General features: G+C 38.7%; 1 long non-coding RNA gene and 2 pseudogenes across 2 annotated transcripts; all 3 read left to right on the top strand.

The window, feature by feature from the left end:
- Window positions 1-43,130: 43,130 nt before the first annotated feature.
- On the top strand, window positions 43,131-45,422 carry LOC147606339 (3-ketoacyl-CoA synthase 11 pseudogene; annotated as a pseudogene). The gene has a single exon (XR_015264942.1). The product of XR_015264942.1 is annotated as a 3-ketoacyl-CoA synthase 11 pseudogene (transcript).
- A 918-nt stretch (window positions 45,423-46,340) lies between these two features.
- Window positions 46,341-63,096, top strand: LOC147606338 (uncharacterized; annotated as a pseudogene).
- A 303-nt stretch (window positions 63,097-63,399) lies between these two features.
- LOC147606337 (uncharacterized) lies at window positions 63,400-71,254 on the top strand. Its single transcript, XR_015264930.1, has 3 exons — window positions 63,400-63,606; window positions 63,688-63,741; window positions 70,805-71,254. It is a non-coding gene; the product is annotated as an uncharacterized LOC147606337 (long non-coding RNA).
- The last annotated feature ends 835 nt before the right edge of the window (window positions 71,255-72,089 follow it).

Raw genomic sequence — 72,089 nt, 5'->3', positions numbered from 1 at the left:
TTGTTATCTTTAAAGAGTGCAAGTTTTTCTTGGCTTCGACGCTAACTCGTTCCGTGCTTGTGTAGCCGGACGGCGTCGTTAGCAAAGCCCGAGAATGGCCCAAGGTATCCCTCATACCATTGGGAGAATAAGATTCGCCGCCGATTGAGGCGAGAGATTATGATGCTGTCTAGTTCTGAGGGCCCATGCTAGTGTGGTGAATAAGCCCACCCTAGTGTGCAGACATCCCTCTAAGGGGCGGGAGGATCGAGCGATGGAGCCTGAGAGGGCAACAGGCCGGCTTGAGTGCTCGCCACTAGCGGTGAGGTGTATGGTCCCATAGGGTTTTGCCTAGCATGTAGAGGCTGGAAGGCCGAATTCTAGATCATCGGCAGTATAAAGCAAAAGAATAAGAGAGCCAGTTTGGCTTGTAAGGAATTGATTCATGTATAAACTTTTTTTATAAATCTTATCTTTGGCATTATTGTATTGTGAAAAAAGACTGTTTTAACAAACCTTGTGAAAAGGGCCTTAATTAAGGAACATATTTATTTATGTCAAACAGTGTGGTAGGATTAATTAGAAAACAAATTGACGCATTAGTAGGGTAGAAAGTGGGAGGATGGAATGCCCCAATGGTACCATCCTACGGACGGGTGGACTCGATTAGTCGGGTAGCTTTCCAACAAATTAAGTGAAAGTCCTACGCTAGATAAATAGGTTCTTGGGCAACTCTATTCTAGAAGACTAGGCCAGCGAGCGGCTGTGCCTTACATGGATGAGGAAAAAAGCATTGCCTCTAGAAATCAAGTCTTGTAGTTGCCCAATTTATGATCAATTACCCTATGGGTGATTTGATTTTTAGAAGATCACGCTGCCCCTATGCGGGATAGGACTAGGTCTTACCTATGAATCGTATCCTTGAATCTCTACTTGGTCAAGGTGTTGATGAATAGGAAATTTTCTCCAAGTTAAGACTTAGTGGACTATCTTAAGTGTTTCCCCTATTTTAGAAGGGGGAAACCTTACAATTGGTGTATCAGAGCCGATCTTAGCTCCTAGGAATTGCCATTTAAGGACTGTTTTGCAATGAATGTTTTACCTAACATAATGCTAATTAATAAAAACATCCTACTTAAAAAAACAAGTTGAATTGATATTTGAATGATTGTAAGAAGAGAAAGATGCCTACTCAAAGTTTCTAGTTTTCCAATGCATCTTCGAGACTGCTAGTCACTCCTCAAATTTCGAGTTCCGTGACACCATGGTGCAGATACTAGAGAAGATGTCCCTTCCTCATTTCTCTCGTATTGAAAGAGGATGGGGTAGAGATTTATGGAGTCATGGGCCGAGATATTTCTTCATCTGAGCTGATCGAATTGGGAACCTTACCACCGACCTAAAGCGGATTCGTTGGATTGAAAAGTTGAAGATGATCCGTTTATTTTGGTTCATCGGTACCCCTAGGGCCGACACCTCTGTGACTATAGATGGGATTCGCATACCTCAGGATCGTTGGGTGTATGACCAAGTGATACAGGTCTTACCTACTGACAGAGTAGCTGTGTTGGGATCTACCCCAATCCAGAGTCTACCACCCTTACCATCAGTTTTTAGAGTCTTAGAAACTACAGCGGAACCCCCATATTTCACCTATGACCGCTCTACCCTTATGTCATAGTCAAGCTTCAGAATTTCCCTTGATGGCAAATAAGACTAATTATATTAGTCTCAAATCTTTGTAATAAAACTCATCCTTGTAAATATTTGGAAATAAAATGATTTCAATGTTTTACTCTCCAAAATAAGCATTGTGCAAGTATGAATCTTGTAATCTTAAAATTGTTTTTACAATGATGGCCAGGACGATCACCCTCAATGCGCTTTACATTGATATCCAGGAGAAGAAGCTCTTGCTCAAGCAAATGCAACCTCCCTCCTTTAAAGGAGAAGGTTCAAAGATTGAGAAGGATGCTGAAGTCTGGATTGAAGCGATGGACGATTATTTCTCTGCTGCCGGTACTGGAGTAGCAAAACTGTCTATGCTTGCACGGTTTTGCCTCATCGGAGATGCTAAACTCTGGTGGAAACAGTGGTGCCATGACAAGGGAGTCACCGAGCATTCTCAAACGTGGGAAGACATCAAGCAGGCCGTGAAGGAAAGATATCTTTCCCCATCCCATGAATCCATAAAGATGAATGAGTTTTTTTGTCTTAGGCAGTGTAGCTTAACTCTTGAGGACTACTATTCCAAATTTATCACTCTTCGGAAGTATGTCCTACCTATGACTACTTCCCAGCAAGTGGCTCGTTTCTGCCAAGGGTAAAATGAACCCTTAGATTCTTGCCTTGAAGTAATGAGGCCAAGCTCATTACAGGATGCTCTCATACGAGCAAAGCCCCTTGTGAAAGAATTGAGGACTGACAAACCTAAGCCTCAAAAGAGATCTTACCCTGAGGAAAATCCTAAAGATCAACCCTACAAGAAACCCCAACAAAATTTCCCCTACTACAATAGAGGGCGACAAAGCAAATCTTTTATCCCCCGCTCGTATGCTACTTCTTCCAGAGAAGGCCCTCTGTGTTTTGAGTGCAATGAGCCGGGACACTTTAGGGCCAACTGTCCCAAGATGGTAACATCATTTCCCTAAGGTGGCAGAGAAAATCAAGGTCGTGGAACCCCTATCCACCAAGGTGCAAGAGGCGGTGGACATGGCAGAGGCTGCGGAGGAGCAGTTTCTAGGACCACCTGTATTATAAGTGAAGAACCGACCTTGGAAATGGCTGAAGAAGAGCGCGCCACCGTCCATGCGGCAGTAGAACACCAAGGTCCGAATAAACAATTTGGTGTAATCCAAACCCTAGCCACTTATCACGGTAAGACATTTCAGCTTTTGATTGATTGTGGCAGTACCCATTCATTTCTTTCTCCTAGGTGTTTGTAGAAATTAAACATGGGTCAAAAAAATAACTAGAAGAATGACTGTAGAGTTAGCCAGTGGGAAAGAAGTAATATCTCGCCACTCTATAGGAAACCTTGATTTTGAGCTGGGTAATGAGCAAACTCATGGCCACTTTAGAGTCTTGCCATTAGGAATTTATGATGGAATCCTTGGGATGGATTGGTTAATTGCAAACAAAGCTAGCATTCATTATAACTAGGGGAGTATCACTTTTGAAAATGAGCATGGCCAAGTAATATCCGTCCAGGGGATAACAGGAAAACCTAAATCTAGTGTAGTCAAGGCAAAACATCTTCTCAAGGGAACACGTAAGGGTTAGAAAGTTTTCTTAGTCAAGCTCAACAAAGCCATTGAACCTAGTAAGGAGACAGAACCCTCTCGGCTCCAAGAATTCTCTGACATCTTCCCTGATGAGCTTACAGGGCTACCGCCTCCTCGAGAAGTCGATCATGAAATCGAGGTGATCCCTGGAGCTCAACCCGTCTCAAAAATGCCCCATAAAATGTCCCTTCTTGAAGCCATTGAACTTAAAGAGCAACTTTCCCAACTCATTGAGCAAGGATTTGTACGCCCCAGTAGCTCTCCTTGGGGGACACCTGTTCTTTTCCAAAAAAAGAAGGACGAAACTCTCCGCCTCTACATAGATTATCGAGGGCTAAATCAAGTCACTATCAAGAATAAGTATCCTATACCTCGCATCGACGAACTTCTTGACAGGCTTCATGGGCCCAAAGTCTTCTCAAAAATAGATTTGAGGTCTGGTTACTATCAGATCAAAGTCAAGGAAGCAGATATACCCAAGACAGCCTTCAATACCCGTTATGGCCACTATGAGTTTACTGTAATGTCATTCGGGTTAACCAATGCTCCTGTAACCTTCAACCGCCTAATGCAACCTTCAACTATCTAATGCTCCTACAACCTTCAACCACCTAATGCAAGATATATTCCGTCCTTACTTGGATGAATTTGTGCTTGTTTTTTTTATGACATCTTAATCTACTCCAAATCAATGGAAGAGCATGAAGAGCATGTGCGTAGAGTTCTGCAATTGTTGCGCAGACACAAACTCTATGCCAAGAAGAGCAAATGTACCTTCTTTACTTATCAAATTGAGTATCTTGGGTTCATCGTCTCCAAAGATGGCATTTCAGTAGACCCCGCCAAGGTCAAATATATTCTGGAGTGGCCACCCCCTAAATCAGTTCGTGAAGTTTGTGGGTTTTTGGGAATCACGGGATGGTATACGATTTTTATCAAAGATTATGCCTTGGTAGCTACACCTTTGACGGATCTTCTTAAAAAGGATTGCAAAATAGTGTGGCTGCCAATCCATCAAAATAGTTTTGATCAGCTCAAGGTCATTATTACTTCTGTCCTAGTCCTGAAACTTCTTGATTTCACCAAGGAATTTGAAGTGGTTATTGATGCCAGTAGTCTAGCACTTGGTGGTGTCTTAGGCCAAGAAGGAAGACCAGTCGCTTATACTTCCCGCAAGCTGAAGCAATATGAAGCAAATTATGCCACCCATGATTTGTAGCTCTTAGCAGTTGTTCATTGCCTCAAATTATGGGACATTATCTCTTGGGGAGCAAATTCCAGCTTGTAACTGACCACAAAAGTCTAAAGTGGATTCTTCACCCAGCCTAACCTCAACATGCGGCAAAGGAGATGGATTGAAATTCTACAAGAATATGACTTTGACATCAAATTTCACCTTGGGAAAGATAATGTGGTAGCAGATGCACTTAGCTGCAAATCTTTCTTAAGTGCAATTTCAATGCCAAATAATCCCATACTGGTCAAGGTGGAAGAAGTCTCATCTCATGATCCGGATTATCAAAGGATGATGAAGTTAATAGAAGAAGGGAGAAATTCAGAGAAAGAGAAGAATCTAATCAAGGGATACTCCACGCTTTAAAGAAACTAATCCTCCATGAAGCTCATGATAGTCCTACTGCTGCAGGACACCTAAGCTATGCAAAAACATTAAATGCCATAAGAAGGAGTTTCATTGGGCAAGCGTGAAAAATGATGTCCTTCGGTACTTCAAGCAATGTCTCTCATGCCAAAGTATCAAAGCTAAAAGGGTCAAGATGCCTGGGAAACTTCAACCCTTGGATATTCCCCAAATGAAGTGGGAGTGCATTAGTATAGATTTTGTCACACGTCTCCCCACTGTTCAAGGAGGATATGACTCCATTCTGGTAGTAGTGGACTTACTTACCAAAGTAGCTCACCTTATACCAGCAAAGAAGACCTTTAAAGCTTCTAATGTTGCTCGAATATTCATCAAGCAAGTCCTCAAACTTCATGGTCTCCCAAAAAGGATAGTAAGTGACCGGGATTCTCACTTCACTTCAAAGTTCTGGTAGTCCTTATTTCAAGCCCTGGGAACTCAATTTTGCTTTAGCACAACTTATCATCCCAGAGACCGATGGCCAAACTGAGAGAGTCAATCAAGTAATTGAAGACATTCTCAGAGCATATTGTGGACGACGGGAACCAAGAAGGTGGATCCAATACCTTCCTCTGGTAGAATTTGCCTACAATGCATCTTATCATCAGAGCATAGGAATGTCACCATTCAAAGCACTCTATGGGGGCAAGAATGCTTGTCTCCTCTAAATTCCTCTGATCCGACCATAAGAGTTGAGGCATCCAAGAAAATGAGTGAAGAGATGGAGGAACAAACCAAGGCAATCAAAAAGGATATTAAAGCTGCCCAAGATCGACAAAAGCATTATGCTGACACCAAGAGGTCACCAAGAGGTCTGAAAGGATCTTCAAGGAAGGAGAAAAAGTTCTTCTACGAGTGCGACCCAAACGAAGTTCTCTATCACTTGGGAAATATAAGAAGCTCAGCCCTAGGTATTGTGGTCCCTATACAGTTATCAAGTGTCTAGGTAAAAGTGCCTATAAACTCCAACTCCCAGCCCATATCAAAGTCCACAATGTATTTCATGTAAGTTTGTTAAAACCTTATGTACCCAGTCTCGATCATATTCTTGATGATGAACAAGTTGTAATCCCTACTCAAGGAGTCCTTGAATTATAGCCCAGTAGCATCATAGATTCTAGAGAGAGGCATCCAAAACAGACACCGGATCAAGCTTATACGCAAATTTCAGTCATTTTTTGTTAAAAAGCGATGACCTTTAAACCTTAATAAATGCACGACCAGGCGTCCAATTGACGAACAGAACATCTCGAACAAAAATTTCAGTCATTTTTAGTTAAAAAGCGACGACCTTTAAACCTTAATAAATGCACGACTGGGCGTCCGATTGACGAACAGTCTACACCCCAATGACTAGGAGAACATCCCGGACAAAAAAAAACCCCCCGGTTCGGCACGCAAATCGAGGTCGATGCTCCAAATTTGGGAACCCTGTCCCAAATTTTGGACCGTGTACACTTACCAGGGTGCCCATACGATGGCCGCACAAGAACCAAAGGACGACCGCCCACTGTGTGGTCCACACGTACCGCTACGTATGCTGCCCCTGACCGGATAAGGTACATGCATACCATTCCTTTCCCTGTTAACCGACACCGTACCTTTCTCCCTAAGCCATGTAGGCCACTGATCCACAGCCTTTGCTAGTACATCGTCCTTTCGTCCTTGCTTTGTGCGGCACCCGTACCCGTACCCCACAGTTATATAAACCCCCGAGGTGCTCCATGGGCAACACACATTTCTGCGTAGCTTATGCTCTACTGTGCCGCTGTCCATACCGACGTCTATCCCAGTGCAGTGTACTTGCTGTAGTACAGCCACCCCTCTCCACACCCCCTCGTCGTTTTCCACTTTTCAGATAAGGCAATTTTCCTCTATCCCCCTCTTGCAAGGCAATTTTCCTCTATCCCCCTCTTGCACAAGGAGGCAGTGTCCTTAACTCTTCTGCCCCCTGCACCCGTGTGAAGAGACTTACAGCAGCCCTTCTCCCCTTCAGCAAAACGTTTTTGTGTTAAGGACATCTCACAATCCCCCCCCATTTGTGTGGACTTTAGTAAGAGGTTTTAGCCTTAAGAGAGGGTTCATGCGCTGTGGTCTTTTGCTCATACGGTGAGCAAACGATCTCAGAATTGAGATCTGAGTGGAGAGTTTCGACGGCGACAGTGAGCCCTACAAGACGACATCCAAGATGGCCCCTTCCTGGAAACGTCAGAATATTGCCTCGAGATGAGGAGCGCGCAACAACGAGATTAGAGAAGATGCTCCCGATGCGGCCAACCCTCCCTTTACAAACACGCTCCTCAAGGAAATGGTGTCCAGGTTAGCTTGGTTATCTTTTAAAGAAGAGTTTTTTTTAAATATTAGTTTTAATAAATATGTATCTTTTCCTTTTAAAATAATGACATAAAATTGTATGAAGTTACGAATTGAGTGATGCTGTATTCAATGAATTGCATTGAAATTGTTATCTTTAAAGAGTGCAAGTTTTTCTTGGCTTCGACGCTAACTCCGTTCCATGCTTGTGTAGTCGAGCGGCGTCGTTAGCAAAGCCCGAGAATAGCCCAAGGTATCCCTCATACTATTGGGAGAATAAGATTTGCCGATTGAGGCGAGAGATTATGATGCTGTCTAGTTCTGAGGGCCCAGGCTAGTGCGGTGAATAAGCCCACCCTAGTGTGCAGACATCCCTCTGAGGGGCGGGAGGATCGAGCGATGGAGCCTAAGAGGGTGATAGGCCGGCTTGAGTTCTCACCAACGGCCGACGATGAGGTGTATGGTCTTGTAGGGTTTTGCCCATCATGTAGAGGCTGGAAGGCCGAATTCTAGATCATCGGTAGTATAAAGGAAAAGAATAAGAGCGCTGGTTTGGCTTGTATGGAATTGATTCATGTATAAACTTTTTTTATAAATCTTGTCTTTGGCATTATTGTATTGTGGAAAAAGACTGTTTTAACAAACCTTGTGAAAGGGCCTTAATTAAGGAACATGTTTATTTATGTCAAACAGTGTGGTAGGATTAATTAGAAAACAAATTGTCGCGTGAGTAGGGTGGAAAGTGGGAGGATGGAATGCCCCAATGGCACCATCCTATACGGACGGGTGCACCCGATTAGTCAGGTAGCTTTTCAATAGATTAAGTGAAAGCCCTACGCTAGATAAATAGGTTCTTGGGCAACTCTATTCCTTCTCGATTTTGAGAAGGCATACGATAGAGTTGATTGGGGATTCTGAGAGGGCACTATGCTGCGCCTGGGTTTTGAGCCAGGATGGATTAGAGGGGTGGCAGCTTTGTATTCCACAGCTCGCAGCCAGGTGCTGATTGCAGGAGGTCGGGGGCCGAATTTTGAGCTGACTAGATCAGTCCGTCAGGGGTGTCCTCTCGCCCCTTTCCTTTTTCTCTTCTTTGCGGAGGCTATGAGTATGTATTTGACGGCAGAGGAGGTTGGTTTGAGAGGACTTCAGCTCCCAGTCCGGGGGGAGGATTTGCTAGAAGAATAGGCCAGCGGCGGCTGTGCCTTGCATGGATGAGGAAAAAATCGTTGCCTCTAGAAATCAAGTCTTATAGTTGCCCAATTTATGATCAATTACCCTATGGGTGATTTGATTTTTAGAAGATCACGCTCCCCCTATGGGATAGGACTAGGTCTTACCTATGAATCGTATCCTTGAATCTCTATTTGGTCAAGGTGTCGATGAATAGGAAATTTTCTCCAAGTTAAGACTTAGTGGACTATCTTAAGCGTTTTTCCTATTTTAGAAGGGGGGGACCTTACACATCACATCTCATCCATTCACATCTACCCATATCCACATCACATCCATCTCATCCATTCACATCTACCCATATCCACATCTACCCATATCCACATCACATCACATCTCATCCATTCACATCTACCTGGATCCACATCACATCACATTCATCCACCTTACATCTCATCCATCCATTCACATTACATCACATCCATTTATATTCATTCAGATCCACATCTCATCACATCACATCCATCCACATCACATCTCCTCACATCATATTCACATCCATTTACATCTCATCATATCATATTCACATCACATCACATCCATTCACACCTGCCCACATCCACATCACATCCATTCTCATCTCATTATGTCACATTCACATCTCATCACACCCATTCACATCTCATCACTCCAATTCACATCCCATCACACCCATCACTTTCATTACATCCACATCACATCACATACATTCCATCCATATCACATCACATTCATTCCATCCACATTACATCACATCCACATCTATCCATATCACACCACATCCATTCACAGCTCATTACATTCATCCACATCCATTCATTCATTCACATGCACATTTATCACATTATATCTCATTCTCATTTAATTTCATCACATCACATCCTTTCACATATCATCACATCTTATCACATTCACATCCACATCCATTTACATTACATCACATCTCATCCACATCTCCTCACATTCACATCCACATCCATTTACATCACATCTCATCTAATCACATCGCATCCATTTACATCCCCATCACATTCATTCAGATCCATTCACATCCACATCCATTTACATCACATCTTATCTAATCACATCGCATCCATTTACATCCCATCACATCCATTTACATCCCATCACATTCATTCAAATCTGCATCACATCTTATCACATCCACTTTTAGTACCGTTTTCTACTTTCAATACTGATAGGACTTTTCTAAGTTTCAGCCAATTGTTTGGCCTGGTTAAAGGTACTTTTTCTCGATCCCATTGAATCTACGTATCAGAGTTTTGTTGAAGGTTTAAAAAGGGAAAATAAACCTTATCAGAATTGAATAGTAAAAATTCACAAAGAGCATTTAAGTATTGTATTTTCATTCCTGAAGCTTCATTAATGAGAATTAATTCTAAACTTTCGTTTACTCATTGGATCCTCGATCCTCCCAGGGATTCTAGATTCTCTTTTCTAAATAAGAATTATCCAAGTTTTCTCAATGAATATTATCATATTCTTTCTCAAATTTCTCAAGTAAACTATATTCAATATTCTTCTTTTCGAGTAAAAGATTCATGGAATTTACAAAAATCAATTCTACCCATATTTCCCAATAAAGTTAATAATGCTCAAAATTCCACGTTTGATAAATACTCATAATTTGAATTATGCCAAATAAATTCTCTTTTACCATTTAATTACTTGGATCTCAAATATCATGGGAATTCCTCTTTTTGTATAAAAATAAATTTACAAAAAATTTCTCTTTTACCATAATCAATTAATTATGCATAATTACAAAAAAATTTATTTCTCATGAATATGATGAAAATCATTCTTTTTGCATAGGATATCCAATCCTAGAATATGGTAGGAAGTCCTCTTTTAGCATTATGCATAAAAATAAGATATGTATTATTTTCTAAAAATTTTGCCATAGCTTCGCTCTATTATTGATAATTCTCAATTTTTTTCTAAACAATAAAAGCTTGTAATGAAAATATGATAGTAGTTCCTCTTTTATGCTCTTTTATGCTTAAAATCAAACTATGAATTTAAATCATAATTTTAACTATAAAATTAAACATAACAGATTAAGCTAATTTCAACATTCCTCTTTTCCCAAATTGTTAGGATAATCCATTTCGCATTTAGAATGAATTAGAATAGTTTTCAACTACCTAAAAGAATTTACCATTATTTTAATAGCACAAAATCATGAAAATATCATTTTCTCAATCTCTAGCTTATCAAACCTAGAGTTTAGCTTTGAATTAAGAGACTATCATTGAGAAGAATCCTTTTTCAGTCAACTCTTCATCTTATGTGAGCATTTACTCATTTTTGGGTATTTTCTTTTATTCTTTTGGATTTATCTCATCCCAACACTTGGATTAATCCAATTGGCCCAGTGGAACCTTAATTGGACCATAATCCAAAAATTTCTGAAAATGTAGACCCTTAGGCTAAGGTCCCTTATACCATTTTCAATTAATTTCTAATGCACATTGGAAAGTTCATTTAGAACTTCTGTTTCAGGGGAATCCATTTTAGGGGAATCCATTTAGAACTTCTGTTTCAGGGGAATCCATTTTAGACACTAGGAGGATTTTTATATCCAAAGATATTTCAATTTTGAATTACCTCTCTTTAGACATTTTCTCTCTCTAGGCCAAAACAGGGTAAAACAAGATCTTTCTTCTATTTCAGAGAGGGGAATAATTACAATAACAGAAGGGGAGATTCTTACACCTTTACACCTCAAAAGCTAGAGGGAGGGATCTTACATGTTTGAATCCACATTTTTATTACATGTGCCTTCATATGGAATCACATTGCGGTTTGGCACTAGATTTGGGAATGGAGTTGGGACACTAGGTGTGATGGTTCTATGAGGACACTTCACAACACTGTGCAGGCCCTTATAATGGAAACATTACACCGGTGTTCTGTGTGCCATATTGTTGAGGTCCCTTACTCTTTGTTGCACCATGGCTTCGAATAGAGAGCTGTAGTCTTTGGCTAGAGGTTTTTGTGCCCACATGGAGAAGCATTTGGTATGGGTGGTAAGCATAGTGGTTGCTTTAGCTCTAGGAGCATAGGTTGTGGTGTCGAGTTTCGTTGGTACCAATAATGAGTTGTGTCATGCTTCCCATTGGCACTGGGCACAATATTATTGTTATCTAGGCCATAGCATTAGACACTCAGTTCTTGTATGGTTTTGGCGACAAATTATGCACCAAACCATATCGCTCTTGGAGGAATAGATGTGGATATCTTGCTTGAGATACTAATGTTAAAACCCTAAGATTCTCTCTAGATAATTGTTATGCATAAACATGCATAAATCAGGCATAAACTCATCCACCTGACCACCCCCAAGCCCAAGGGATGCACACATGAATTATAATGAAGTACATCATACCTTTACCTTGATGTCCCATACCATCAAGAGGTATAACTCCAATCCACCAGCATGTAGTTATAGTGTGAAATGGTAGGTGAGTAGATATAATCCTCTATACAAAAGGACATCATATCATAACCTAGCCTCAAGATAACATAGCCTTAGCCCCTCTTGAGTGTGCCCCATGCCCCTATTATATAGAAGGGTCCTCAAGTGACTCTTGACTCTCCATTTCCCATGTGTGATCCTTGGATGCCTGACCCTAACCTTAACCCTTAAGGTTAGTCCTAACCCATGCTCCACTAGAGCTTGTTCCCATGCTCCCATGCTCACAAGCCTAATGTGGGTTAATCTCCTAGTATATGCACACATAATGTGCATATAACATACTTTCCCTCTCTCAAAACATTGCACTCTTGCAATGAAAAGAAGGGGAACTGCGCTGAACAATCTGAACCGATTCCCAAGTTGAATCCTCTATTTCCCTATCTTTCTACCTAATTTTAACCTCATGGATTAGTCAACTAGAAAGTTTCCTTTCCCTAAATTCAAGTACCTTATCAGGTTCATGTGGAACATAGGATAATTCTTCGACTTCAACGAGTTCTTGAGTAACTGTGTTATCCTCACATCCCAGTTTCCCTTTCAATCTATTGATATAAGAGACTCGATGAACTCTAACATGTGGAGGTAGTTTAAGTTCATACGCAACCGTGCCAATCCGATGTATAAATCAAAATGGACCACAATATCTAGGAGATAAATTCGAGCATTTTCCTGTTGACAAAGTCTGAGAATCTTTAAGAACTTTTAAATAAACCAACGCTCCTGGTTCAAAAGACTGAGAGGAGTGTCCCCTATCAGCATAAAATTGTACTCTATCCTGAGCACTCCTGTTAGAATCCTGAGCTTTGGTCAGCATTGCCTACATATCATGCAAGAAATCCCTCGATGCCAAGCTCAATGTCCTTATTAAGACCGACATCAATAGGTGCTCTGGGTTGACCCATACATAAGTATGCACGGACTAAAACCAGTAATCATATGTTTAAAACTGTTATAGGCAAATTCCATCATTGGAAGATACTTTTCCCAATTTGATGATTTTCCACAGACATATACACGAAGCATATCCTCTCTACAATCTGATTCATACGCTCTGTTTGCCCCATCAGACTGCGGATAATGAGAGGAATTCATACTCAAAGTAGTTTCCTCATTGTAAACCATTTGGAATAAAGTAGGAAAACATGGCATTATAACAGTAGGAACCAGGTATCCATCAGCCGCCCGATGTACCCACATCTGCTCATGGAATTATCAACATCCCGAGTTACCCATATCAACATAGAGAGTCATCAACGTCTCGATAAGTCACATATGTCCATCCGTAAACCATCAGGTTGATTGTATAAATCACCTAAACTACAGAACTAGAGAAAGAAATGCCAACAAAGGAAAAATCCTAATTTTCTTAATCCGAACACAACAAGATAAACTCGTTGAACTCTAAAGAAAGAGATTTCAACAAGTGAAAATGCCAACGAGATTACACTCATCAATACATACAGGCTATAGATAAAAGAAATTTATCTAGACAATGCCTACATTATAACTTCAAGTGAATTCAAAAAATGAGATTGTCTTTGAATGTTGAGGTCAACATGCTAAGTGATGTAAGCAAAGCAACAATCCTGAGCCCAAATTATGCCATAAGATAATATATGTGAGGGATCGCTAGCGTCCCATACCACCATGATACCACCCATACATACCTTATTAATTTGAAACTCCCTAGTATGCCGTCTAGGAAATATGAATAAAATCCTATATAAAAGGAATAAGATGGCCTTATCCCAGACTTTCACATACTAAAACCTATCTCTATATACCTGAGACTACATCAAGGAATAACTCTTTCCGAGTACATCATTAGAAAAGAATTTGAATTATTGGCGCCTTTCTAATGATAACTACCCAAAACATAATAAAGCTGGGGTAGAAAAATAACTCACCTAGATACATAAGCAACTAGGTATCCAAGTTGGAATATGTACAAGAGTACAAGCAATATACTCCAAAATTAAGTGCAAAAAATGAAGGCAAATGCTACCTTCAAAGCACATGATATTATCCAAAAGATAAAAGATCCTTACAAAACCATGGATAAAAGCATAGAAGCTCCTCAAATCCATGAAAACCATAGTTGATCATAAAAATCAATGCGTGATATCTAATGGTCATTAAGAAGCATTAAAATTGGTGGCCAACTCATCAATCCAGAGTATATGAACGTGATGTCGTTCAAGAAAAACTCCAAAGTAAGCAAGTGAAACACATGCGTGTAGCACTCATTAAAAACCCCTAGACACAAGTGATCTAGGCAGAACCTGATGAGTCCATATAAAACTTTGAAAAACATCCAATAAAATCCACCAAAACAAACCGATCAACTAACCCATGATAGAATTTATCTTAGGCTTAGGAAATTAAGCATAGACCACACTTAAAAAAGTGTGAAATAAATTATCATGGAAAAGTGTCAAAGGTGAGACACACTTTGAACACAGATTATAGCCATCATTGAAAAACTTAAGGAACATGTCCAAAAAGAATGGCTAAACAAACGTAATAAATCATGAAAAATTAATCTAAATAGAAATATCTACTAATACGAGGTATAATCGTATTAATAATATGCGAATAACCCGCATCTATCTAATGTCAGCACAAGAAAACCTACTTCAACATTAAATAACGCTCGAAAATATTAAATTCTCGAGAAAAAAATTATCATGATTTTTTCTTAATTTTCCCTAGTTTAATAGGGCCTCAAAATACGATAATTTTGAATTCCACCAAACCTATCTTATGGCATTCCAAACCTATATTTTTTCAGAAAATTTTTAGCAAATAAATTTGCTAAAATACCATTGATATTTTAAAAAATACTGATTTCTAGAATTTTTAAAAATAATTTCTAGAATATTCCTAATTTCTCCTGAGAATCCCATTATTCATGAAATTTCCAATTCCGCCCGATAATTCTTAAATCCAATGAAAATTTATAATTTTAATAGATTTTTTAATTTTTTGGGGGTCAAAAATTATATTTTTAAAGGAATTTGAATGGTCACGGGGGCCCGAACAGACACACCACATGCCAATCACCAACCCCACATTTTCCAGAAATTTAAAATAACCTTTGTCTAATTTTTCACTAATTTTCAAGAATTTTTTGAAATTTTTAATTTACCCCAAACGCATTTAGAATACGAACAGTCAAAAAATATCAACAGTCTTCCCAGAATACGGAAAGCCAACAGTTTCAGGAAAATGAAAAGACAAAAAAATCGGAATGTGAAAGGTCAAAAGTTTTCGAAATCCGAAAGGTCAAAAGATTTTTCGGAATTCGGAAAGCCAAAAGGTTTCACGGGAATGCAAAAAGCCAGGAGGTTTTAAGAGAAAATTTTCAAAAATTTCAGAGAATTTTTTTTCTCAAATCTCATATTTTCTCAAAAAAAAAGTTTCAGGCTTTTCCAAGCTTTTTTGAAAGGATTTCAAAAGCTCTTTTTTTAAATAAAAAAAACTATTTTTAAAGAATCAAAATTTCTATTAAAGCTTTATTAAGCTTTAATCCAAGATTTTTTTTTTAAAAAAAATATTTCAAGGGGGGAGGCGATTTTCGCCTAGCGGCTGCGAAAAACTCGTAAAATATAAAAAATGCATTTTTAACTATAAAAATGTTCTAAAATTTTCTTAAAAATTAGGAAAAATTTTCTAAAATTTGTAGAATATCAAGAAATTCATTCTACCAAAAATATCCACAGTAAAATATGTGGTATTTTGGTAAAATTTTCCATTAATGCTTATTTTAAACCACCAAAAATAGAGAAAAATAGCATTAAACTCACGGAATTCCCCCGCAACGTCGATTCGTCCATTGAATAGAAGAAATATTGATGATCCACGTGTAAATCATCAACACAAATCAACAAAATAACATTTTTATTTAGTAAATATTAAAATTTACTTTAAAAAATGCTAAAGTTTTACAATGAGAAAGAAAAATTAATAACAATTAACTAGAGATTGCTCTGATACCACTGTTAAAACCCTAAGATCTCTCTAGATAATTGTTATGCATAAACATGCATAAATTAGGCATAAACTCATCCACCCGACCACCCTCGAGCCCAAGGGATGCACACATGAATTATAATGAAGTACATCATACCTTTACCTTGATGTCCCATACCATCAAGAGGTATAACTCCAATCCACCAGCATGTAGTTATAGTGTGAAATGGTAGGTGAGTAGATATAATCCTCTATATAAGAGGACATCATATCATAACCTAGCTTCAAGATAACATAGCCTTAGCCCCTCTTGAGTGTGCCCCATGCCCCTATTATATAGGAGGGCCCTCAAGTGACTCTTAACTCTCCATTTCCCATGTGTGACCCTTGGATGCCTGACCCTAACTTTAACCCTTAAGGTTAGTCCTAACCCATGCTCCACTAGAGCTTGTTCCCATGCTCCCATGCTCACAAGCCTAATGTGGGTTAGCCTCCTAGTATATGCACACATAATGTGCATATAACAACTGGCTAGGACTGACCTTGAGATTACCCTTGGGATTTTCCTTGCCACCTGTTGGCCTAGACGGTTTAATAGATTCTCTACCAACTTGTCCATGATCATGTCCTTAAACTAGGACTTTAGTTGGTGCTGCCTTGTTCATGATGATAAGGCTTTGGATGATGTGTTTCCTATTTCTTGGACTAGGTGGACAACGTCTACATCCTCGTCTTAGAGATTGTCTACCTAGTCTATTGCCTCGCGTGGCAACACTCATGATGTAATCCCTAGACCTATAGAGATGGTCATGAAACCTCTTACTCTTGAGATGGATCTCATAAAATCGAGCGATGTGATGAGCAATAAGTCATCTAGTCTTTCACAAATATTGTATCTCATATGGACATACTTGGTTCTAGCAATATAATCTCGTATCGTTTCTCCCTCCCCTGATGTTTGAGATTATAAATCTATGCCAATAGGGATCTATCTATGTCTCTCTAACTAGTGATGTAGTGGACATTGATGTCCCACCTAGATGATAGCTTCATCACTTATGCCACTGCCATGGTTGGTGAGATTATGATTGATATGCCGCCAGTGGATGATAGGCTGTGTGATAGCCTCTTTGGAGTACTAGAGTTATGGCATAGTTATAGCGCCACCTCATATAGTTGAGTTCACATTATGGACCGACCATTGTATGTTATTGTAGGAGAGTACTTTCCCTTATAGTATGTACTCTTATCTTTTAGTTATATGGTTGTAGAGAAGAAGGGAAGATAGAAGATAATTTAGCCATTCATATCTCTTGTGTGTGTGTGTGTGTGTGTGTGTGTGTGTGTGTGTGTGTGTGTTTACTTGCAAGGAACTCAATCTTTCCCTCTCCCCTGTATTCTCTTTATTATGGTATCAGAGCTTCAGTTCGTATGAGAGATAAGGAGACAAGCAAGAAAGGAAGTGGTACACTTGTAAGAGCATCATCATCTATTCCCCTTCTTGTTTCGATACAACACCCCCTGGGTAGCTCCAAGAGCTACACCTCTTCAATTCAAGAGCTGTCTTCACAGGCTTAAAGGTACCTGCAAAGTGCAAAGTACCTTGTACTAAAAGTTTATGGCTAGAATCGTGCTTTGGACATGTTTTGATGTCTCCATTTTGAAAAGATGCATGGAGGAAGAGAGCTTGAGCTCTTGTAAGCACACACACACTCACACAAACCGTAGAAGAGAAGACACAAGATGAGAAGCTGAAAATTATTGTTCAACATAAGTACTAAAGTACTATGTACATGTGGTCCATAATGTGAACACGCTAAGTGAGTGAACTGGCAAGATAAGTATGCCATAACTCAATGGTGGACTAGTAGCTTGTGTAGTCAAGCTGTAGAATCAATGGTGAAGATCTATCATGTTAGCATCCTACCAAACATGCCAGTGATGTAAGTGGTAGAAACGATCACCCAGGCATACCATAAGTGTCAGCTCGTGTTGAGCTTAACATCTCAACACTCCCCCTCAAGCTCAACTCCATCTCGAGGATTTCCTTCTCTAGGACTCCAAGCATAGTTTGGAATCTACAAAGCTTCTCTACTCCCAAGGCTTTCGTGAAAATGTCAGCTACCTGCTCTCTATGCTAACATACATAAGATCAATGTCTCCTACTAAGACCCTCTCTCTGATGAAGTGATAGTGGACCTCTATGTGTTTGTTCTGCGCATGAAAAATCAGGTTCCTCGCCAGCTGTATACTGCTAAGGTTGTCACAATAGATAACAACATGTCTGTTAACCTCTGCAACCCCAAATCACCCAAGTAGCTTGCGCAACCAAGCTACCTAATATGCTACCATTGCAGCAACCCTATACTCTGCCTTTGTACTCGTGACAGGGTAACTGTTGGCTGCTTTTTGTTGCTCCATGTCACAGCACCACTCCCAAAAGAGAACATAAATCCACTGGTAGATCTCCTATCTCTCCTACGATACTACTAGCCTAATCTGCATCGGTGTATCCAAACACATGTAACTCTATACCACCCTCATAAAAGAGACCATAGTCTACTGTAGACTTCATATAGCGCAATGTGTGCCTCACACCATCCAAATGTGGCTTCCGAGGAACCTACATAAACTTACCTTGCAATCCAACTATATAGTTCAAATCCAGCCTAGTGATGTCATGTAGATCAAGCTACCCACTATCTTCCTGTACATGGTGGGGTTCTCCAAAATCTCACCCGCAACTGCACTCAACTTGCCATTTGAATCTAATGACATAGAAATTGGCTTACAACCAGCCATACCATATTTGGACAACATGTCCAATGCATACTACCTCTGTGATAGCCATATGCCCTTGGCCATCCTGATAACCTCAATACCAAGGAAGTACCTCAGCTCACCCAAATCCTTCATGTTAAATTTTTGCTTGAGGAGACATTTCCCACTCTCAACTTCCTCTCCACTATCACCCCCAACAATCAAGTCATCCACATAGATCATGATAACCACAAGCCCCTTATCACTCTTCTATACATAGAGTGAATGATCAGCATCTGCCACATGAAAACCAATGGTGATAAGATATTGTGCTATCTTATCATGCCATGCCTCGATGCCTGTTTCAAGCCATATAAAGCTTTACTAACTTGCATACAAAATCAGAGTGACCCACATCTTCATAACCTGGTGGGGCTGATCCATATACACCTCTTCTTGCAAATCACCATGCAAGAATGCATTCTTAACATCCATTTGTTGTAAAACTCATCCTTTTGATGTAGCCACCGTAATAACAGCTCTCACCGTTGCCATCTTGGCAACAGAGCTGAACGTTTCCATTTTGCTGCCTTTGCCAATTCCACGACCTCTTTGACTCACCCTACCTCTAAACTGACCTCTTCCACCTGTGTTGTTGTTGTGATTCATGGAACTGTTGTTGCTAACCATAATTTTCATTACCTGTTCAGCCCACCACCTTGGCCTCGTCCTCTACCTGCACTTGTGTAGAAGACATGTTTCTCCAAATTGCCTTTGTTTTATGAAGACTAGTCTTCACCCAAACTCTTTTCTTTAATGATCCACATTGACACCAAATCTATTAAGTTAGGAATATTCTCCTAAGTCTAAATTGACACCTTGAATGCCTTGTATTGTGGCCCAAGACCACATAGACGTACTTCCACCTTATCATCATCATCAATAGAAACACCAATAAATACAAGGGATTCCACAATACCCTTGATCTTCAAGGCATAATCATTCACATACATGTTTTTCTTCTCCACAGTATGAAGCTCATTCTTGAACTAAATCTTTCGTGCCTTGGTGTTAGTTTCATATAGCTTCACCAAGGTGTCCCATGCCTCCTTGGGTGCCTTGGCATCCTGTATATGCCCAATCATGGTGTCATGTATGCTAATAGAAAGCCAATACATGACTTTCCTTACTCCTTGATTTCAATCCTTATATTCTTTTACATCTAGAGTAGTTGGATTAATACCAGGTATCTCTGGTGCCTCTTCATGTTCACCTTCAATGTAGTTTTAGTAGCCTTTTTCTATTAGGAAATTTGTTAATCTAAACCTCCAAGCATGGAAGTTGTTCTTGTCAAACTTCTTTGCAACAATCTGGTTAATTCTATCATTTGACATCTTGTCTGCAAAACACAAACTCACCAAAAACAGCACTCTTGTTTGTCCTACACAAACTGTTGTATTCTCTGAAATGGTACTATACTCCACCCAAACTGTCATAATTAGTGACCTCAATTTACATATATACACCCAATGGAAACTGTAAGACTTCTTTGCAGTACACACAATGTCCGCACAACCAATTGCCCTTCCTGTAGTTCCAAAAATAGAAATATGCAAACAATCAAAACCTGCCCGCACACGGTGTACGCGAACACCTGCGAACTAAAAAATGGAGGTCAAGATGCGCCCAAAATGCGTTTTCGACCCAAAAAACATCGTCCAAAGGATAGTATAGTTTCCCTACATCTCCACTCCTGCGAAGGAATCTCCTCAATCGGAGTTTGTTGTCAGTGCCTCCCAAAGAGGTTCCGACAAGGGTATAGTACCCAATACAAAGGGGAAAGAGTAGGTGAAGCTCTTACCCTCGTACCGCTTCATGTGCTTCTCTTGCTTGCTGGTCAGCTTCTTACCATGAACCAGGATCAAATACCATGAAAAGATGCAGGGAGGAAGAGAGCTTGAGCTCTTGCAAGAACACACACTCTCACACAAACCCTAGAATAGAACACACAAGATAAGAAGCTAAAAATTGTTCTACAAAAGGGTTAAGTACTAAAGTACTATGTACATGTAATCCATAATGTGAACACGCTAAGTGAGTGAGCGGCAAGATAAGTATGCCATAACTCAATGGTGGACTAGTAGCTAGTGTAGTCCAATTGTAGAATCACTGGTCTTCATCTATCATGTCAACATCCTGCCAAACACGCCAGTGATGTAAGTGGCGGAAACGGTCACCCAGGCATATCATAAGTGTCATCTCGTGTTGAGCTACATCTCAACATGTTCGGTCACTACAAGATGCTTTTGGTAGTTTCAGCGGGAAGTTCTAGTTGAGAACTGTCTTTGATCGAAATTTGGTTATTATAGTGCAGCAGTGTATTGTAGTGCAAATAAAAAATAAACACAACAAAAAAACACATCTAATGCTCCAAAATTGTATGTTTTTTTGTGTGTGACCTCCTAATCAAAATCGGGCAATACTGGGTGATTCAAACAGCTTGGAATGGAGGAAAAAACGGAGCTAAGCCCCAAGCTAGTCCACAACAGAGGTGCCAAATATGTTCAAGTCAAGAGCTCAACTTGCGACCTTGGTGAAACATGTGTCATTGGGTCTTGCCTTCAAGCTATGAATGCAACTTCCCATTGTGGGTGCGCTAGCTCGCCTAATCACATCCTCACTCCGTCGTTACACCAGAATATACACCTTGCCAAAGGGATGAAGGGAGAGCTCTCAATGCCTAGATGGATGTAAGAAGAGATGGTCCTTCGTGATGGTTCTGTAACACAAAAAGTAGAGGAAGAAGAAGCCAATCGAAGACGGAAACCCACAATCAAACCATTTTAAGGATACATCCATCTAGCAAGCATGAATTCAAAAGCATGCAAGCAAGCAAGAAGAGGGAAGAGGGAGATAGCTCACAGGAAAACTATTGCAAGGGAATGATTGTGTATTGCTTATTGTCAAAAAAGACTTATTATGTGCCTTATTATATTATGCTAAGGTACATGGTACCAAACTCTTGCAAACAAGGGAAACAACTTAAAGAAATTAGTGGCATAAGAAATTGAGAATAAAATGTGAACAATAATAGCTAAGAATAAGAAATGTAGTATAGGTTAGAATTTACCTTAATGCTTGGGTGAAAAGGATACTCCCTTCTTTACTCCACTATGTTTACAATTTTAATGGAAGCTTTCTTATTTTTTTCAACCACCTTACCACTTTTCATGAATGCAATGGCAAGTTGGTTGATTTGTTTTTTTGAAGCATTGTAAATCAAGTTTTTGATGGTGTTTATAACACTAAAGGTATATTCAATCAAATGATCCACATCAACATTGTTGGTTTCAATGTACAAAAAAACATGAAATTAAATAAAGATGTTTTTTGTTAGAAAAAGTGACACCATTCAAGTTTTCGATTAGTTTGTACATGATACTAGAAGTTGAGTTGTGAGATATAATCATCTCATATCTATGGTATAAAATAATCACTTGGGAAAAGATAAAATTCCACTAAAGAGCAGTTTTTTTCTGACACTGGTCATATCAATGGCATTGAGCTCAAGAGGAGTGGAGAGAAGGGGGGAGATTTTATTCTTCTCTCCACTACTCTTGAGCTCTCTTTGCCGCATGTGCACGTGTTGCTATCCGTTGCTCTAGCTCATAAGCAATAACTAGTGGAGAGAAGGGGGGAGATTTTATTCTTCTCTCCACTACTCTTGAGCTCTCTTTGCCGCATGTGCACGCGTTGCTATCCATTGCTCTAGCTCATAAGCAATAACTCTCTCTCTCTCTCTCTCTCTCTCTCTCTCTCTCTCTCTCTCTCTCTCTCTCTCTCATACAGTCGAGTCGAGACACTCTCCCTCGTATAAGGCCGACAGTCTCGCTCTAAGTGATTTGTAGAGAGCCGACAAGATTCCTCGCTGCACACTCTCTTGAACTCGCTCTTTCTCCATGTTTCTACAAGGGGCCTGCTTGCCCAATGAAACTATGTCACCAACGTAAAGAAGGAGATGGGGAAGAGGGGGTTGTAATGATATTTATTAATTAATGCCACTCACCTGACATTAATTAATACATATCAAATAATTTGTCTCAATATACATATCAAATAAAGTTGGGCACTTCTCTCAATATGATCTCGTGTCACATTCTACCGACGTTAATACCTTTCTCTCTCTCTCTCTCTCAATGTGTAAAAGGCCACCTGAGTGTTCTGAAAAAAAACGGCATTCTAGTGTATTTGCACGGGGTAAAATTAAGGAAAAACTGGCTGAGAATTTAAGTAGCCATTATTTGATTTTTCATAACTTTTAGCATTGAAGGAGCAAGGTAAGGAGATATTCTGGTGATGCCATGTGGTGGAGTTTGACAACTGGGGCTTGGAGTGTGTGACACGTGGTGTGAGATCGGCATTCAATGTTTGGGGTCGGTCGCCTAATATCAACGAAAATCGACGTAGCTGCGAACGTGTGACAGCGAGGACCCAAAAAAACAAAAACAAAAAAAATCAAATTTCCAGATTCCTTTTACACCAAGTCACAAATTAACGCCGGTAGGTCCGAGGAGAAGGTCCAGCGGCCAAATGTCCTATATTCACACCTACCTCTCTAACTGCTCGGGTCGTGGGTCACCCGTGCTCTGATTTTTTCCTTAAAGACGTTTTGACTTTTTCATTTCCAAGCACTGCCGACATAATACATATTACATATCATTTCGAGGCTGTTCACACCAGTGCTCACGAAAAACTTTCCTCTCAACCGTCTAAAAAGGACAAGTTTGAAGCTTACCCGGTTTTCATTAATAAAAATCTTGGTACTAGTCGGTTCTATAACTACATATGTAAAAATTTCTCCGGTTTTCTTAAAGATGACGTTAAGTTCTTGCTCGGAACTTTGAATTTCAACCGGTTGAAAATACACTAAAGGCCGGTTTTCCGTTCACACTTCATGACTAGTGTGGCAGCCCATGGCTCAAAAAAATAGCATTCTAGTGTATTTGGTCAAAATTAAGAAAAACTGACTGAGATTTTAAGTAGCCCTTACTTTAAGATTTAAGATTTCCCCTTTTTTTGATTGGTTGAAAAATACGTTTTTTTCGAGCACTACTGGGGCCAATTGAAAAGCAGTTGACTGAGATTTTAAGTAGCCCTTACTTTAAGATTTAAGATTTCTCCTTTTTTGATTGGTTGAAAAATACGTTTTTTTCGAGCACTACTGGGGCCAATTGAAAAGCAGTTGACTGGCCATCGAGAGTTCATGTGAGTGTGTGCTAGCATGGTGAACATAATATCCACTAGTGGGGTGCCCTTGATGAGAGTGACAACAAACCTTGTAAGAAGAGTCTTAGGGTCTTTACACATATGTAGCTACCCAACTTTATGGAAAAAAAAATAGCCATGGAAACGGGATGGAAAACGATCTTGCCCAACCATCCACAAAAATAGGTTATGTGTGTAAAGAGCCTTAAGGACTCTTCACCTTCATCTTACTCCTTAAGGAGCTCAATGCTTTATGACGTAGATCACCACCTATAGCACCATAAGTCATTTTCCACACAACCTATTGCATCTTAAGTATGTAAAAAGATCCTTACGGTGGTTACATAAGAGAAGTCCTATCAGCAATCAGTCAAGTTGAGTTGCATCCACAACCTATTACATCCCAATTATGTAAACATCCTTAGGGTGGTTACATAAGAGAAGTCCAGTTAGCAGTCAACCAAGTTGAGTTGCATATCCACAACTTATTACATCCTAAGAATGTAAAGATCCTTAGGGAGGTTACATAAGAGAAGTCCAGTTTAGCAGTGAGTCAAGTTGAGTCACGCATAAGTCATTTTCCACAATAAATGTAAAGACCCTTATGGTGGTTACATAAGAGAAGTCCACTTAGCAATTGGTCAAGTTGAGCCACGCACACACCAATTTTCAAACACCAACACTACTGGCAACACCTATGTCAAGTATTTGCTGACTTTCAAAAACCATCCCAAAGAAGATGCTTGGTGGATGCTTGAGCAATTTTACGTGCCTATCATCAGATTCTTGACTCTTGTAAGCAAACCTACAACTAAGGACAGTTGTTGCTAACTCAAGCAAGAGGGATGTCACATGATTATCCTCTTAGACATCTTGGGGGACAGCTAATTTATCTGACGCCTTCTTTAAATATTAAATACTTTTAGTGACCATTAGTGATGTATGCCTGGGGCTTTGATAAATCACTCGATTGGTTTGTATAAGAGGATGATACCTTGGGTAGTTACATCCTACTATATAGTTTGTGCCTATTAATGCATTTGTAAAAACAATTGGTTGTATAGTTTATGCCTACTAATGCATTTGTAAGGATTGATTGGATTTATTTGATTGCAAATGAACATTTACATTTGTGAATTAGGTGAAGAGGAATGTGATTGAAGGCATACGTGCATGTGAAATAAAGTTCAAGGTGTTGCACAATAAGCAAATGTGCAACATATCTCATTGGATAATAATTAGTTTACCTTAGTCTAGTGTAGACTTTCATGTTTGAATAATACCCTTGTACATTCAAAGGCTGAATTCCAAGCCTAAAATAAGTTGTGGTTATCTTTCCTTTTTGGAAAAGCAAGAGTCATGCTTGAACTTCTAAAAAATAAAGCATCATGTGTTGGAAGTTAAGGCTCCAAGTGAGAGAATATGTGTGTGCGTATGTATTTATGTTTGCTTATGTGCACCAAGGGAGTGCAAAGAGTTAGGAGTTTGAATGGTTTGAGTAGATTTATTTGATTGGGTAATGAGATAGAGTGTGACTACGATGATAGGATAGGCTTGGGTGACGTATGGGGTGAGATCACTTTTGTGGCATAAGCAATGATGTGGTAGTAGTCTTTGTGGCTATAATATGTGGATGTACTTGCCTCATTTAAATATAGAGTTTTTTGCATGAAGGCCGTGATTTTTATCTTAAGCTTCTTTGTGGTGGTGGTAGCCTTGTGGCTATATATGTTGATGTACTTGCCTCATTTAAATATAGAATTTTTTGTGTGAAGACCATGATTTTTGTCTTCAGCTTCTTTGTTAATTAAGCATCCTTTAAGGTCTTCATTATCTTAATATCTTTCACTAATTGAACCTCTCACAACATAGCCTAGATCTATGCTTTTCCACATGGTGTTAGAGCCATGGATGGTGGCTAGGTTAGAGGGAGAGCCTTTTCTATTAGCAAATCCCCCCACAACAACCCATTTTCATCTTCTATTGGGCAAAGCATTAATAATTGTAGTGAAAATCTCAGCAATCACAGCGGCGGTGGTGAGTTGGTTTCCTTCAAGTTCCTTCAAGTAGCCAAGCATTAAAGACATAGGCATCCATACAAATGGCTCAAAATCTCCGTCTGAGAAACTATTGGCAAAGATGAGTTGTTAGAGTTGGCATCTCTACTTAGTAGAAGAGCCGAGTCTCTTGTACTAAGCTTGTTCCAAATATCCCCAAGTAAATGGTGTGAAGAAGAAACAAACGATGTTGCTGGATAGCAAAAAGAAAAGGTGTTGGCACTTGATAGAGGGAGAATATTAACGAGAAAGTTCAACAACAATCGGGGAAAGTAACCTCAAAAGAAATGGACTGCTTGGCACATTCGCAAGAAAAGCAGAGACATTAACAAGAAGGAGAGGTGGATTTTACACCATTCATAACTAGTTTCTCAACATCCAAGAAAAATGCAATAACCATGTGATACATGGCAGCCTTGAGGGGCAAGCTCTTAGTTGAGCTATAGGCTATAGAGGTGGATCATGTCAATGAGCTACACCTCAGCCAAAGATAACCAGAGAGAGAAAAAAATTCTCTCTAGTTCGACTACAAAGAGCTATAGCTCTTATACTGACAAAGATAACCAAAGAGAGAGAGAAATAATCTCTAGAGTTTAATTACAAAGAGCTATAGCTCGTTGTTTTGTAAGTATAAGAGCTATAGCCAAAGATAACCAGAGAGAGAAAAATAATCTCTCTAGTTCAACTACAAAGAGCAATAGCTCACTGACAAACAACGAGCAAGTCTAGCTAGTGCAGATGGTGTGCTCAAGCTAAGAGTTAGAGAGCTATCTAACCTCTTACCAAGAAGCTTGACGAGAAACAGGGTGCTCAGGTTTTTGGCAATCGTCGTTCAACACCACAGAACAAAGATTTATGGATAGGGTTGAAATATAGATAAAATATTTATAATGTGTGGTGTAAAGGGTCTCAAGTTAAGCCCTCGTTCACATGCAATTTATGACAATGCATGTGGTGGTCACATTAGTGTGAAAATGCCTAAGTGTAGACAAATATTTCTCTTGGTCATCATGAAGAACCACAAGGAAGATCGAGATGTGGCGTGGGGTGACCAAGAGTGCCACTTATCATGATTGCAAGTCTGTGTGGAGACTCGATTGTAATGTTCATATGAGGGTGCCCTGCCCATGCGATGGAGAGCCTTAAAATGGATGTTGCCATGTGTGTGTTTGTGATTCATGCCCATGAGAATGGCTAGGAGAGACCATGAGAGAGTCCTTGTGCACTTGAGTGGCTTGTCACCAATTGTGAGATTGATGGAGGTTGCCTCTTGTCACCTTAAGGGGAGGGACCATGGGAGAGTCCTTGTGACCAATTGTGAGTCACGAGGGAGGGATCATGAGAGAGTCCTTGTGACCAATTGTGATATTGAGGGAGGTTCCTAGGGAGGTTCCTAGGGAGATACCTCTTGTCACCTTAAGGGGAGGGACCTTGAGAGAGTCCTTGTGACCAATTGTGATATTGAGGGAGGTTCCTAGGGAGGTTCCTAGGGAGATACCTCTTGTCACCTTAAGGGGAGGGACCATGAGAGAGTCCTTGTGTGAGAGGCTTGTGACTGATTCTGAGTCATAAGCGAGGGATCATGAGAGAGTCCTTGTGACCAATTGTGCGATTGAGGGAGGTTCGTAGGGAGATACCTCTTGTCACCTTAAGGGGAGGGACTATGAGAGAGTCCTTATGTGAGAGGCTTGTGAGACCAATTGTGAGTCACGAGGGAGGGATCATGAGAGAGTCCTTGTGTAAGTGGCTTGTGACCAATTGCATTTATGTGCTTAGACCTCCAAACAAGCTTATTAGTGGACCCCCAACATGATGTTAGAAAATCATCACTATCATTGTGTGAGTGATGGTGGTGGGTTTCTCTATTTTGTAAGTCCCCCATGTATGAGTAATAGGTGTTGTGTTGAGCATTGAGGACTTTTGTGCTCAGTGGCTATCTCTTGGCTTAAGCACACCATCTATGCTAGCTAGACCTACTCGGTGTTTGTCACTCTGCAAGAGCTATATCGTAGTTTAACCAGAGAAATTATTTTACTCTCTCTAGTTATCTTTGGTCAAGGTGTAGCTCATTGACACCGTTTATTACTACTTGTCGAGATGATGCACCACTATTGCCAATAGCTCAACTATAAGCTTGCTCTTCAAGGCTGCCATGTATTACATGGCTAATGCATTTTTCTTGGATTTTAAGAAACTGGTTGTGAATGATGTAAATTCCACCTCTCCTTCTAGTTAGTGTCTCTGATTTTCTTGTGAATGTGCCAAGCTTCCCTTCTCTTATGAGCTTGCCCCAATTGTTTGCTGAACTTTCTCGTTGAGATTCTCCCTCTATCAAGTGCCAACACCTTTTCTCTTTGCTATCCAACAATAGCTTTTGTTGCTTACATTGTTTACTTGGGGATATTTTGAACAAGCTTTGTACAACAAAGTTGGCTCTTCTACTAGTGCTAAGCCAAGCAAAGATGCCAATTTTGAACAATTTCTCTCTTCTAATAGCTACTCAACAAGAGCTTCTATAGCCGTTTATTATGGCTAGCTATGTATGTAATGCTTGGCTACTTGAAGGAAACCAACTCATCTCGCTCGTTACTGATCTTGCTGGTTACTGAGATTTGCACTACAACCACTATTGCTCTGCCCAATAGAAGATGAAAACGGGTTGTTGTGGATGTGCTAATGGAAAAGACTCTCCCCCTAGCCTAGCCACAACCCATGGCTCTAATACCTTATGAAAAAGCATGGATCTATGCTAGGCTATGGAGGAAAAAGATGATGAACTCCATTAATGAAAGAGATTAAGATAATGAAAACCTTAAAGGATACTTAATCAATAATAAAGCTCAAGATAAAATCATAAAAAACTCTATATCTAAATGAGGCATCCACATATATAGCCACAAAGGATACCACCACATCATTGGCTATGTCATGAAAGTGATCTCACCCCATATATCACTCAATCCTATCCTATCGTCCTGTATCACATTACCTAATCAAATAAATCTACTCAAAACATTAAAACTCCTAACTCTTTACACTTGCTTGGTGCACAAAATCAAACATAAATAGGTGCATCCTTTAAAGCTCTAAAGGCCGGTTGTAATCACTATATAAAATGTCTTAGAGCTCTTATATATATATATATATATATATATATATATATATATATATATATATATATATATAGGTACTCTTTTTTAAAAGAAAAAATTTAGCTCATTAGGCATGGTGGCACATTGTGGATAGTAGCAAAACCTCTAATGCCTAGATTTGTTATTTCCCATGGCCTTCCCACACCTTATTTACTACAAACAATGGAAAAAGCTAGCCCATCAAGCATACTTATACACATGATGAGATGTTTGGTACAATGTGATGCATCTAGCATGGTTTCCATGTGCTTGCTATTATTAAGCCGGTGGCGTGGGTGATAGAGAAAGTTTAAGAGGGGTTTTTATAATGCAAATTAGTTTTAAGGGGCATACCTACCTGAAACAAAATATTTGCATTGCATGATCCCTTTGATAGAGAGCACCGGTACCCCTTTTCATCGATTACACTCTGCACAGTTGAGCCTTGATTTGTAGGATTCAGATGCTTGTGATCAAGGGCAACACTAGGCACAACAGTCTTAGGTCCTTCCTCCTCAGTTTCTCTCAGATTTCTAGAAGAGGTTGTGAGATAGTTTTAAGCCGTGAAAGATCACTCTCTTTCTATAGCAACACAACTGTTAGCACATTACAACTTGGCGGTTAGCGCTTATATGTCCATCGGGAGGTAGGCCATTGGTTTGTTCGAGGTGTAGCCACCTCAAGGAGTCCCAATGACATTGCCTTTAGGATTGCTTGAAGGCTCAGTAGATTTGGTAAAGGATCCTCCACATTTTCACTATGGACCGGGCCCCTCCTGCACACACACAATTGTCATCGTAGATATTTACATATAGTACAAGTACATTAGTCATGTGAATATATAGGCGGTAGGCAAATCCAAAATATTGTTGTAGGTTTACCAAAGTTTAAGGTTGATGGTATGCACAAAATATGTTAAGCATGCCATCATGGTTAGGCCAAACATTCTTTCCTACATGAAAAGAATGTCAATCCAAGGCTATTGAATTCCATTGAATGTTATACATTTTGATGTATAGGGACCAAACAAGACTGTAATAATTGCAGGTTGTAGTAGTATGTTATGCATCGATGATCACACTAGGAAAGTGCAAGTTTACTTCACGGAGAAAAGTAAGTTGTTTGCTCACTTTTAGAGATTTAAAGCTTTGATTGAGAAAGAAAAAGGTATGCAGTTTAAATGCCTAAGATCAGATGGTGGGGGAAAATAAGTTTAGTGATTTCTTGAGAAAGCAAGGAATCAAGAGGCAACTCACATATAGGTACACTCCACTAACAGAAAGGTGTTACAGAAAGGAAAAAATGGCACATTGTAGAAGTTTCTCGTACACCTTGGTGTCTCAACAGAATATATCAGATTATTTTTGGGCCTATTTTAGGTTGAATTAATAGCAACTGCTATTTACATTATAAATAGGACCCCCACTACAGTTGTTCATGGCATGATGCCTGAAAAAAAGTTTACAGGTAGTATAAACTAGATCTGTCTTACTTAAAAGTGTAGATGTATTACATATATGCATGTTCATGATGAAGTGAGAACCAAGTTGGATCCAAAGGTAGGTAATGCATCTTCATTGGTTATGCTTTGTTGTAGAAAGGTTATAGATGCTATAACCCTACCACTCATTAGATGCGAGTAAGTAGAGATTTTATCTTTGATGAGATGAGTAGCTAGTATACACTAGTGAAGGAAATTGAAGATGTAGATATAAGTTGTAATGATGTTGTCCCACATGTAAAGCAACAATCATGGGTGCTTATTATACCCAGGGAGTCCTCGAGTAGTGGATCCAATGTTAGTCCATGGTCAAGCAAGTTGAGGGGGATAGATGTAAAGAAAAATATAAGGGAATGTAGATACACCATCTCGTGGTACTACAGAGCTACTGCTGGTATACATGTATCATGTAAAGAGAAGAAAACAGTCAATCTTATGTGGATGGTGACTCGAGTTAGTAGTGGTTCAAAATAAAGCCTTTATGAGGAGCTTATCATTCCATCAGTGATTACTTATAGTGGTTCAAAATAAAGCCTTTATGAGGAGCTTATCATTCCATCAGTGATTACTTATAGTGCACGGAGATCCATGACTATTTTAACAACACCCAACAATGAGCCAGGTATATATAGGTCTACTCAGGTTAGATACCCTTAGGTTAAGATATGATGGATATACATCCCATCATTATGTCTACATAGTTAAAGCAAAACAAGAGATAGGGTCCACTTATTTTAAGCAGGCACTTGGAAATAAAAAATGGGAAGATTCCATGGATGAGGATATGGCATGCTTGAATACAAATGCAATATAGGAATTACTACCTTTTGCATACAATTGGATGTAAGTGGGTGTACAAGGTCAAGCATAACTCAAATGGATGTATGAATAGGTATAAAGCAAGACTAGTTTATTGGTATGGCTACACTGAAGGGTGAGTCTTTACATCAGATGGATGTAAATAAAGGATGTGTTCTTGTATGGTGATTGTCAAGAAAAAGTTTGCATGATGTAGCCACAAGGTTATGATATTGATGTACATCCAGCTTTTGTGTGCAGGTTATGCAAAGCCTTGTATGGCTTGAAGCAACCTCCTAGAGCATAGTCATACAAGATCGGGGAGTATCTTGTGAACCATTAGATTTCGGATATCCAATGCAAATTTTTCACTTTATGTGAAAAAGAGAGACAGAGGGATCATGTTGTTATTTATGTGGATGACTTGATTATCACTATTGATAGTGATGGTGATATTTATACATGATGTCAGGATGCTTTTAAAACAAAAGTTTGAGATGAAAGATTTGGGTGAGCTATAATATTTTCTTGGTATAAAGGTGGTGAGATCACCTCATAACATTTTGTTGTTACAAAGGCACTATGTCTTGGATATTGTCCAAGCATGTACAGGTGCATAGTGGTGGCTTGATCTTCATGACCATTACTAGGCTAGATTTGAGCTATGTTGTTGGACTTGTGAGTCATTTTGTGCTTTCCCCCAAGAAGCCACCCTTGGATTTGGCTAGATGGACTATGAGATACATATAGTCCACTATCGATTATGTGCTTTTCTAGAGACTGGCAGAGAGATATAGCTACATGGGTATACAGATGCTGATTGGGCTAGCAAGAAAGAGATACAGCTACATGGGTATACTAATTCTATTTGAGTTGGTAGTCTCTCAGATATAAGATCTACCACAATGGCTTTATGTTTTCTTTGGGGAGTACTTGGGGAGTGCACTACTAAGAAACCCTATATATAACATGCATTCAAGGGATATTTTAAACCCCTTACTTGTGATTTTTTCATGAATAAAATGACCCCTTTTTCTTTATGGACTTATGAGTTTTTAAAAAAAAATCAATTAATTAACCACTTTTGTAAATGTATTTCTATAATTTACCTTAAAATTTTGAATTAAAACTTAGCCATCCATCTCTCTTGTGTACTTGTCTAGTCTAGTCTTGTGTGTGTGTGTGTGTGTGTGTGTGTGTGTGTGTGTGTGTGTGTGTGTGTGTGATTGCTTACAAGGAGCTCAAGCTCACCCTCTCCCCACATTCTATTCATTAAGTACTAGAAAGATTACTGAGGTATAAAAGATGGTTTGGCCATCCATAAGACCCTTTAATCCTTGAGCAAGAATACCAAGGACCATAAACTTTATTTCTTTCAAATGCTTGTTGGTTTTATGACCTTACCATCTTCTTATGTGGTATGGATGGTAAGAGATGACTTGGTATTATCAATAAGGGATAAGGACACTTTTAATCTCCTTAACATTTCATCTCATTAATTAAAAGGAAAATTCTTTTACAAAAGAATAAAGATGATATACAATAGCTAGTGGTGTTTAGTGATAGAGATGATGTTATGGAAATATGATAAATCTCTTACATCATGTGTTTTGATAGTGTAGATTTATAGTAGGATTATGTCTCACATTCAATCCTCACAACCCCCAAGAGTTTACAAAGAGGGTTCAAGGTTATGCTCTTCTCTCAAAAGGCCAATTCCACGAGAAGCAATGTGTGATTTAATGTTCAACTTGACAAGGTTGTGCTCTCCTCTCATCGAAAGGTTGACTTGATAACTTGACAAGGTTGTGATCTTCTCTCAAAAGGCCAATTCCAGGAAGAAATGTGTGATTTAATCTTCAACTTGACAAGATCTCTTAGTACAAGGTTACAAGGGCCCTAGTGGAGTAGCTAAAGTGACATTATGGCCCCTCAAAAATCGAGTCACAAAAAAGTGTCTTAACCTACATGCAAAAGCAACATTTTTAGTGACACAAGTTACAACCTTAATAAAATAATACCATTTGAATTTCATTTAGAGACCTAATTTATGTCACTAAGCAACACTCTATAATTTTTAATATTCAGGTTGTGACATCCATTTTATGGCTTTTTAAAGCTATAGCTAGCTCTAGCTCCCTCCCTCCCTCCCTCCCCCCCTCTCTCTCTCTCTCTCTCTCTCTCTCTCTCTCTCTCTCTCTCTCTCTCTCTCTCTCTCTCTCTCTCTCTCTCTCTCTCTCTCTCTCTCTCACACACACACACACACACACACACTTAGATAATGTCATATCTCTGTATTTTTCACTCTCTCTCTCATGTCATTGCTAATCTATCATCATGTGTAGGTTTAACATATGTGTGTATTACATGTGTATTGAGACTGTGTAGTCAACCACTCTATCCTTGCTCTCATCAACAATTCCTCTCCATGAATGATGGTTTATATTTTTTAATAATTTCATGCATGGATTATTTTTTGTTAAAGTACTTTATAATATACATGTTTTTTTGATAGTGTTTGTTACTAAAAATAATAGAACATACTTACACAAAGGAATTAATAAAATGATTAAAATCAACGATCACAGTGAGTCTGTGTGTATATACTTACACAAAGGAATTAATCTATGATTGAAATCAAAGATTACAATGAGACTATGTGTATATATAAAAATGATGAAAAATTATACAATATCAATCCATGGCCGAGTGACCAAAGCAAAAAGAATACAAGTATTGTAGCATGCTAACTTTTTATAAAAGATTATTCTATTTGGAATTATCATGCCCATGTCTCATGAGCTATTCTCATACATCTCTTTTAAAAGTATCTTTCTAGCAACACCTCTAAACTTGAACTCCAACTACACGAGTACTTTGAATGTATCTTGTTTCCCTACAATTAAAAGTGATCATTTTGTGTTAGATATAGTTGCAATACAAGATTCTCATAAAGAATCCTAGATCTAAATTTTAAAATATACATACATCCAGGAAATATGCACGTGTGGTAGGTAGGTTGACACCAAATCCCACAATTGTGGCCAAAAATCTTAACTTATGACATTGGAAGCGATCTTGTGGATGTGGACATGGGTCTTGTGCATAGTCGATGAGATGGGTGGTGGTGCTATGGATGTAATAGATGCTCATGAGATGGTAATGGGTGTGAAATACATTCTTGTAGAGGTGTCTTCTGGGAGAACGATGGTGCGTGTGAGGGTTGTGGAAGTGGAATCCATAGCAGGTGTGCTTCTCAATCCAAATCATGGTGTATGGGTATACTTGAAGGAACATGAACATAGAATAAATAATATAATTAGATTCTCTCTCTCTCTCTCTCTCTCTCTCTCTCTCTCTCTCTCTCTCTCTCTCTCTCTCTCTCTCTCTCTCTCTCTCTCTCTCTCTCATCACTTGTATTATGCTATGAAATTTTCATTTAAGTGTGGGATGATCATTGGGAGTCCCTTTTGTCAGAAATGGTGCAACGGAATTTACACACACAAACACGTAGAGAGAAAGAGAGAGATGGCGCAGAGAGTTGACGAACACTTGATTTGACTATTAGCAATGAAGATTGAATAATACAATGGGTGGGCATGGGTATATATACCCTCACAAGTGAAATGGCCGACTCCTTTGTTACGACTCAATGTCACATGAGATACTATATTTAACGCCCTCTCTGTAGCTCATAGTGGGCATAGATGAAGAAACCAAGTCGATGCAGATGCAACCATGGACACCCTAGCGTGGCCTTTGCTAGGTACACCTCGGATAATGCACCAATCAACCTGTCTCCACAAGAAAATGCCATCTTGAGCTTTAGCTGCCACATAGAATAATGAATTGCAGACAACTCCACATTCATGATCCCCCATTCGTTGAACTGCGATCACATCACGTTCAAAAAATCCTCTGAACCTTGAACTGTCGACACATGATGCCCAAAATTCTCTAACAATGAACTAGGAACTCATCCCATCCATAGTATGCTACCAATGAACTACGAACACATCACGTCCATAGATTTGTCAAGCTGTTCCATGCCAGATGCATGTGCCTTGAACTCCGACACACGGGTCCAAATCACCAAAACGAGAGCACAGACTACCCCTCTCTGCCACTCACATGCCTCTCTCTGGCTGAAACATGTGAGGGGAGTATCTCCATAGTTACGTTGAAGCTGACACCTCCCAATCCCCCTCTGCTTCAATAGCCCGAAGGAGATAAAGAGTCTCACTGCTCCCGGCGGATAATGGAAACCCTGGTCCAAATGGCTTGCCACGAGATTTTAGCATGGAAATCACTCGCAACCTCGATGTCAACCAATTGATTATCAGGAAAACTATCCTCTGTAAACTTGAAACTGCCAAAGAGTGATGGTCATGGTCCTCGGATCTGAGTCTCGGAACCAACTCCACAACACGGAAACTTTGTTGTACACATGTCCACTAGTACAGATATCCTTGTCTCTTCATAGCCAATGCTAAAATGGTATGCCAACTGTTGTCGCCCAATGCATCTTGACGATTGCCATGTGAATTCACCAAGATCCACTTGTCCATATCGATGTCTTGAGTCCCAAACCCTTGATCCATACTTGGCGGTCCCATTAGACTTCCCAGCTTGGGCAAATCTACCAGGCAACAAGTGTTGAAGTCGGTGGTTTTATGATGGGTGCAACAAAGGGAAGTCTCACAAGCCCTGAATAAGAGCACTTTGTGGACCAAAAACCCTTGCGGAAGCTTTGTGTGTGGGAACATGGGGCCTTGAAAAAAATAGAACTACACGTTTTTTAAAAAAAACGCTTTCTTTGCTTCAATGCCGACCTGGTGCCTCACTTTCTCCACATGCTGTCGCGTGCCAAGAAACGCAGGTCTACCCTGCCTGCTCGCTTCGCTGTTGAGTTTCTTGCTCCACCCAAGCCACCAGCCGCTTCCTTTTCTCTGCCGCCTGGCTGCTTGCCAATGCTTCGTTGACTTTGCTCTCAGCCTCCTTCACACGGCACCTGCTCTTCTTCTTCAGCAGCCTCTTCACAAGCGGCGCCTTATCTTCGCACAATGGGTTCCGGCAGGGGGGCCTGGCGGTGGAAGAGCTGCGATACGTAAGCGTTGGTGAGACAAACCTCCTCCCCGATCTGCGTGAACGTCTTCCCGCTCCTCGCCTTCGCTTCTCTCTGCGCTTGTCCAAGGACCCTAGAGCCTGAGCTCTGATACCATGTCAGAAATGGTGCAGCGGAATTTACACACACAAACACGTAGAGAGAAAGAGAGAGATGGCACAGAGAGTTGACGAACACTTGATTTGACTATTAGCAATGAAGATTGAATAATACAATGGGTGGGCATGGGTATATATACCCTCACAAGTGAAATGGCCGACTCCTTTGTTACGACTCAATGTCACATGAGATACTAAATTTAACGCCTTTTTGGCATCTAAATCTTGGATGAAGAAAGACTATCAAACCTCAAGGGCTAGGGGAGAAAGCAAGCAACAATCTTAGCACCTGATGGCCAAAGGGAGGAGAAGGCTACTAGTGTCTACAAATCAGACATGGAAAAATATAGCCTAAGGGCTATAGAGAAGAAAAAATGCAAGGCTCAATAACAAGCATAGTAGGAAGCTAGGACATCTAAAATGCAAGGCTCAATAGCAAGCATAGTAGGAAGCTAGGACATCTAAAAAACAACAACTTTCAGCCTACAAATCGAGCTGAAAATGTAGAAAAGAAGGGGTTTATAGGGGCTGAAATAGAGGCAAACAATGGGAAATAGATAGGGGTGAAGCATCCAACCAAAGGGGTAGCTTGAAGGAGTCAACCATGTCCATTTCTCAGCCCCCAAAGAAGGTCCATAATGGTAATTTTCCCTACTTAGGAGGTTTTCCCTTCGAAGCATGTGTGCACAGTCTTATAAGTGTGTGTGAGTGACCTTATCATGCCACTTCACTTGTACTTCATTTATTCTTATCAATCTACTTTGAGTGTTGTACTTCTCTCCATCTCTACTTGATTTGCTGCATGTGTGTGTGTTTCTACCTTGGTCTCTCTACTCCAACAATTGGTATCAGAGTAAGTTGGCACTCATCCCCTCAAGTTTCTCTTTTAATTATCTCAAATTGAGCTATCCTCCTAGGTGGAGAAGGTATACTTTGTAGTGTGTTGTTAACTATGGGCAACAGGGCTCGCTCGCATATTGTAAGATTTTTGCGAACATCCTAGGGGAGTGCCAATTCAAAAAGATACATGTACTATCATGTGCTTGTGAGACGACAGGGTGTGCCTTAATGCCAATAACAACATTCCAAATCCTTTGATAAACCAATACATGACTTATCATATGGGATCACAACGGGTAGTTGATCCTAGCAAGCTTATCCTCAGCAAGAAAAAGCATCCCAAATATATCACTACCTATAATTTCAACCTACAAATAATGAACTCGTGACACAAAATATCTATCTGTAGGTACTGTCCATACTCATTGAAAATGCAACCAAGATACATCACTACTTGCAATTTTAGACTATAAATAATGAATATGTCACTATCTACAAATAATGAATACATCACTATCTACAAATAATGAATACATCACTATCTACAAATAATGAATACATCATTATCTATAAATAACGAATCCCTAACACAAAATGCAAATATCCCCCAACTACTTATAGGTACCATCAATGCCCACTAAATGCAACCAAGATGGCTGCCCACTAGTAGATCATTGATTACTAAAAAAACTAGTAAAGTGTATGAAAAATGGTAAATATTAGTTTAGATGTAAATGTGGCATCTACCTCCATATCTCCCACAGTGGAGAACAAGCTAGGTGGATGGCAGGGATATACAAGCACATGCATTGGTGGTATTTTCCATGAAAAGGAGCATGATTCCTTATATTTGCTCATGTAAAACTCCAAAGAAGGCTTAGGATACACGTGTTGCACTTTACCAGGTGTGTAACAAGGCACAAGTGGTTGACTTGCGTAAGCAATTAGAGTTTGATCATATGAATAAGGGAGATTTAATGGATGAGTTCCTCGTAATAAGGATCAAAGGCCTCAAGGAGAAACTTGCATGTATTGATGGGGCCTATCTGGATAGTTCATTGGTATCTACTATTCTCAGAGCTTTACCAAATTCATAATAGGGCTATGAGTTTAGCATGTGGCTTTCACATTAGTGCCTTTCCTTCTTAAATTCTTGGTCTTGGCCTACCTTGTGAGATATAATGTTTTTTAAACTCAACCTACCTCACGATCCTAGATTTGAGTGAATACTGCACTTATATTTATCAAATGTTTGATGTAAAATCCCATGCATGATGAATAATTAGACATAGTGCACTTCTTTTCACATGTGCTTTTTGGCCCCTTAGGTGCCCTTAATCTCTAGACCTAATATTGTAACCTAATCCTTGTATGGATAGGTATTACAAGTTGTAGTGTCACCATTTTCTATCTTATGAAACTAAGGATGCAATAATGATATAGAACATATGTGCCTCTACATTTATGTGAAAATTATACAATTGTGCATTTTTTAGCAAATGCTTTGGTGGCATGACAAATTATAGTTAGATAGCTACTAATGTATGGTTCATGGAATTTAGCTAGGTACTTTGGAGCTACTTAAATTATTACCATCGTATTATTTATAAAGTTTGCATAGTTAGTTTCTATGTAGTGTATGATAATCACTATGGTAGTTGTTTCTCTAGATGAGTAGAAGATATAACAGTAGACTACACTAGAGTATGGCTTCACATAAGCCTCATTATCCACTAGAATCTAAAAGGAAATAATGTGTAGAGAGAGAGAGAGAGAGAGAGAGAGGAGACATATAAATGAAATTGAGTCCATATGGATTGAGACTCATGTAGAAATGAAGACCTTTTCAAAGTAGAAATGGTTGGTTTGAGGCTTTAGGGGGGCTACAAGTTCAACATTGTTGCTTTCACACTAGTGCCTTTCTTTCTTAACACTAGTTTGGTAATAGGACATAAAAGTGCCCATGGACATATTTATGTCATGTTGACTAACCAACTTTATGAAATTATTTAGACCACATGGATAGTGAAAATCAAAGGTTTCATTTTTTCACATCATCATGTACATAGTGAAGAAAAATTGGGACACATTGATTACTTCTAGGCCTTTTCAATTTCATAAGAATACATAGGCTAAATTACAGTCGTAATATAGAGTTGTTTGGACTATATTTAGATCAAAGTCTTTAATTAGCAAATTTTTCATTACTTTCCAAAGTTTTTGGATATGTATTACTTCACAAATATATATATAATGTAACACAATCTATCTTAGGCCAAAAAAACAATTAGAACTCCAAAATTTAGGTCTTAATACAATGTTATGCTTTACTAGTGCATTTTGTTAGAGCCAATCATATATACAACTATCCTTTTAGGCACTTTATTTTAGACGAAAGTTTACAAATTTTGAACCATATTTATTACTATAGAATAAGAGACTACTTCATGCATTTTTAAACATCTCATAAGGCTTTAAGTGGAATATCTAGTCATTTTATATAATAATAAACACCATTTTCATAAGTTTCTCACTGGATTATACAAATATAAGCAAGGGTTCATATATGTTGTTTTGTTATCAATGCAATTTTAAAATTTGAGATCATCACCTTGTCTTCTAACTAAATTAAAATATTTAGATATGTATTCTTGACCGATTACTTTAGTGGCGACATTGATTTATTAGTATGACTAGTAAATCACCATATAAGCTCACACTATTGTCATATTTTGGGTGTCAAAGACTCAACAACTAAAAAGATATTCTAAGAAATAAACTTAATTGAATTAATTATTAATGTAATAATTTTTTATCATGAAAAATCTCTCTCTTATTTCTTAAATACTATGTAAGCTTTAGGAGAAATTTATAATGAGTCGAGATCATTTTTTTCTTGCATGTAGAAACCTACTTTGTAAATTCGTAACCTGTTTGGATTATAGTGCTAGATATACCTCTACTTATGGTGATTTATCAATTATATTTAAGGTTATTTTTATCATTTTAATAATTTTCTAAGGTTTGCCACATTCATAAAGACATACCTAGAAGAGAAATGCTAAAATACTGCTCTCATTCACAAGATAAGATTTGTTTATCAAACCCCTGAAAATACATATTTATGTCCTGTGAGCTACCAAACTAGTGTTTACATTGTGAGATATAATGTTTTTTAATTCAACCTACCTTATGATCCTAGATTTGAGTGTTTCTATTTATTGAATGTTTGATGCAAAATCCCATCCAAGATGAATAATCAGTCATAGTGTACTTCTTTTTCGCACGTGCTTTCTGGCCCCTTTAGGTGCCTTTAGCCACTTGCACAACAAAATCCATATATCAAAAATCTTTTTTTTCTTATGCTATTTTTAGGGGGCACAATATTGGACCCTCTACCTAGTAAACAAACACCATGTGGATTGCACTAAAAGCACAAAGTGGCTTGTCTAAATGTGTCCCTTTATCTACCACATTGACATAAATGATCTTACTATATTTATACTAAAGGCACATGTGACTGCTATAAAGCATGAACAAGTATTCGATAGTTACACCTCTTTCATATCAAGCACCTAAAAATGTACCCTATATCAATAATTAGCATGTATCTTCATTGTATGTCGAGCTACCTTATACCCAAAACTGGGGTAAAATAGGTCTTATGCATTTGTGCAACTACTTCACTTGATTTCATACCAGAGTGAAGTGATTATAAAACAAATAGTTAGCATGGAAAGCCTATTCTAGATGTGATTTGATTCCTACAACTATGTACAAATGTCACTTGAAAATCAATATGTGCAATATTCAACCCCTTTTAAACGAAGTGCCTTTTGAAAGACAATATGTCCATCCACCCATTTTAAATTAAGTGCCACTTGAAAATTAATATGTGCAATATCCATCCATTCTACTCATAACAATCATATTCATATTGCATGACAACAAAGATTTTCATAGCAATCTTGCAATGCAAAGACTTGCTTTCAAAGGAAAAAACAAAGACTATGGTCAAGAGACATAAGAGCTCATTTGTCCAAATTCAGCTCTTAAGTATGATATCCCTCCTCCTCCTCCTCTTGTGACATGATGAGTTATAAGGAAGACAAGAAAGGGTGTGGATAATAGATCTTGTATGTAATAGGTTTAAAGTTGATTCACAAGTCACTTGCTCACTTTGGGGGTTCACTATGAGTAAACCCTATGTATCACGTGCGTTCAAGGCCTATTTTAAAAATCCCTTATCTGTGAATTTTTCATGAATAAAACATACCCTTTTTCTATTCAATCTAGAAATACCCCCTTTAAATGGTACCCTTCTGTATGTAAAAAATGTGTAAAAAAGGAATTTAAAAATCCCTTCTGTTGAACCCAAGTGCTATACTTACATGTTTATGAGTGACCCCCCGAGCTTACTCATGTACTCTTTGAACTATTAAGATACACCATTTTTTACCCAAATTTATTTTCATCAACCTTATACATGGCAGTTTACATTGTGGTGGTGGATCTCACTTTGCTTTTTGATGGGCAATTATGTATGTCGTTTCGAGAAGGTTACCCTCAAGGTTATAATTTTAAAATTAGTTTTAAAGGTTAAAACAGAAAAGAGACATTAAAAAACCAATAAATTTCTAAAAAATGAGCATGATTGTAGTATCATGCGGTTTTTTTTACTTTGGTGTTGTGACTCGTGAGTTTTAAGAGGAAAGGGCTGTCAAATCGACCCCATGGGAACAACCTAACACGCTGTGCTAAGCAAAATCATAGGAGGAGGGGAAATGGGAAAATGGCCATTATCAAGGGATGGGAGCAAGGATGATTTTTGATAGGCTAGGTCATCCTTTAAAGTGACAAGTTTAGAAGAAATAGTGCCCACTTTACCTTATTTTTTAGCGGCCACTCAAAATAAGTGGTTGTATTTTTTGGTTAAAATGCCCAACGGCATGCATCACACCCATCAAAAAGCAAGCTTAGATGGGGGGGCCAAGGTTTAGGGCTAAGGAAGTGTGGTCATCTTCTCACAAGCAAAGTTTACTTGGCCATTTGCATTAAATGCAACTTGGCCATCCCAATCCTAGCTATGCCCAAAGTAAAGATGAATATAACTTGGCCACCACGTGAAGATTACCTAAGCTATTAAGCATGGTGATGAGGGTAGTACTCGGAAAAAAAAGGACATTTAGTGTATTGCACCGGAGAAAAACTAGCTAACATTGTAAGTAGCCCTTACTTTAACGAATGGTTTTTCCTCGGTTTTTCATATATTTTAGTTATAAAACCGGCGTATAATAGAGATTTCGGAAACAAAAACCGGATAGATTTTAAGGGTTGACCTTACTTTAGATTGGTTAAAAATAATGTGTTTTTTTTTTTGAGCAATGGTGATGTGAGTGGAGGGGGGGAAATGCATTAATGCTAGGGGCATAGTTAACTGTGCCGATAGGGAAAGGCTGTGGGCAACAGAGAGTGTGAAAGAGGGGTTCTTGTACAGTTGTACCAATGGATGTGTAGGTTAGTAGTAAAGGAGAGTAGGTGAGCTTACATTGTAAGCTCTAGAAGTTTCATTCATAACGAAAGTCACGTCTTCTCTTCCTGCAACGTCATGTATTACAACTACAAGTGCTTGTACACACGCCATCAACAAGTGTACAAGGGTTGGTGGTGTAGCAGGGAAGTAGTCTTGCACCCCTTGAGGCTTGTTCCCAAAGCCTGTATTTATCTCTCTCCTCTTCAATTCTCGTGTTTTCGGTGCTCTTTTTGCTTTCCATCTCCTCCATGATCAGGCTTCAGACAGTCCTTTCCCTACTCTAGCAGACCATCAATGTTGTATATGTTGCTTTGACCGCTCTCTTTGCATCTCACAGGTTCCCTCTTTTTCTACAAAATTAAACTCCCCCGGCTCTCCAAGCTTTACCTTCCCCCTTCCTTTTGGATCACTTAAGCCATCTATGGCTACCCCCCACCCTTCAGAACAGCCCACCAAAGACAAGCGCGACATGGCTCCCCCTCCCAATGCTTCTTCCCACCCTTCTATCAAGCTCAAGTATGTAAAGCTGGGTTACCACCATGTGGTAAGCCATGCTTTCTACGTTGTGCTTTTGCCACTCTTTCTTGTTGCTCTCCACAAAACAGGCCAATTGGGCAGGCTAATTAATCACCCCAATTATCTTAATTATGTGGATCAAAGCCATATTGTGCTATTGGGTTTGTTGGGTTGTGCTGTGTTAGGCATCACTGCCTACTTTGCCAGCAGGCCAAGGCCTGTGTACTTGCTAGATTATGTTTGCTACAGGCCAAGTGATGAGAGAAAGGTGTCCAAGGAGTATTTCATTAACAATTCTGGTCTCATTGGGCTGTTCACGCCGGGGAGCTTGGAGTTTCAGAAGAAGATATTGGAGAGGTCTGGGCTAGGGCAGGAGACCTATTTCCCACCAGCAGTGACAAACATGCCGCCGAATCCATGCCTGCAGGAGGCACGGATGGAAGCGGAAACGGTCATGTTTGGCGCTCTGGATGAGCTATTCAAGAAGACGGAGGTGAAATTGAGGGAGATTGGCATATTGATTGTGAATTGCAGTGCGTTTTGCCCTGCGCCATCATTGACTGCAATGATCATTAATAGATATAAGCTAAGGGGGAACATAATGGCATATAATTTGGCAGGGATGGGGTGCAGTGCAGGGGTGATAGCGGTTGATATGGCCAAGAGGTTGCTGCAGGTGCATGCCAATACACATGCGCTGGTGGTGAGCACAGAGAACATCACGTTGAATTGGTACAGGGGCAATGAGAAGAACATGCTGGTGTCTAACTGCATATTCAGGATGGGAGGGGCAGGCCTTCTGCTATCCAACAGGCCTGTTGATAAGAAGAGCGCCAAATACCAGCTGCTGCACTCCGTGAGAACCCACAAAGCTGCAGAAGACAAGTGCTTCTACTGTGTGCAGCAAGAGGAGGACCCAACTGGGATACTGGGCGTGACGCTCTCCAAGGAGCTTATGAGCGTCGCCGGCGGCGCATTAAGGACTAATATAACCACTCTAGGGCCATTAGTGCTGCCCTATTATGAGCAATTACTGTTCTTGCTAATCCTAATTGGGAAGCGTGTGTTTAACCTCAGCGTGAAGCCCTACGTGCCTGATTTCAAGAAGGCGTTTGAGCATTTCTGCATACATGCAGGCGGGAGAGCTGTGCTTGATGAAGTGGAGAAGAGCTTAGGGTTGCCTGAGTGGCTCATGGAGCCCAACCGCATGACCCTCTACCGCTTCGGCAACACTTCCAGCAGCTCGCTCTGGTATGAGCTCGCCTACCTGGAAGCTAAAGGCCGGATTAAGGCTAATGATCGCATCTGGCAAATCGGATTCGGGTCCGGATTCAAATGCAACAGCGCTATCTGGCGAGCTCTCCGTGATCAAAGCGCCGCATCTGTCTCTAACTGCTGGTCCGATTTCATCGACAACTTCCCCGTCCATATCCCCGCCGTCGACAAAATCGTCACCTCTTGCTAATCATGATGATTAATCCGCTCCTTAATCGTTCTTAATTGCACTTGCTCTTTTGCTTTAATAAGCCCAAAGATCCTATCTACCTATCGTGATTCGTAATTGCCATCGCCCATATTGATTTTTGGGTTTCACTCACTGTTATCTGAATTAATATACGCTTCTCCTTTCGATCTTGATGGCATTTATAATGCCTTGATCATCAAAAGTATCATGCTTTTGCCGTCGTAATATCCATCGACCATCTTGATCTTTCTGGGTGATAAACTCACCAAATTAGTAATAATCATGATGATTAATCAGTGCCTTAGTCATCAAGTATACTGGCTGTTCCTCCAGTGGTTTTCTCATGCAAAAAAAGGTTGTAATACACCTGTAACTTGGGTGATTAACTCACCTGTGCTTGATCTTAATAATAATAATGAAGATTAAAGGTCGCAACGGTAGTTTGCTTATAGGAGTCAATTGAGACTCGTGAGGTTTCAGTCATTTATTTGCTCCAAGACCAGTACTACGTAAGAGTACGATCAGCAAATACAAACGCATCTGGAGTTAACTGCTCATCTGGCGTGTGCTTTTAACATGGGGCGGTCGCCGCTGTAAGTTGTAACTGTTGTACATGCGGTCTGTTGTACATGCGGTCTGTTATCAGTGTCAGGGTGTTCACGAAAAACCGAGATTCAGTGTCAGGGTGTTCACAAAAAACAGAGATTCAGTGTCAGGTGAATGCCGAATTTTGAAAAAATAACCTTCAAATATCAAAATAACAATTCACAAAAACCTACAAATTTTAAGTTTAAGGTATTTTAGTTATACTTCTGTTAAAAATCTTTAAATTTAAAAAAAAAACTACCAAAATTTGAGGTTGAAGGTTTTTTGAATTGTTGAGAAAAATGTTTTCTATGAACATTGATCTGAGATCTCTCAAACTCTCTCTCCTGCAAACTTTTTTTTTAATCAATAGTAAATAGCAGTGCTGAAAATGGAAGTCTTCCCATGTAATCTTAGGTGATCTTGGGTCCTTGAAGCTGCCACAAAAGTCTTTTAAAAATTTTGGTTTGCCAAAGAAAACCAAGCTCAATATTTGGTCTTCCATACGGGAAGACTAATATAAAAATTATTTTTACTTGGGAAGACCTAGGTTAGGGAGAAGTCTTCCTGGACTAATTCTTCCAAACTCTGGAAGGCCAATTTTCAAATTAGCCCAGGCGCCCATGCAAATTGGCCGGGGCCGGCCATACATTCGTAGATACATCATACATATTACATGTCTTTCAAGTTTCATGCCTTTGAACTTTGAAGTTATAACTTATAAGAGATAAGCTGCCACGTGTGGTTGCCTCACCAACCTCACCAACCATGGCGGTTGCATTCAACATTGCTGCAACTTGCAAGAGCCTGGAGGGTGAAGTTTGAGCTGAGCTCGGCTGCTGAAGAGGTGAGCGCATCACTGTAGATTAAGTGAGAGAGGACAAGCTTAAGTTCGAAGCTGGGTGATGAATGAGAGGGGGAAGGAGGGTTTAATTTAAAGCAGAGCAGAGCTGGAGAGGAGCTTACAGCCGGCCTGAGCTCAAGTTTGACAATAGACAACAGAAAAGAAAAGGAAAAGAAAGGAGAAAAGCACGAGTCTCAGCAAGTCCCCCTCACTCAGGTGAGCTCTCCAAATTCCAAACTCTTGCGATGTTCTCTGCACCTGGCAGATTGGTAATGTGTGAGCTCTTGTGTTGGAAAATTGTTTTTAATTAGATGGCCTGCCAACGTAGTCTCCTTGAAGTGCTTCAAAGTAAGCAAGATAAAGAGAGAGAACGAGAAGAAACCTTGCACAATATATTTGGCTCTCCGAAAGTGAGTCTGATGAGGACTCAGAGAGTGAATCAAGTGAAGACGAAGTCGTTGAAGACATGGACCTTTCGGGTATGCCCCAAGATGATTTGCCAACCAATAATGAAGATCCCTCAACAAGTAAGAAGAAGAAACAAGTGAGGCGGAGAAAGTTTCGTACAGAGTGGAAATCAAAGTATCTGTTTCTCATTCGACTTGTTAAAGGTGAACGAGAATTCATGAAGTGTGAATGGTGTGAAAAGTTTAGAGTTAAGGGGCCATGGGGTGTTGGCCAAGGGTGCAAGACTATGAAGAGGGATGCAATAAGAAAGCACATGCGATCACGGGAGCACAAATGGGCTGCAATGCGAAACTATCATGAAACAAAGGGGACAACACTTCCACAGCATGCTGTGGTAATTAAAGATAGAAACAAAGAAAGGGTGATCACTTGCATGAAGTTGATGTATTTCACAGGTGACGAAGATCTTGCAATCACAAAGTTTGAAAAGGTGTGCCAAAACTAGCTTATTCTTTAAAGGTGGAAGGTATGCCTCTTCAACACGATTACTCATCTTACACAAATATGATGGCTGGAAAGGAATTTTTATTCTCTATATCACAATATCTTCACAAAGTACAACTTGAAGAACTATTGGAGAGTCCTTTTTATGCTTCAATGGTAGATGAATCTACTGATAGAGCTTTAGAGAAACACTTGATCATCTATATTTCTTTTCTTTCATCAAAAGGAATGGGTGTACGCAACATTGAGTTTGGAAAGCTCATTGTTGTTTCTGATGGGACTGCACAAACAAAATTTGATGCCATTATGGAAGTGATGACCCAAATTGGCCTTAACAAGCAACGACTAATTGGAATAGCTACAAATGGTGATAGCTCTATGCTTGGACGACATGATGGAGTGTGATCCTCTTTTCTTTTATAACTTACTATGCATTCTTATGTCTCTGTGAAAACAACATATCATCTACAACCACCTTCCCTATTTTGTCAAAAAGTATGGATGCCCAGCAATTTGGTCTACCCAAGGCATGGAGAAGTCTCACTACATGGCACGTAATGCATTTTTCAGACACACACAACACTATGGAGGGAGTCAAAAGGCAAATAGTCTGAAGGAAGTCTTCCAATGGTTTTACCGAGGCATTCTACAAAGGCTGCATGCTAAAAGAAAAGTTGCTAGTTCCAAAGTCAAGCTTGCTTTTATTCTAGCCCAAAAGCAAAGACGAAGACAAACTTTGGACAATTCAATGGCAGCAGAGAGACATAGACAATGGAGGGATTCGAAGATATTTAGAAACCATAAATGGACAAGTAAACATGAATAGCAATTTGTAACTTATTGATGTTATGTCCACATGTTTTCAAACTCAATCAATAGATTTTTATTCTATGGAACAAGTGACTCTTGGTGTTATGCCTATATGTTTTGAGACTCCATCAAAAGTATTTCTTTTGTGAAACATGTGATCTATATTAACAAGCATCAATACATCCATGAGCTACACACAAAAAATTCAATCAATACTACTTAATTATGCCAGACACACTATTGATCCTTACCAATAAGGTACTGAGTGTCAAACGCTTTTAGAAGCTACTGAGTACTGAAGTGTCGTACGGTGATGGGACAAATGCAAAAGGGTACTGATCGTCCGTACGGACAAGGAACTGATGAGGATCAAAGACTTTGTACAAATCAGTTCAACTTCAACATAATGTTTGTGCTATATTTGATGACTAAATCCTATTACTCCCAAGGCCTGCGAGTCGGAACTCTCTTTTTGAACTTGATTGGACTCTTTTTCTTCCTTGTTGGCTTGATGTCGACTTTCTGTTTATCCATGCTTGCCTCTGTTGCTTGTCTGAGAGGGGTATCCTTGTCTTCAGCTATCTCCACGTGTTCTTCTTCTTGGATTGTGTGGCCTGATGCAATCATGGGTGGCTCTCGAAACCTTATGAGCTTGTGTTTTCCATAGCCCTCTAGACATTTGGGCTCCTTAACACCACATGCTAATGCATAAGAAGTGTAAGACAAAAAGTAAGAGGCCCTAGAGGCCTGCTTATTCACATAATCCCCAAATATATCTATGGCGGACAACCTCTCTATTAAAATGATCTTTTCCTTTTGCCATGGAAGATCATGTCCACCTAAAACCTTAGACAAACATTTAAAGAAGTAAACAATGGCTTCTCCATTGTTGCTCAACTACCTATGGTAAATCAAGATCTTAGCACTCCCTAGATCATGAATATAATGAGCTAGGCTTGACATTTTGCCAAACCCAGCCGGCTTGCTTCCACTTGTTCTCTGGAGGAATGTGTCATCCTCAATTTGTAGCTGCCATGTATCAAAAGATTGGAGTGAGACAATAATACATAACTACAAAACATTTAAACACAAGATAAAGTATTTGATTTGAAGTAATAATATCATACCTTCTCATTTTCATCAGCAACAAGAAGTTCATCTTTCCAAAGATTTATTCCTCTCCCCTCCAGTCCAGCCTCTTCTTTAAGCTTTTCCTTATGAAGTGCTGAGAGATTCATAGCTTCCTGGGTGAGCTGGAAGGCAGCTTCATCTGGCTCTTGAAAATTTTCAGCCTCTTTGAAACAAATAGTAAGGGCCTCTGCAGGATCAAAAGTTGTTTCCAAAGCTAGCAGTGAATGGTCATCCTCTATGCCAACCTCCTTGTCAAGCCTTGAAGCCTGGGCAATAAGGGAAATGGCATAGTCCTCCCTCAAATTGAACATACACTCTATATCATGGAGGAAAACATAATCTTTACCACCAATCAAGACACCTGGAAGCATGGGCACTGCATAGTTGCTGCTCTGAACATCAAAATCTTCAACTGGTTGTGCTGCCCTAAGAGTTTCAGTCCTCAGTTGAACAAGGTCAAGAGCAGCCACTTGCAGCCCCTCATCCTCGAGGTTGATGTCTTCTTCCTGCTCTGCCATATCTGTTGCCACAGGAATATCCTCTTTTACCTCCGCTCTACAGATATATCTTCTTCTTCAGCCTCCTGCCCTTGCTCTTCTAGAGATTGCTGTTGGAAGACAATGTACATAAGGAATGCCATGTTTTCCTCAAGCACTCTACACTTTCTGGTGTGCAAGTTACAGCTGAATTTATATTCCTCAGGCAGGCTATCAAACCTTCTATTCACATGGTACCTCAGCCTGTCAATGGAGACAATATGATTTAAATGCACAAAAACCTTTTCACCTTCCATAATCCTTCCTGCCTCTGTCAGTTGTTTGAAGGTATCCCAATGGTCTGAAAGAAAATCTCTGTGATGCTCCAAAACAGAGCTCATAGTGAACTCCCTGTTGAAAATACTGTGGTATATGTGGAAGTTCCTCTAAGCCTTGCACTTGTGAAGAAAGTCAAATAGGAGCAAATCTGGAGATTTGTCCTCTTCTAGTTCCCTTTCTTTTGAAAGGGAAGACTCACCTTTCTGCTCTAGTCTCTTGTTTTTGCCTGAACAAAAATTTATATACCATGAATTCTATATGCTGACATATGCAATCAGGTAATGTATAGGATATCACCAAACAATCTCTTCATGAGCACACATGAATCACCTGGTGATTGCTGTGGTCTGAGTATAGCAGCAGAAAAGTCCAGCTTCCTCTTGAAAGGAGGGGCCTGAGAATCAACTGTTCCAAAGCAAAAACTTTTCTCATCATCAAGAATGAAATCCCCAGGGACATAGAAAGCAAAACAATGAGGAAACAGTGAAAACCAAAAGGGACACAAGAATTTGCAACAAAATGCGATGCAGAACCATTTGAAAAATGTCAAGTGCTCTCCTCGCATTTTGTTGCAAATTCTACATTTCTATTGACATCCATCTCCAATCAAAAGCTAGGGACATCTCACAATGTTCTGGACAGTAAATGGCACTAGGAGGAATTCCCCAGGGCAAAAGAGAGCAAAACAAAGAGGAAGAAATAAAAACTCAAACTAATATCAAAATTTGTAGGAAAACGCGATTTGGAGCATTTGGAAAATGTAAAGCACTCTCCTCGCATTTTGTTGCAAAATTCTAAGTCCTATTCATATCCATCTCTAATCAAATCCTAGGGTGATCTACCAGATTCCTAGGCACTGAGAATCAAGAATTCTATAGATGGAAGAAATATATATCAGAAAACATTGGAAAGGGTATAGATCTCTGACCTTTCTTTTCCTCTTCCATACTGTTGGAGTTGCCCTGGTGATTCTCTTGCTCTCTTCCAAACTTGAGCTGCAGCACAGGTAACCTGGAGATCTGGCAGTGGTAGTAGTCTTCAGAAAGGTTGCAGAGTGGATGGAGTGTGTTGGGTAGGAAGTGATCAGAGTGGGAAGGAAAAGGATGATGGGAGGGTGCTGGCAGGGATGGAAGACGGGGAGGGAAGAGTGTTAATGGATCTGATTATGAAATCATGATTGGCATAATTTTCAAGGCAAAAAGTGACTTTCACACGTGTCAAATTTCAAATTCCAAAAGATCTGGGTGAGACCCACACGTGTTAAAAAACGACTATATTTCACACGTGTGGTATTTAATAGCTGCTTTATTTGTATTTTGCAATAATCTACTCTCCTAACTCAGTTCTCTTGCATCTCTACCTCCCTACTCTACACCATCAGCATCCAGACCAGCAGCAGAGATTCATCCCCAGCACAGGATACTCATCATCAGGACAGCACACCTACAGATAGCTTCCAGGTCAGTAAGACAATCTATTTCCTTCTCTTCTTGTTTAATAGTATATTAGGGTAAGGTACTGATTGATGTGATGTAGGTTAGATATTATGATAAATATTATATGCATTTCTTAGATTTTTTCCACTGCATGTAGAAGCACGAAGACTTTTTATTTGGGCTTGTTGAGTGAGAGCTTGATCACTTCTTGCTTTCTATAGGCTCAATCCATGTTGCACCAAGCTGTATACACACTGAAATGACTAAAGGCATACTCAAGTATGCTGCCTCAAGAATTTGCAGTAAAACGCGAGGAGAGGGCTTTAGAAATCTCAAACAGCCCAAATCGCATTTTGTTGCAAATTTGAAAATGCTTCTTCATCCACCACTTTCATTGTGATTTTGTATCTTTCTAGGCTATTCAAGGCTGCATACTCCTTGCATAAACTCAATACATATTGTTTATAGTTGAAGAGACAGAGAATTCACTGTAGGAATGAAATAGCATGTTGTTTCAAGTATTTGCAGAAAAACGCAATGATGAGCTATTAGAAATTTCAAATTATCATAATCGCGTTTTGTTACAAATTGTTCAATTTTGCTTTATCCAATTTGTCATTACCTTCTTTTATCATTCCATGTTCTCCATGGTTGTAATCTTTTTCCATTGCTTTGTATGCAGCTTTTCAGAGTGATGGCAAGAACCAAGGCAACTGCAAGGAGGTCTAGCAAGGGGCCAGGGCTTGCAGCAGCAGCAGCAACTGGGGCTGATATCAAGAAATCTAGTGTGCCTCCAAAGGGAAGAGTTGCACATGCAGGAAGGGGAAGCCAATGAGCATGCTGCAGCAAAAGTCCAAGAGGTTAAAACATTCTGCAGGTGTGCTAAAGGAGATCAGGAAACAACAAAAAGCTATAGGCTTTGCAATCCCCAAGGCACCTTTTCAGAGGCTAGTGAGAGAAATTTGTGATAGCTAGCACCTTGGTTTCAGGTGGAACAGGACTGCCATTCTTTCCTTACAGGAAATGGCAGAGGATTACTTGGAGAAGTACTTTGAAGATGCAATGCTTATAGCAGCCCATGCTCACAGGGTAACTCTGATGGCCAGGGACTTCAACACATTGTCCAGAGTGAGATGGAGGTATGACAAGCTGGTCCATCCTGTGGAATGGCAGGACATAAAAATGAGAGACATATTATTAATTCCACCTACAAGGAAATTGAAGGCAGACAAGGTGAAGGTTGTTGAGGTGACCCACACAAAGAGCACTAGAGGGAAAGTTGCTTATGAGGAGTCACTGAAGCAGCAAATAGAAGAATCCAAATCTGCTATAGATGTGGAGACTGTACAGATGGAGCTGCAGATACAGAGAAGGTTGCAAGAGCTGGGCCCTAACATAGTTGTCCATATTGAAGATGATTTTTCAGAGAATAATTTTGACTTGACAAAAGCATGCTTGGCAGCATTGGCTCATAAGAATGAGTATTGCTCAGATACTATCATTCTTGCAATGCTCCAGTAAGTGTCTTTTATTTTACATTTGTTTGCAAAACAATCCTTATTGTACCTCCTCCCTTACACCTTACCCTAATTATTGTTTTGTCCAATGTAGCATGATGAGAAGCTGGCTGAACCATGCTGTACAGCATACAGTTCATATTATTGATCCTGCAATTTCCTTCAAGTTAAGAGATCCAAAGGAAACTCCCATGGATATTTCCAATTGGTTCAGACACTGTGTTTGATCATGTTGATATTTTGCTACTTCCATACCATAACAAGTATGTGGGTGGCTGCTTCTTTTGGGATTTTTCTTCAAGATTGAGTACTCTTGTAGCCTTTGATTTCTTAATGCTTTTTTCCTTATGCAGTGACCACTGGAGCTTTGCTTCTATTGACATCCAGCAGAAGCAATGCTTTTTATTCAACTCTCTTAGAAACACACACAGAGAGGTGAAATTGTAAGTGGTTTGTGTGCTATTTTTAACTTTAAACTTCATTATTTGGATTTAATGCACACTAACAGAATTATATGTATTGCAGTTGTATTAGAAGACTTCTAGATGTATTGTAGTTGTATTAGAAGACTTCTAGATGCATTGGATCACTGTCCTCCTAATGTCAATCTTTTGGATTCAATAGAGCCAATAGATTTAGAGGTAGAAAGTTGTTCCCTCTACTGATGTCTATTTCATGCTATGCCTTTGAACTTATTGAATAATTTTATTTTGTTCAGATATTAACAGTTTCTAACATATCTTTCCAACTATCCAAACACCACAACAAGATGATTCAAGTAGCTGTGGCTGGAGAGTGCTGATTAGTGCCAAATATATACTTTCAAGCTATTTTGAGATAGGACAGCCAGAGCTTGTAAGAAAAAATAATTTTCATTTAGCTTCAAAAAATTTGATATTGGTACAAAGTGTTCTAAATCATCATATCTCATTGCAGATGAGAGAAGATAGCTTCAGCTCGAACTATGTGTATAGTTTTAGAGCTGATATAATTTGGAAGTTTTTGAAGTATGCCTCCCCCAAACCTATTGTACCAGCTACTGTCGAGTTGGGTGAGAGCTCTAAAGTCCGAGAAGGTGTCATACACCTTGATGACACAGATGATGCAGATGTGGTGCCATAGGAACAAGGACCTAGTGCTGATGAGGAGAAGCCACAAGAACAAGGACCTGCTGCTGCTGCTGATGTTATTGAGGAGATGATGGAGCAGCAGCAAACAGATGCTCCAGGGGTAGTAGAGGAGACAATGGAGTAGCACCAAGAGACTGTACACGACAGGATGGAGCAGCAGAAAATAGATTCTCCAAATAAAGATGATACGGTGAGATTGGACCATGTAGAGCAGCCTCTAGATCAGCCTGTAGATAAATAGAAAATTGTTGTCAAGAATATGTTCTACATATATAATTAAACACTTCTGTATAGAATTTTACTTTATTGAATATAATACCTTTGTTTATGGAGTCTGTGTTATCTCAATTTTCAAATTTTCAATGTCTTTGCATTTTATTGAACTCTCTCTTCTTTTGAGCACCTGCAAAAAAGCAATATGAAACAATAGGGTAAAGTAAACTAATAGCAGTGCTTAATGAGACTAGGATAAGTCACATGGTATACCTTCTTATTGTTGTAGATAAATAAAAAGTCCTTTGAAATAGAACCTTCTGTCTCAAATAGAATGTCATTGCGCAATTGAGCTAGGGAGCAACATTGTCTTAATGAGATATTGACTAGCACATCACCATTCTCAACAACATCAATATCAAGAAGTTTATTTTCTGCACCAAAAGAATCTTCATCTTGATCCATTGGGACTAGTTTTGTACCTAGCATTCGACTACGCTTATAATAAAAAGAAAAAATGAAATTTTGTGATGCAACCATGTACTTCAGTTGCATAGAAGGTTGGACAACCTCACAAAACACTGAACTACATGTCTTCTTATCCCAACCTTTATCCAAAAATTGTGGCATGCATGCCAGACTTGTTGCTTTAACTGTGAACATTGTTTTTGAAACCTTCACTGGAAAGGTATTAAACAAGTCTACAAAAACTGTGAGGCATGCATAAAGAAATTTTTATTATCCTTGTGGCAATATTGGGCCTCAGAGCTTTCTGTACTTCTTTGAAAAGCTTGGCCCTATATGCCTCTGTAACACTAAAATGTGGGAGAGGCCAATCCACTGAATTCCATGCCGGAAGGTCTTGTTTTCTTAACACACCATGTGTGTTTGCATTGTCCAGCAACTGATAAAAATGATCAGTAAAAAATATACCGGATTGAGCTAGCTCTGTTGCACATCGACCTTGGTATTGTTGTTCTCCTATCGATCCATGCAAAACATCTATAAATCCCAGAATACAATCGATGTTTTGCCATGTCTCATACGATGAAGGGTATAAATCTGAAATAAAATAACACAAGAATGTCAATAAGCAAAGAAAGAAAGCTTTGTCTTAAAAATCCATACACCTCATAAAGAACAAAACCACAATAGAAAAATATACAATTAGGCCTGTGTTGCGGAAGATCATTTGGATAGTCTCGCAAGACAAGTTCTTTATGCATGTACACATGCTGAATCAAAACTTCTTTCACCGATATCTTCCCTCTAGTGATTTTAAAATCTCGTACTCTTCCCTTCCATGATGCCAAGAAAATGTTTTTTGTCTGGGGTCTCTTTCTTTTGCTAGGTTGCATGAGCACCCATGCTCCTTTCGAAACAGTAAACCTTTCCCAAGTTCCTTCCGTTTTGATTGTACTTGAATTCTCTACCGAAGAAATAGAAGAAGCAGGTCGACGGGGTAAGGATGTGTGGTATAATTCTGCCTTCATAGCATTATCATCCACAGAGCGTCTTCCACAAGAACGGCCATAGTTTTTATTCACCATGGAGACCTTGTGAATCTGTAACCACAGCAAAGTAATGTAAACAAGATAACAAAGTGAAGTTTCAAGAAAGAGAAAGTGGGCAGACAGATAGTTGACAAGAAACATCTTACTCTAAGCCAAACAGGATCAAGAGAGCAGTTTTGGAAAAGAAGAGGCTGCTGCACAATGAGGCAGTGGTGTAGAATGGTAGACCTTTCGAAGGAAAGGCAGCACAACATTTCAAAGTTCAAAGGAAGGTGAAAGCGGGAAGGCCCTTGTCAGAGAAAATGTCAGACTAGATTCTATCTTCATGTCCAAAGATCTTGTGAGAATAAAAAACCAATCTCCACATTAATGTAGCACGCTTGTACCTACATAAAATATTGTTTCTTTTATCTATTTTCTCTTATTTTTGTGAATTTCCAACGTTACGTTGGCCCTCTGTTCATTGGTTTGAGAGCTTATTTTTCCAAACCGTAAAAGGCTCCAAAATGAGCTCCCTTTTTCCCTAATGAGAACTTCCGGAATGGAGTTTCTCAAAGCCACAAGAGAGCACTATTGGGGAATCCTTTAAGCCTCCAATATTGGCAAAAGTCCATTCTTTTCAGTGTTGATCGATGATAGTACGGATCTCACCTTGGAAAAGCACATGATCGTGTATATAACTTACCTAGAAGATAAAGATAATGTTCCATGCGCTTGCAAGTTTGTGGCTTTGCTCCTATTGGATGATGGGAAAGCCCAAACAAAGTTCAATGTATTGATGACTCTCTTGGAAGAAATGGGCTTGTCTCTTGCGAAGCTCATTGGGTTTGCATTGGATGGAGTGTCATGTATGAGGTGTGAACAATGGAGTGCTTACCAAATTGCAAGAGAAAATGCCACGTGTCATTGGAGTACATTGTGTTGCTCATCGTGAAGCACTTGTGGTCTCAGATGCATGTGATAAATATGTGGAATTCGGATTTTTGGATGCTTTTGCAATAGAGTTCATCCATGGGTGGGAACGTCACAAGAATCTCAATAGGTTGATGAAGGCATTTAGTCTTAAACCCTTATAAGTTCTAAGGATACATAGTGTTCGATGGTTATCAAGGGGTAAAGTTATGAAAAGATTAGTGGATACGATGCCCGTCTTCTTGACTGACTTTATGGAAGATCCCTGTCCCCTCTGCGCAACGAATTCTGGGGTGCTAGCAGCGAAAGTAGCACTTCTTACGCAGGGCAGGGTCCTTCACTCGGGGCCTCGCCCACGTATATCCGCACAAGAGACTAATCTCTCGATATCTTCCAAAATCGAACCCGAAAAAACTTCCCTCGTTCGGAAAGCACGAGCGATTCCTCCACGATATTTTTACTCTAACTTAGTCAAGAGTCTTAACTAACTGAACTGATCTGACCGAACCCGTAAGTTCCCATAGTCAGATTAACGAAAAGACTTGCACTTGGATCATAGAGACCAACGCTTTTTTTCTCATTGAGAGGCACAGCCGTTGATTCTTTTTCATAGAACAATTTTTATCCGAGATTTACTTCATCTATCGTACCATAACAGAATTGAGTCTCATATTAGGGATCCATCAGTCCAGCCTAACCCCATCCAGTCCCGTGAGTTAGCCAACCGCCCCCAACCACTGTAGTGATGGGATCCATTTAAGAATTTGGTTAGGTTTTGTCCCAGGTGCCAGGCAAAAGAGTTCTCAGGTTCCCTAGCCGGATATTCATGCAAACTTTAAACTAGTCACACCACTTACACACCCAATATGAAATTGTCTTTCTCATAAATTCAACTGTCTTTAAAATAATCTTTTAATGAAACTATAGTATCACTTATCATAATCCTCCAAAATTATTCGATTGAATCCTAATTTTTATTTTTTTCTTTATCGGTGTACCTATGGCATCATTGGCAACCAAAACGTTCACCACCTGTCCACTCAGGGGCGGGCCTTTTTGATAGTTCCTAGCTCATAGTACCCGGCAATATAATCACTTATAAAAATTAAAATAAAATTTTCGTTGAAGATTCAGTAAGATCAACTTTACAGATCCATATAAAAGAGCCATGGACTCATCCGTTGAGGACTAGCAAGGTCAATCAACCAGATCGATGCTGAAATTCAGAAAATAACTCTTACTCCTTGTTCCAATATCTTTCACGACGTACGTGTGGGTATCTTTGGTGGCCCAGAGCCCGAGCACTGTATGGTCAGCACCCTCTAGGATCCTTCACAGGTCACCTAGCGCTTCACTCATACGTCGCTTCCTTGGTCCCTCATCCACCATACCAGAAGCTCACCATTTAAATCAAACCAAGACTAGTCAAGACCTCGGCTGACCTTGCTACGTGAGACGTCCTCCGTTGACTCTCCATCAGCTGTTGCAACTTTATCAGTTAGGTCTCCACGACCTCATTCTCACAAGATGGTCAAAATGCTTTTCCAGTATTTTTGACATAAAACAGTCATTTAAAAACAGGTCATAAATACAGTTTCTATAACGAACTCTCGTCTTTCCTCCACATTGTTCCACATCAATCCTCATTTATTTCATATGTATTTCCATTCTCATCACATCATTTTTCATCTCATCACATCATATTCATTCACATCACATATCACATCTATCCCAATTTACATCACATCTCATTCACTCACATCTCGATTGACATGACATCACATCTCATTCATTCACATCCCGATTCACATCACATGACATCTATTCACGTCCATCACATTCATTTACATCACATCCATTTACATCCATCACATCACATTCATTCATATATCCACCACATTCATTCTCATAACCATCCCATCACATACATTCTATCCACATTATATCACATCACTTCTATCCTCGTCATATCTCATTCATACACATCTCATCTCATTTTTTCACATCCATCCAATCATTCACATGTACGACGACTCACATCTATCCATACATTCATATCTATCACTTCACATCCACATATATTCATGTTATATCACATCACATTCTTTCGCATACACATCCACATCCATTCTTTCACATACACATTCACATCCATTCTTCACATACACATCCATATCCATTCTTCACATACACATTCACATCCATTCTTCACATTCACATCCATTTTCACATACACATTCACATCTATATCCATTCTTCACATACACATTCACATGCATTTTCACATACACATTCACATCTCAATTCACATCACATTACATCTCATCCATTCATTCACATCTATCTGATTCACATCGCATCTCATCACATCTATTCACATCACATTACATCCATCCATTCATTCACATCTATCTGATTCACATCGCATCTCATCATATCTATTCACATCACATCTCATTTCTATGCAAGTTTTCAGTTTGATTTTCTTTTGAATACAAGGAGTATTTCTTGAATCAGTATCCCCAAAACTTCTTGATCAGAATTTTGAATTTTATACCAGAATTCCTCGAATTCTATAACCTTGATCCACATATCAATTCGAAGGGTCTCAAACTTAGTTTCAGATTTGGCGAGAGTTTTGAGTGTATTTTTCTAAACTGGTCACACCTTCTTTCCTCGAAACTCACGAAAGAGTTTGGTCTTGGTCATAGTCTGATTCAAGGTTCGAGTCAGATAAGATTTTTTCTGATCTATCTTGTTCGAAAAGGTTTGATAATTCAGTTACTATTTTACTGAATTTCTTTCTTTGAATATTCACTTAACTGATTTCTAAATTAGTTATGAATTTCAATGAAGAATAGATTAATCATTTATCTGAATATTTTAATCTCGATAGATTTCCTGAATTCTCTTTTTACAATCCGTGTGAATATAAAACGATAGAAATTTCTCTCTTAGAGTACTTAATTATTTATTTATCAAATACTCATAGAATTTAAACATAGAATTTAAGAGAATTCTAATTTTGATATAAAAATTCTTTATGCATCTATTTATCCATAAAAATCAACTTTTGTGAGAATAACTCTTTTATATTAAAAAAAATCCTTTTATGCATCTATTTATGCATAAAATCAATTTTAATAGGAATAACACTTTTTAAAATAAAAAGAATTTCTTTATGCATCTACTTATGCATAAAAAATAATTTTTATAAGAATAACGCTTTTATAATAAAAAAAAATTATGTATCTTTCTATGCATAAAAATCAAATTTAATGAGAATAACACTTTTGTAATTAAAAAAATTCCTTTATGCATCTTTCTATGCATAAAAATCAAATTTAATGAGAATAACACTTTTGTAATTAAAAAATTTTCTTTTATGCATAACACCATATTAGATAATTTGGAAAAAATCCCATTCCCATTTGCAAAATGGGATCATGGTGAACTTGTCCAAAAGTTTGTCAAAACCCCCTTATGTGACATATCATTAGAAAGATATTAAAGAGTAGAATCTAAATCTATGACCTCCAAAAAATTTGGAGTTGGTATGTTTAAGATATGTCCAAAACTATAAGGAGTAATTGATTCCCAAAATATGAGATTTTTTCCAAATTACCTAATATTGACTTGCATCTTTCTATGCATAAAAATCAAATTTAATGAGAATAACACTTTAGTAATAAAAAAATTTTCTTTTATGCATCTTTCTATGCATAAAAATCAAATTTAATGAGAATAACACTTTTGTAATAAAAAAATTCCTTTATGCATCTTTCTATGCATAAAAATCAGATTTAATGAGAATAACACTTTTGTAATAAAAAAATTCTTTTATGCATCTTTCTATGCATAAAAATTAAATTTAATGAGAATAACACTTTTGTAATAGCATCTTTCTATGCATAAAAATCAAATTTAATGAGAATAACACTTTTGTAATTAAAAAAATTCTTTTATGCATCTTTCTATGCATAAAAATCAAATTTAATAATTAATATCAGTGATATCCATGCATATTCATAGGTGAATATGTACATGGAGTAATTAGAATATTTCTTTTAGATGTAAAAATGATGGGAATTACTCTTTTGGAATAACATAAAAACAAACTTTCTTTTCCACAAAATTCTAGAAAATTTTACCATAACCTCCTTCGTATGGCTGACCATTTCTCATTTTTATCATTCTTTATTTAACTTAAATTAACCCAAATTAGATTTATAGAACTCTAATATACACAATTTTCTAAATTCAAGAGAGTAAACAATAAAAAGAGTTTAATTAATCCTTTAGTTAATCTTTCTAGGATAGAGAAAGGTTGGAATGTAAAGAGGAGAAGGGGGTGGCCTTTTTATCAAAGGCATAGCATTTGAATTTAATTCAACATCTGCAAAACATAAAAATTAAGAAAACCGTAGATTTTTCATTAAACAAGTACGAAAATTAGCTTATATGGAGCTTGTAAGCTCTCCTTTGGCTTAAGGGATTCAGGGTTCTACTCTTATTTGAAGCAAGATTGGCCACCAATTCACTTTGGAGAGGATTAGGCCAAAAATATTTGAATTATTAAAAAATTCAATGTAGATAGCTCAGGACAGGAACAGAGTAACAATGCATAAAAACCATTAAGCTTTTACAAAGGGAGAGGCTTCTATTTATAGGAAAAAGTGAGCCTCTAATCAAGCAAACAGATTCTAGAATTTTCCAGATCAGTTTGGTCAATTTTTGATCGTTTTGGGTCAGATCAACTTACTTTTTGGATCTAGTTTTGAAATAGGAGAGAGGAGAGATGAAAATATCTCATTTTATTGATTAAAAATTGGGAGTAATGATGATAAAAAGGTGCCTACTTCATGAGGGGAGATCCCTACACTGAGGTGTCAAATTTCAGTTTTTCTAATTGTTTTCTTTGGTCCTTAGTCCACTCTTCATCTTATGTGAGCGTTTACTCATTTTTGGGGGGGTTTTTTTTATTCTTCAATTTATCTCCTCTCTACATTTGGATTAATCTTATTGGTCAATAGGAATCTTAATTGGACCATAATCTAAAAATTTCTGAAAATGTGGACCCTTAGGCTAAGGTCCTTTATACCTATTTTCAATTAATTCCAATTGCACATTGGAAAGTTCTTTTTGAATTTCTAATTCAAGGGAAACCATTTTAGACACTAGGAGAATTTTATATCCAAAAATATCTCAATTTTGAATTACCTCCCTCTAGACATTTTCTCTCTCCAAGTCAAAACAGGGTAAAATAGGATCTTTCTTTTATTTCAGAGAGGGGAATAATTATAAGATCAGAAGGGGAGGTTCTTATACCTGCACACCTCAAAAGCTAGAGGGAGGAATCTTACACTTTAAGGAGAATGATGCAAATCTCTATAACATTGCTATAACGTTTCAAGTGCAATTCTTGATCCATTTTATGGCGGATGTATTGCATGAAATGAACATTCTCAATAAGAAGTTTCAAAAAGACCATGTGGATATCACGGATGTTGCAAATGCCTTCGATGTTGTTATTGAGATCCTTCAAAAGAGGTATTTTGGTAATCTATTTGGGTATGGTTCAAAGCACTATAGAGAGTTCTTGAATAAGGTCAACAATCATGCACTTGTGTATGTTTGAGAGGATGGTTGTGTTGAAAGGCATGCTTTGCATTACTCTTTTTTCCAAACTCTACTAGTGGAGGGGAACTATATGATTGCATCACACTTGCCATTTGTTAGTGAATTAATCAATGGAATAAATGCTAGATTTACCAATTTGCCTCTTTTCAATGCGGCAAAGCTTTTTTCTCCTTCTAGCTATGAGAAGGATGTTCGTGTTCGAGGTCAAACACACAAGGGATTTATGGATCGATTATGTACAAAGTTTGGTGTTCAAGAAGGGAGTAAGCTATAGATGCAATGCAATGTGAGTTTGAAGTGGATCATTTTTTTCTCACATTGTACAAAGAAAATCAAAGCTTTACTTTCCGCGAAGCATGGGGACATTGTCGTGGGGTGAAACGGAGTGGGTTGAATCTTATCCAAATCTCATCAAGCTTTGGCAAGCACTACTTGTGGTTTCGGTGAGCACCACCGCATGTGAAAGAGGGTTCTCGAAGCAGAATCGTATCAAAGATGACGAGAGGAGTAGTCTTACATTGACTACATTAGACACTCTCATGATTTTGTCATTATCAGCACCACATGCTTTGAATGACATGGATTGGGAAAAGATTTATGACATATGGGCCTCCATGAAGTTTCGGAGAGTTCGACGTTTGTCTTCCTAGTTTTGCATGAGGTGGTATGATGATTGATTGTCCAACTTTTTGGTGATGGGATGCCTATGTATGTTGTGCGCGTTTTTGGCATTGCAACTTTTTGGTGATGGGATGACTATGTATGTTGCAAATATTTGGAAGGAAACTTAAAATGTATGCATCTTTGTGGTGTAAAGAGATCGACTATGTAAGTTGTAACTTTTTGAGAGAAAATGGGCTATGTACGTCTTATGTGATTGACAGTGTAACTTCTACAACCTTGTGAGATTGGTAAGTAGTGCATCCTTGAGAGTGAATTATCTAGTCATTAAAACAATTTAGATTTCAAGTGGCTATGTAAGTTTTTAGGTCCGTTGAAAGTGGATCACCTTTTTGCTTCTCTAAGCTAGCTTGTGTAGGCCACTTCACTACAATGGTAGATGTTTTTCACAAGTACCTTGTTTTGTCAAAGAGAGGAAGTGGATCCATAATGAAGAAAGACTCGATTGCTTCATTCTCAAAGATGAAAAACTTATCGAGGTAAGAATAAAATTACTCAACTTTAGCATTATCTTCTATTGTGATTTCTCAAGTATCTTATCTTTTGGCATGGTTTTCAAGATGGACAAGAGGATAAAAGCTTTATTCAATAAACATGGGCAAGTTGGAATCAAGGTGCGTCAACAAATGGTATTTCTTTTCATTGTGTTCAAAATTTAATTTTTAATGTTTTTTTGTATTGTAACACTTTTAAAAGTTTTATTTTTGTAATCTCATAGCTTAGTATATAACTCCAAATAAATTATAGTGATGTAAATTTATAACTCCACATAAATTATAGTGATGTAATCTCATAGCTTAGTATATAACTCCACATAAATTATAGTGATGTAAATTTATAGACAAACTCAAGGTGTATAGAAGAATATTAAGATTGTGTGTATAAAATGCTTCTAGGCTCTACTTAACGGTCAGAATTTTTTGGGGGATGCATAGTGAAGACCTACCATCATGTGTAGTTTCAAGTGGGAAGACCAAGCTTCATTTTGGTCTTCCAAAAAATACCAAGGGAGGTCTTCCATTTTCAACCTTGGTAAATAGTATATATGAACTGAAAAAAGATCAAGTACACTTTATGACAAAAAGGGTTTTAGTTTTCCCTAAAGTCCAATACAACCCAAACTTGACTTCATTTAAGAGTTTACAAATCAAATACCATCTCTCCTCCTCCATGAGAAACCTCTAGTGCTCCCAAGACATCTGATATCCAAGCATGATACAAGCTTCCATTATTACTTCAGTAGTGCAGCTTCTTGGGGATTGTTTTTCCAACCTACCACGTTTCTTTGACTATATTTTCATTGTGGGTCTAGTTCCCATTGGGCTCTCTATAAAAGCAACAAATGTATAATCCGTCTGTTTTTTCTTGAGGTACCACCTTGTAGTTCTAGGTCCAAATCTTGGTAATCTGCATTTCCATCCTTCACAAAATCTCACCTGCAAAAATAAGCCAAAGGGTTAGGCGCCCCTTCCCAATATGTTTGAAGCCTCATCCAGAACAGTGTACAAGTCAACAAGTGATGTTCCTCTGCAGATTTAGTAAGAGATGATCCAACTCATCACCTCTCAGTTTGTTCACATTACACACAAACCAACACATGCAGACACATTTATGCATTACATCTAAAACCTTTAAGCCAACAAGTGAGATCTTCTGAAAGACAATGGCATTCCTAGTGCACCAAATTTCCCATAGAAAACAAGCTCATAATGTTAAACAATAGCCCTGATTTTTCATCATTGAAAGACCATTTTTCAAGAATCCAGTCTCCCCAATATGCCTGAATACCCAACCACTACACAACCCATTTAGCAATCCTAGCCCAGGCACCTCTTATAGCTAGGCATTCCCAAAATGCATGTTTTCCATTGTCCAATGAAGACCTGCACCACCTGGGACAGCTTCCACTAGAGATGTTTTCTTTTTTTGCAGTTTAGATTTAATGGGGAGAGCCCACAAGCCAACCCTCCACAAAAAAACCTGAAATCTCTTTGGAATCTAACTTTCCCAAAGCAACATCCATCTCTTTTTCCAAGAGGCAAGACCCCAACTCACTCTCCAGATCTTATTGTAATATTCCACATTGGCATCCCCACATCTCATCACAAAGTAAAGATCTCTGGTTTTGCCACTTGCTAACTTAACACCATTCATCCAGGTCCAATCTTTAATCCAAGAAGATTCATCAATAGCAGTGGAGCACCACCCCCTTTGGATTTGATCAAGGGTCTGGGTCAGCAGATCTCTCTCTCTCTCTACTAGAGAGATGAAATTCCCAAGTTATATGATCCAAGTCTTTCCACCTCACCACAGCCCAGTCCCAACAATCATTCAAACACCTTAGTCCTTTATTGTTTAACTTCTTAGCATAGGTAATGTCAAGTAGACCCAAGGGGGAGGGTTGAATTTATGTGTCCACCATATCCCCAAGCTCAGCATAGAGTAACCAGTCACTCTGCACTCCCCATCCCAAATCATCAGGCCCAGGTAGTCTTTCCATCTCTTGCATAGCATCTTGCAAAGTGTAGAGTTAGTTATTTTGATAAGGGCAAAGGAAAACAATTTATCTTTCCATCCCAGGTCCCACCATATGCCTTAAGCATAAACCTCAGAGGATTCAATAAGTTCCCTAACCATTAAGGCCCAAGAGTCATTCTGAAGCTACCATTTAGGTAACATCAAGGCACTCCTTGTAAGGCTATGAGTAGGCATATGTAAGATACCAATACCCCCTTCTCCGTTTGGGACAGATAATTTATCCCATGCCAACCAAGTTGGGACTCTTTTGGCTACTCTGCCATTCCTCCATAAGAAATCTTTGACAGGGCCTATTATTTTTTTCCAGTGGGCAATTACCAAATTCCATCATTGGGCATAAGAACATTATGTAAGCATTCAACACTACATTACAGATATCAATCCTGTTATATGAAATAGAACTCAAATGCCCTCCCATTTCCTTAATTTCTCCAAAAATCTATTGACAGCCCAATCAGTCATCTATTTATTAGTTACCCCAACCCCAAAGGGGATTCCCAATAGTCTAACAATTTGTCCCTTTTGCACCACCTCTGCATATCAAAATCATTGTCTTCTGTCAAGCTAATGATTTTGGATTTTTGTATATTGCATCTGAAAAGCCAGAAGCAACAGCAAATTCCTACACAATATCCAAACCCAATATGACATTGTTGTTCTCAACTCTTAAAAACAACAGAGAGTCATCAGCAAAACACTGTATAACCAATTGTTCACTATATCTTAGCTTTAGACCAGTGATACTGCCAACTCTCTAGGCATTCTCCAGTGACACCACCAGTGGGTGAGAGGCAATAGCAAACAAAAGAGGAGCCAGAGGACAACCTTGTCTGATAGACCTATTAATCTCAAACCCTCCCACCACTCTTCCATTCAAAAAGCACATTAGAGAACCCTCCACAAGACAGAGTATAAATACATGTTGCCATTTTTGTCCCAAATAGAAGCTTTTCGGCTAAAAAGGACCAATGAACCTTATCATTGGCCTTTTCTAGATCAAGTTGTAGCATAATGCATTTTTGTTGGGTTTTGATAGCCACATCTCTTCCTAACAAGGCAGCAAAAATATTGTCATATATTGATCTACACTTAATGAACCCATCTTGTTTCTTAGAAACAACTTCTTGTAATACTAGAGTGATTCTAAGGGCAATCACTTTAGCCATAATCTTGTAAATCACAGTTAACAAGGTGATGGGTCTCTAGTGTCCAAATCTATTACAGGCAATTTGCTTTGGAATTAGCTTCAGACCTTTTTTAAAATCCTTATCCATGTTACTAGTGTTGAAAGCTTTCCTATAAACTTCCCCCACAATATCCTTTAAGGAAGACCAAAATGCAATGAAAAATTATGTGGATAACCGATCTCATCCTGGGGCCTTATCCCTCCCCAATTCAAGAAGGCAACCCAGCACTCCCCAATTTTAACAACAAAAGGAAACCAAACAGCAGCCTATTTTTTATGAAGATGGACAACCTCTGAGTGATATGAGGTTCTACCTTTAGCTTGAAGGAGGATTGCTCTTTGAGGAGATTTCAATCTGAAGATAGATTGTTGGGGCTAATTAGTCAAAATGTGGGTCCTAAAAAAGCTAAATGGTTAGAAAGATATGTGGATGTCTCTCTTGCAAACTTAATCTTCTCAGGGCACCACTGCTCCAAAAAAATGTTTTTTTCAAATCCTTAAAATTAAAGGCAATCCTTAGGCTTAACCAGGATTTAGACTTGAAATAATACATATGCCAAGATTTATTACTAAAATGTATAAATTTCATCCCTTAAAATTAAAGGCAGTGAATTTCAATGAGGGTTTCTAAATTTCCATACGAAAAAATGTAGTACAAACCAAGTTATGTGAGTAATGTCAGGACATATTTGTACGCCACACGAAAAATATATTGGGCTTGCATCTCAAGTCTTGGAGGGTATCCCAACTTCCAAGTTGAGCTCAAGCACATTTATCGAAGCCGTAAAACACCCAAATTACACTATTATCAAAGTTGCACAAACAAAATTAGAGGAATTGAAGGCCTTAAGAAAATACTTTCAAGACTTAAATGTACACCCTTAGAAATTCACTATAGAGTCTAGACAAAAGAGAAAAAAAGAGAAATTCACTATAGAGTCTAGACTTAAATGTACACCCTTAGAAATTCACTATAGAGTCTAGACAAAAGAGAAAAAAAGTTAGTCCACCTTAGGAATAATGTTTACATGTCATAGCACATTTAGTGAGGAGAAATTTGTCTTTGAAGTCCTCATTAAAAAAAATATTCTTGAATGCAGAAAATAAAAAAGGAAGGCATAATTTCAAATCATCAATCCACAAGGCCACTTCAACGACAAATGACAGGAATTATAATATAAGTAAATACAATGTTTGTAAACATTATTGGTGAAGAAACATGTTAACCAAAAGTGGTTAACACCATTTGACATTGACAAAGGGGATTTGTGACCCTTAGTGGGCACCAATTGATCAAGAAAGCACGGCATAAGTGTTCATCGATGGGATCCATGAGGACATGCAACTTTGAAGTTTGTAAGACATCTTACATGATGGGTTGATTGACATTTGATTGTGCTTACCCAAGCTATGTTATAAGTCCAAGAGGTGGGCTATAACCACAAGATTGGTATGAGGTGAAGTTTTAAATGTCATTGGGGTAGATTTGGTTAGTATCACTCCTTTGATTATTGGTCTTGCACAACCATTAGAATTATTTTTTTTAATGTAATTGAATGGGAGAAAAGGCATTTCTATAATTCAATGCTTTGTATTGTGTTAAGCTTGCTTCCGCTATTATGTTTTCTTACATGGTATCCTATCATAGGCTCTAGGAAAAGCTTGTTTATTTGCTATTTGAAGGCAATTTTGGAGAGATGGCCCAACATGCAAATAATGTACCCATCTCTACCATTTGTGATGGAAAGTTGGATGGGACAAATTACACTCTTTGAATGTTCAAGATTAGGTCTATTATTGATTCATATCGGTTGTGGGAAACCGCAACTAGGGTTGATGCAAAGTCAGACCCTACTTTGGATCCAACAGATCCACCACTACAGACTATATCGCCAAATTATGCTCTTGCTTTGGTGTGGAGGTGAAGAAATGCTGATACGCTATGTGCCATCATCACCAGCATCACTGACTCAGTGATGAGCATAATTTGGCGATATAGTCTGTAGTGGATCCAATAGATCCACTACAGACTATATCGCCAAATTATGCTCTCGCTTTGGTGTGGAGGTGAAGAAATGCTAACACGCTATGTGCCATCATCACCAGCATCACTGACTCAGTGATGATGACCCTAATTCAGCATACTATGCACAGGTTGAGAACCATATGGCAAGTTCTTAAGAACCAATATGAGATGAGGAATAAGACAAGGATTTAAAACATTGATAATCAACTTGCAATAGAAAGGCATTCTAAAGGAGATGCAACAGAGAAATCTATATCATGGAGATAAAGAATCTACAAGATAAGATAGTGGCAATGGGAATTACTAAGACTAATGAAGAACTAGCATGTTACGTGCATTAGAATTTTGCCTCGGAAGAAGTATGACAGTTTAGTGACCTCACTGAACATGTAGGTGCATGATTTGCCTCTTACTTTTGAGGTGTTCTTGGTGGTAAAGGAGGAGATGATTTTTAAAGCCAGAGATGGTAGTGATGTTGCATTCTCCACAAATGCAAAGAAAGGCAAGGAGAAGAGCTCCAGTAAACCCAAATGCTTCTAAGAAGAAGAAGAAATCAAAGACTACCTCGATCATATGGTCAAATCAAGTAGATGAAAGGAAGCAGATGAGAAGAATATCACTTTCAAGAAGGAGTGTGGGAATAATGTTGAGGCAAAATTAGAGCTGTTTGTGGCAATAGAAGAAATGTATGTAAACGCAGAACATTCCTTAGCATATCCGATGGTTCATGTATCATTGATAGAGGAGAATCCCGACATATCACTAGTCAAAAGGGTTGGTATACCTTCCTCTCAAGCATGTGGGAAAGTCTGTCGTGGAAGCGGTCAAAACAATGACAAATGCACATACATGGGTTAAGGTACCATTACTTTTGTTTCTAGTAATGGTGATACTAAGAATTATCCGATGTTCTTTATGTGTTAGACATCAAGAGGAATCTGATGATGTGACCAAAGCTGACTTTTCTATGACTTGAAGGTTCTCTTCGAGATAAGGCTAGTGCACTCACCATGCTAGTGAATACCATTAGTAGAGAAATCTGTGATGCAACAACTTATATGAGCTGTCAACTTTTACATCAAGCCAATGTCAGGATAAGTAAGCTATGGCATGAGAGTTTTGGGCACCTCAGCTTTGTAGTCTTAAAAAACATGTATGTGTCAGGATAAGTAAGCTATGGCATGAGAGTTTTGGGCACCTCAGCTTTGTAGTCTTAAAAAACATGTAAAAGTTTGGGATTGTGGCACATCTACTAAAGTTTTTAGAGGTGTCAGATGTGTGTGAAGCTTGTATGATAGGCAAATAACATCGTCGTGCATTTTCACAAGAAAGCAAGGATCGTGCAAAGGCTCCTCTAGAGCTTGTATATGTAAATCTTGTGATAAAATACCAACCATTGCATTGGGTGGTTCTTCTTACTTCTTGTTACTAATCAATGAAGACCATATTAGAGAGAATTAGGGCCACAAATGAAAAATTTTGGGCCCTATAAGAAAGTGATTAAGATGTTAATTTAGTAAAGGTTTTAGAGGTCAAATGTCTTTTTTTGTCTTTAAAGGATATCTTTGCATATCTTTGAATATATCTCAAAAGTCACTTTTTCGTGCCATAACTCCCTTGTAATTTGAATATTTTTTAATCACTCACTAACATCTACGGATTTCCCTCCAACGTCCTTCCCTCCAAGCCGTTTTGTGAGCTTTTCCTTCTCATAACCTAGCCTTAATACAATCTTTCATAGCAGCTAATGGCACAACTTTTTTTAATCTTTAACAACCTATTCTAATCTAACATATTCTAATCTTTTACAACTTTCATTTACATCTTTTGGAAGTTTAGTTTGGGATATGTCTAATTGAAATAGTCCCTCCCAAAGAAAGTTTCATATGAATATTAAGCTCAATCTTGAATATTGAACTTTGTGCAGGGCAAATTAAATTTCTTTGAAAGATGCAAATGAAGCAAACCGACTTTGGATGGAAGGGAGGAAACACATCAACTTATGGGTTGATTGTAATCTCTACCCAAAATATCCCTCAACTGAAAGGTGTCCTTCTTTTTATTATGTTCATGATCTTATCTGAGTTGTAGGAGATGCTGTAAATGGTCTTTTAGGATACTATACAATGTTATGCCAATATAGGAATGAACAAGTGCATCATATTTTGAACTTAAACACTTCTTTGATAAATTCTGAAACACATCTTACTAAGCTTGAAAGAAAACTCAAATCTCTTGAAGATTTAAATGAGTACTTAAGTGGTAAATTATAAAATCTTAAAAACACACCCATTGGATTGAGAGAAAGAACAAGGCAAATGAAACATATAAATAATTTGTCTAAGATTTTTGGGGCAAGAAAATGAAGGATAAAATTAGCAAGCCAATATGTCACTCAAATTTCTGGTCTAAACATGTATGATTCTGAAGATAGAGTACAACTTCTCAATGAGACAATGAATAAAATAGACATCATTAAAGTTCTTAAGCTACAAGAAAATTCATCATTAAGAAAAAAGTGTATGCAAATATCATGGAGGGGGAGGTGAAGAGATACAAATATGGGAAGCCTATGTGCCAACATTTTTGGTCCAGTTATTAGGAAACCTTTAGACATATTTTGGGCCCTTTGCTAACGACCTTCATTAGCACCAATGAACCAATAGGAAGAGAGGAGTGTGCACATTTGGTCTCCTCCAAAAGTAGGGGGCAACTAGGCTTGTCTCCCTCATTACTACATTTGTGGGGTTCAAAAAGTAGGGAGTAGCCTTTATAAATTAGGGAGGTGGAGTGCAAAAAGTAGGAGGGTGTCATAAGCAAGGGGGTAGCTTCTAAAAAGTAGAGGGCTCCATCAATTTCAGCCCCATCAATCTCATGGGTCAAAAAACCCTTAAAAATAGGCACGTGTTCTTTTCCAAAAAAAGAAGGACGGAACTCTCCGCCTCTGCATAGATTATCGAGGGCTAGCATTTTTCCCTCTCAAAACCCAATCCAAACCATATTATATCAAAAAATAACTTTTTTCCCCTCAAATTTCTCTCCCTACACGTTATTCTTCTCTCCAACATCATCCTCTTCATCCCAAACCTCAAATCTCCATAGCTCATTCTCTCTCTACTGTGCAACCTTCTCTCTCTCTCTCTCTCTCTCTCTCTCTCTCTCTCTCTCTCTCTCTCTCTCTCTCTCTCTCTCTCTCTCTCTCTCTCTCTCTC

Source organism: Cibotium barometz, chromosome 57 (assembly GCF_041138505.1).
Source record: "Cibotium barometz isolate CiBa-2024 chromosome 57, ASM4113850v1, whole genome shotgun sequence".
Lineage (NCBI taxonomy): Eukaryota > Viridiplantae > Streptophyta > Polypodiopsida > Cyatheales > Cibotiaceae > Cibotium > Cibotium barometz.
This window is presented reverse-complemented; position numbering and strand designations above follow the sequence as displayed.